This window comes from Vigna unguiculata, chromosome 1 (assembly GCF_037176805.1).
Source record: "Vigna unguiculata cultivar grain cowpea cultivar isolate G323 ecotype 2 chromosome 1, ASM3717680v1, whole genome shotgun sequence".
Classification (NCBI taxonomy): domain Eukaryota; kingdom Viridiplantae; phylum Streptophyta; class Magnoliopsida; order Fabales; family Fabaceae; genus Vigna; species Vigna unguiculata.
Window position 1 is genome coordinate 5,006,710 of NC_140792.1, and position 72,089 is coordinate 5,078,798.

Below are 72,089 nucleotides of genomic sequence, written 5' to 3' on the forward strand. Positions count from 1 at the left end.
TAAGTTTTTTTAATATAAACCACAACACAACTACATTCATACGAGTACTAATATTTATTTAATTTTGCAGATTAACAAAAGGAAATCTTTGAAAAAAGTATTACAAGTTGTAAACTACAACAAAGGAAGAATGTTCTTTTTATGTGGATATGGAGGCACAGGAAAAACATTCATGTGGAAAACACTCATCTGCCATACCATCCAAAAGAAAGATTGTCTTGAATGTTGCATAAAGTGAAATAGCTTCTTTGTTGCTACCTGGAGGAAGAACAACACATTCCAAATTCAAAATTTCAGTCCCTACTCTAGATAACTCAGTTTGTAACATTTTTCAAGGTTTTGAGTTATCACAATTATTAAAACAGGCTAATTTAATTATTTGGGACGAAGCACCTATGACACACAAATATTGCTTTGAAGCTCTTGATAGAACATTGAATGATATAATGAACACAGAAAATGAAAGTAGGACAATTTTTGTGGAAAAATTATTGTTTTTGGTGGGGATATCAAGCAAATACTACTAGTTATTCCAGAAGGAACAAGATCAGATATTGTTCAGTCCATTATCAACTCATCTTATCTTTGGGATCACTGTCATATCTTAATTTTGACAAAAAAAAATATGCATTTATAACAAGCTAGACTGGACCCGACAAGGTTTAATTGTGGAATAAGGGTGCAAAAACTAAACATAAGGGTGGAAAAAGGAATTGGGCTATCAACCCAGTAAAAAGACAAGAATAAAAAATAAACTACCCAAGCAAAAATTAATTATTATTTTTTAACTCTCACAAATTTTATATTTTTTACTTTTCCCCATTTTATTTTACTTATTTACCTATGGAATTTACCTTAAAAATGTTCTAAAACATTTTTACTTACCTAAATGAAACAATGTGTTTACATAAGGTAAAACAACTTTTTCTATGATGTTTGTTACTGCAGTGAATCTTGTACGTTTAAAGCAGCTTTACAAGCTAAGAAGAGGGGGTTGAATTGGCTAAGTATTAAAACATATTTCCAATTAAAACTTATGAAAACCCTTTAAAAATGAATTCAATTGACTAATAAATCATAGATGTATTGCTATAGAATTACACTTTTCAGTTGATTAAAAACAAAAACAACAAATTAATTTGTTCATGCAATATGATTCAACAAATTAAAAGATAAAATCAATCCGCTGGTATTTTGGGAAATTATGCAACAACATGTAATGCACGAAACTCACTTAAACAACATTTTTTATCAGCTAAGATTTTTTCCAATTGATATACGTAGCTTAGTTATATTTAGATAATATAAAAACACATGCACATCTTACAAAGATAGATTTAGTGAGTTTTCTTGAGATTTTAAATGAAGAACAAGATGAGGGAGAGAGGATCACATACTGATTTTTATACTAGTTCACTCAATAGCTGAGCTACATCTAGTTAATCAAAACAACCTAAGCTTGATCATGCACTATATCAAAAGTTTTACAAAATCCCTCAAAATTACACTTTTGAATAAAGCAAAACACCAAGATTCTTGAATCCCACAAGAATCTTATCCCTAACACTATAAGAATCTCACTTACAAACCTAGAATCACACCAGGAAACACACAAAAGCACAAGAACAACCAAACATGTGTTCTTCTAGCTTCAAATAAGCAAAACTTTGCTCCAATATCAAGCAAAATCTTCAAACACCAGCTGCAAACTGTATAATCCAAAGAGAAAGAGTTTTCCAAATTTGTATTACTATTTTTCGCACTTAGAAATCTCAAGTTGTATCTCATCTCTCTAAAAACCAACTTATATAGCTTGGTCATAAGTCAATTCAACAAGTTGATTTGTCCATACAATCTATTTATTTCACTTTACTTAAGTGAAATCAGTCGATTGAATAACAATTCAACTGATTGAATACATTCATACTAAAATAATATGCAGCAAGCCCTTTAACTTGTTAAAAACCTTTTTAACAAATTGAAAAGGGCACACACAAGACAAAATGACATCTAACCTATGTCATATAGTCTACAAATATAATAAAAAATACAAGCTCTATGACCTTCAAGAGAATTCCAGATTTAGCAGATCCCTAGCTTGATTATCAATGCATCTTCATTAATTCCTCATCAACCATATATGATCTCATGCACTTGCTTCACCAAATCCATGCACCAAGGTCACTTATGCTAATAAAACTCACACCACACTTCCTTATTTGTACTTAATCATTAATCGATCCTCCCTGGATATGAGAAAATGTCGGTTGCTTGAACCTTCTACAAAAGCTGAGATTTGGAAATTTTGAGAGGTGTGATAAGTACATACTTTTGCCCTCAGTTAACGTTTAAGTTTCAGGGTTTAATTGATTTTTTTTGCTTAAAAGATTGATTTAATCAAGATTTGTGATAATTGGACTTAATGAGTTTTTTTAGATAAAAATGACTTAAAAAGTGATTTTAGTTGTATAAAATATTTTTAGATATTCTAACATATGTTAATGCAATTGAAGTTAAATTTGATCCATTAAAGATTTGAAAATTGAACTATTACAAGTTAAAGAATAAGGCCAAAGTTAGTAAATTCTAGAAAGAAGTATACAAGGAGCTGAATGCACCCCTGGTTTTTACTCATACACCACCATTTTTAAATGGGTCACTCAAAACCTACTTCTACACCCCCTGCCTTTGTCTATTTTTACCCTTACTGTCACTTAAAATCTACTCAACCAGATCATGCCATGTCGCAATCTCCACTCGTTAAACTGCCCAAACAAAATACGCAATGTCATCTATCAACCACTAAACATACGATCCAATCACAACCTACCACTTCATCACCTTCAAGCTCTCAAACCCTAGGCAAATTAGGTCATCATCCACCACGTCACTTCCGTCAATAGCCATTACAACGCTAGAAAACACGTTCAACGCTGACCACCATCGTCAACCATGTTGGAGCAAATCATGCCTGAAGCACCACCACTGTTGCCACCATAGCGTACAACCACAAACCACCGCACAACCTCCATTGCAGCAATGAACACAGAAAATCTGCACTGAAAATGTCGTCAACAATGCACCAGTAGTAGCACCTCACAAGCATACATAAACGAAGAAGCGTTAAACGTTACCATCTTTTCCATCAAGCAAAACGTGAGCAGATCGACAACCACCTGCATAAAATGCGCAACACCACCGCACATTTGAACTCGTGTCGCCAGAAAACACAATGCCAATGTAAGCTTTCGTCATAGCACCTATTAAGCCACTACAACAAGCTCCATCGCGACTAACCATAATGCAGGTCGCACCTAAACCGCAACAGCGCGACCACGAAGCCATTGCAGGACCTTCAAACCACCATTTTCTCCATGTCGTGAACAATCACAACCCTAAAAGGGAGAGAAAGAGAGAGAGAGAGAGAGAGAGAGAGAGAGAGAGAGAGTTGCCACATGTCAAACTCTAATTGCATAGTAAATAAGTCAAAATTAGTCAAACCTGGTGAACTAGTCAAAGAAGAGGAGCTATAGGGAAAATAATGATATATTTATATTTATCTACAAATTTGGACTACAACATTACAAAGGGATTGATTTGGAGAATTTATGAACATATTAGTTTGTGATAATTTATCAAATATCTTTAAGTAATTAAGTTATTTAATTATATCAAAGATTATCAACCAACTATATTTTTCAAGTAGTTTTAAAATAGGCTATATATCTCTAAATATTTTTAAATATTCATAATAGCTATAAAGATAAATAATATTTATCTTTATCTTTATTTTAAAAGATATTTGAGAGATCTTTTTAGCAACAGAAAAGTCAAGTCCAATAAAGGCCTGTATAAAAAGACCAAGGGGAAGCATAAAAGGAAGCTCAGAAATTTGGAGTTTAGGAATCCTTATAGAGGCCTAATTTTCTTCTCTCTCACCACATTCTCTTATTATATTTTTATTTTATTTTGCATTCCATAGAAGGCTAAGCTTTAAGGGTTAGTTCCACTATAATTTTTTAATTGGATTCTGAGGTTAGATGAATAAATTTGTTTGTTCTTTTGATTCATGTTGTGATTTATTTTCATCCATGTCTTTTGGTTCTTAATATAGTAAAAGTAATGATTTTTACATTGTAACAAGTTAGCACAATGGTAAATCTACATAACATAACAATACTGAAGTTGTTCTAGATGAGTGTTCTAGATGAGTAGTATTAATTTAATCGCGTCAATGATAATGTTATTAAGGTGTTTGATCAATGTTATGTTTATGCTTTAAATGAACATTATCCCTCGAATGGTACGATCATGGTCGGTCTCGATGACGTCAAAAATTGCAACCCTTATCCTGGTCTCATTATCTCTTTGCTACCTTAGGAACGATGGGGTTAATGATGTTAAATCGTTCTGCCTCACTCCATTTCTGAAGTGTGACATCCTTTGCTTCAATATGTGAAGCTGCTCTGAACCAAACTTCCCTCGTACTGCTTGAGGGACGTTGTATTAGGGACTTACACAAAGATCCTACCTTGAAACCCTTGATAAAGGCATATATGAACATGCCCTCATTAGGTTGCGGGACTGATGCAACAGTCACTGAGGACGAGAATGGGCCAATTGAAGCTGTCAGCACTAGGCCCAAAAGACGTATTATGAGGCCATCAAATTGGGAGGATTACGTGCATTGAGAGAGTTAAATTGTTATTTTGTCTTTTATGAAATAGGAATCTTTTCTGTTACATGGTTACCGTGATATGCGGAAACCATTATGCATGCAATAAAAGCAGTGTAATGAACCTTTGAATGGGAGGAATATTTTTACATTGGAATTCTCTTTTCTCTCTGGAGGCCTGGTACCTCGAATACCAGATTTCTTTCCCTTTTGCTATCATTTGGTGCTTTCAATGACGACACCTCAGCCTTCTGCCCTCGACCTATTGATTGAGCAAGTCTCACGTTTGACCACGCGCATTGACGGCCTTTCTTCGGAGGTTGCGTCTCTTCAAAACAAACCAACCCCCCACGCATCGTTTTCGAAGCAAACCCTTAAAGTTCGGTTGGACTGCCCTCGTTTTGATGGTTCCAATGCCTTCGATTGGATTTTTTCGGCCACTCGTTTTTTCGACTATCATCAAATTCCAGACCTCGAGCGTCTCCAGATCGTTTCCTTTTACATGGATGGTCCCGCCCTTAGTTGGTTTCAGTGGTTGGAGCGGAATCACCTCCTTCGTTCTTGGCCAGATTTCTTACAGTCTCTTGAAACGCGCTTTCACAATGTTAAGGGGCGTCTTTGTAAGCTTACTCAAACTGGGTCAGTTTTGCAGTATCTAAACGACTTTGAAGGACTGGCAAACAGGATCATGGATGTTCCCCCTTCGTTTCTTCTTGAGTGCTTCATTTCTGGACTTCGTCCGGACATTCAACGTGAGGTTCTTGCATTCCAACCGGTGTCTTTTTCGGAAGCGGCGGAGTTGGCCAAACTTCAGGAGGATAAATTCAATTCCATGGTACCTCCTCCTCGGAATCCCACTGTATCGGTGTCTCGTCCCCTGTCGACGTCTCGTCCCTTACCGCCGTCTCAACAACCACCTTTGCTTTCCCAATCGGTTACGCCAGCTATGCCATTTAAACGTTTGTCAGCTACGGAAATGCATAATCGACGTGATCGTGGTTTATGTTACAACTGTGATGAAAAATACAGTCCTGGTCACCGTTGCAAATCTCGTTTTTTCCTTCTAGTGCATGACGATGAAGAGACGATACCTCCTGATTCCCCTGTAACCGAAAATACTGTTTCACCTCTACCTGACTCCGTTCAGTTAAGTCTAAATGCATTGTCGGGTCATTTTAACTCGAAAATGTTTCGTGTTACTGGACAAATCTTAGAGCATTCTGTTCGTGTTTTGATTGACAGCGGAAGTTCTCATAATTTCCTTCAGTCTAAGCGCGCCCATGCATTGGGTCTTCCTTGCAGTACCACCACCCCACTGTCAGTAATGGTTGGTAATGGCCATGCTCTAACTTGCTCTCAGGTGTGCACCCAAGTTCCGCTCGTAATCCAGGATCATGCCTTTTTGGTTGATTTTCATTTAATTGATCTTTGTGGACCTGAAGCGTGCTTGGGGTACAATGGCTTCGCAGTTTGGGTCCTGTTTTAACGGACTATGAGAAGCTTACGATGCAGTTTATGTGGTCCGGCCAAATGGTCAAATTGATAGGTGATATTAATACAACATCTATACCCATTTCGGTTCATCATTTACGTCGATTGTCCCAATGGGGGCAGATTGCCGAATGTTTTCATCTCACTATGCTACCCATCGTGCCTTCCTCGGTTGAGCTGTTTTGTGTGATACCCACTGATAATATGGAATTATCTGATTTACTACAACGTTTCCAGTTCTTATTTGAGGAGCCTTCAACCTTACCTCCGGAGCGTCCTATTGATCATGCTATTACTTTGTTGCCTAATTCTGCTCCTGTTAAAGTTCGTCCATATAGTTACCCTTATTCGCAAAAACAAGAAATTGAAGCTCAAGTGGCTCGCATGCTTGCTTCAGGGGAGATTCAACCTAGTACTAGTGCTTTCTCATCTCCTGTCCTCTTGGTTAAAAAGAAAGATAACACTTGGCGGTTCTGTGTGGACTATCGTGCCTTGAACGCTATCACGGTTCCTGATAATTTTCCTATACCGACCATTGATGAATTATTGGATGAATTGGGTGCTGCCATTTGGTTTTCCAAACTGGATTTATTGCAAGGTTATCACCAGATTCGGATGAAGCCAGAGGACATTCATAAGACCGCTTTTCGCACTCATGATGGACATTTTGAGTTTCGAGTTTTACCTTTCGGTCTTTCGAATGCGCCTGCCACATTTCAGGCCACCATGAACGCCTTATTCAGACCTCATCTCCGCAAGTTCATCATCGTGTTTTTCGATGACATACTTATCTATAGCACGACGTGGAAGGATCACTTATTGCATTTGCAAATCACTTTTGAATTGTTGAGTGCTAACCAATTTTACTTGAAATTGTCCAAATGTTCATTTGCTTTACAACAGGTGGAATATCTTGGACATGTGGTAAGTGCTGGATCAGTGGGACCTGATACTGCCAAAATTAAGGTCATGTTGCAATGGCCACCCCCTACTTCTGTGCGGACATTAAAAGGCTTCTTGGGTCTAACGGGGTTTTATCGCAAATTCATTCGGGGCTATGCTTCCTTGGCTGGACCCCTCACAGATTTGCTTCGAAAGGATGCTTTTCATTGGTCTCCAGAGGCACAAACCGCTTTTGACAAACTCAAGCAGGTGATGTCCACAACCCCAGTCTTGGCATTACCGAATTTTTCAAAACCTTTTGTTATTCAATCAGATGCTTCAGGCATTGCCATGGGTGCGGTTCTCTCTCAAGATCAACGGCCAATTGCTTTCTTTAGTAAAAAGTTCTGTTCCAGGATGATGCAAGCATCCACCTACTTACGTGAATTGCACGCCATAGTTGCAGCCATTAAAAAGTGGCGTCAATATTTATTGGGGCACTTTTTCATCATTCAAACAGATCACAAACCTCTTAAAGAATTATTGACTCAGACCATCCAGACTCCGGAGCAGCAATTCTATATGAGTAAACTCCTTGGATATAATTACACGATTCAGTATCGTGCTGGCCATTCTAATGTGGTTGCTGATGCTCTTTCTCGCATCTCTAAGGAAGACAACTCTGGCCATTACTATGTGCTCACTATTCCTCACTTCCAATTTTTGGATGAATTGCGCACCACTTTACAACGTGATCACTCTTACACTCAGCTTTTGAATGGTATCAATCAAAATCCTATTGCGTTCTCTGATTATACATTGCAGGATGGATTAATTTTGTATAAAAATCGCATTTGGCTGCCTTCTACGTCTCCTTTTCGTGTGATTCTCATGCAAGAATTTTATGCAACCCCTTTGGGCGGACACTTGGGTATTGTTAAGACACTCCATCGGTTGCAAGAAAATTTTTTTTGGCCTTCTATGACTAAGGATGTGAAAACCTTCATTCGTCAAAGTGTGGTGTGTCAACAGATTAAATATGTGCCTCAGAAACCTGCTGGGTTACTTCAGCCTCTTCCGCTGCCGCATCGTGTTTGGGAAGATTTGGCCATGGACTTTATTACTGGTTTACCACCGTCACATGGGTACACTTCCATTTTTGTGGTTGTTGATCGTTTCTCCAAAGCCGCCCATTTTGCCATGCTTCCTACTCAGTTCTCAGCCTATCAAGTGGCTATGCTTTTCTTTGACGTAGTTGGCAAACTCCACGGCATGCCCAAAAGTATTGTTTCCGATCGTGACCCTTTATTTCTGAGCAAATTTTGGCAAGAGTTATTCAAAGCCAGTGGCACACAATTGCGAATGTCTTCTGCTTACCACCCACAGACCGACGGACAGACGGAGGTTCTTAATCGCACTCTTGAACAATATTTACGTGCTTTTTGTCATGCCCAGCCATCAAAATGGAGTCAATACATCCCTTGGGCTGAATGGTGTTACAACACTACTATTCATTCGGCTACGGGTTACACCCCATTTGAAGTTGTATACGGTCGTTCTCCCCCTTCCTTGCCAGGGTATATTTTGGGTCACTCTCAAGTTGAAGCTGTTGATCACTTGCTTAGCTCACGGGACCACATTTTGTCTCGCTTACGTCAAAATTTGCAGAAAGCTTAAGATCGAATGAAGGCAATGGCGGATGCTCACCGTCGTGATGTTCAGTATGAGGTAGGTACATGGGTTTACGTCAAACTCCGCCCATATCGCCAAACTTCGCTTAAGGATAAAACCCCACAAAAACTTGCCAAACGCTATTTTGGTCCATTTCAAATTCTCAGTCGGATTGGCCCAGTGGCCTATCGTTTAGATCTTCCGGACACTTCAAAAATTCACCCGGTATTTCACTGCTCTGTTTTGAAAGCTCACAGTGGTTCTCCTCCTCAGGAACCAGGAACACTACCATTGGGTACTTATAATAATGGACCCTTACTTAATCCATTAGTTATTTTAGACACCCGTGAAACCACTGCAAATGATTCACCTCAACTAGAAGTTCTGGTGCAATGGCAAGGACTCTCTCCCGAGGAAGCTACGTGGGAACCTTGGGGTGATATCAAACGTACTTTCAACCTTGAGGACAAGGTTCTTTTGCCTGACGTGACGAATGATGCAACAGTCACTGAGGACGAGAATGGGCCAATTGAAGCTGTCAGCACTAGGCCCAAAAGACGTATTATGAGGCCATCAAATTGGGAGGATTACGTGCATTGAGAGAGTTAAATTGTTATTTTGTCTTTTATGAAATAGGAATCTTTTCTGTTACATGGTTACCGTGATATGCGGAAACCATTATGCATGCAATAAAAGCAGTGTAATGAACCTTTGAATGGGAGGAATATTTTTACATTGGAATTCTCTTTTCTCTCTGGAGGCCTGGTACCTCGAATACCAGATTTCTTTCCCTTTTGCTATCAGGGACCATCACCGTAACCTTTGTGAACCTCTTCACATATGCCTTTAAGCTTTCCTATTGCTTTTGACGTACATCTAATATGTCGCTCAATTTCATTGTTTCAGTTTTGTTTGCCGAATACTAAGTTGTGAACAAGTTGAAAAAATCCTCAAAGTTGCTTATGGAATTCACCAGCAGGCGGCTAAACCAATCCAACATGATACCAGCTAACATTCCGGTGAATATCTTGCACCGCACTCCGTCAGTACCTCCGTTTATCAACATTTTGGCTTAAAATGTCTTAACAGGGGTCACTAGATCTTGTGTCTTTGAGAACATGTCTATTATAGGAATCATGTAATGCACCAAAATGGTGGCATCCATCACTTCATTAGAAATGGATGGAAATTTGGGCTATCTACGGCGGAAGGTTCCTCCTGGACGGACATCTTAGCATAGTTCTCATAACGGTCTTTGCCTTTTGCTCTATGGCTTTCGCTTGCCGTCGTAGCTCTTTCATCTCATGTATCATCTGTATCACCTGGATTAACTAACTATTATCTCCCATTGTACCTCAACATGCCCCACTTGGTTTAATTGCAAACTCTTCTTGACAACGTAGGGAACCGTTCTACAGGGCCCTATGGTGGGTGCCAAAATGTTCTGGCCTAAACCTTTGAGTAAATATAGGCCAAGAACATTTATAATTTCTCCAGCCTTGTTAATTTGTCCAATAAGCCTTTTTAGTGTTTGACGTCCTTAAATACTTGCTCCTTTTTCCCACGTTTTCCCACTCCATCATGTGGGTACGTCGTCCCTCTGAGTGGAAATCACTTCGCTTAATGCGACGTATCCCTAGGAGGCACGAGCATCGTGGAAGTTATTTCATGGACACAATGTATGGCATGGAATTCTACCCTTACATTGTCCATTATTCGATGTTAAGATAGATGGTCCTAGAAATTCTACCCTTACATCGTCCACTATCCGAAATTAAGCTAAATGGGCCCTTTCTGTGGTAAAGCTAGGGCTTGACATTTGCTCTGACTTTTGCTTCTACACTCTTGATGGGGCTATTTTTACTTTGCCCTACGGGAGATTTGGAGTTCCGCCTTTAGAAGACATATAGATCACAAGCCCCCAAGGCCTAAGCTTGTACTTGTGCCAAGCATAAGGTTTGTTGATAAGGCAAGGTCACCATATAGCCTAGGTCAAACACAAGCTTCTGATAGATGAACAAAATGATTTTCCGAAGACCTACAAATCACTAACCCATAAGCCTAAACTTGTATTTGTATCAAGCATACGATAAGGTTACCATACAATCTAGGTTAAACACAAGTCTCTGATATATTGATAGAACGATCTACAAATAGTACTCATACCTTTCCAAACACTTTGTCATGGAATAAGAGGAGTTTTAGGGTTAATACACTTACCTTTTCAAACAAGACCCTTGTTTTTTAAGGTTATCCTAATATCCAAGTATTTTTAGAAAACTAACAAGCGTCTGATAACTCTATTTGAGAAAAAAGGAAATATGTTACTACATTTTTCTCCATTAATATTTGAGAATATGTTAAGAGAGGTATTTTTAATATTCTCTTATAATAGTCTGACCATTTCTCTTGTCAATCTTCCTCTATAATCTTATTGGATCACTAATGCAATAACAATCAATCATATGAAGAGGAGAATTGTTAGTGTATTATTGTGTACGAGAAGAAAAAAATTATCGACATATTTAATCTTAAACTCAAACTTGGATATGGTAAAACATGTCAAACAATATAAATTTCAAACATAAAGATATTAACAACACGATACTTAATACTCCTAATTCACCTAATAATAGTATATTTTTGTTTATTACTTTGATGAAGTTAGAACATGAATACATTAATAAGAACCTTTCTTATATAATAATGAAGTTAGTAATTAAGTATATATTATTTTTTTAAAATTTCTATTACTTGTATTTTGTACATGAAATCACATAAAGTGCTATTAACAGGGAAATAAATAAATTTAACATATAAAAAGAAAAAAAAATGATTTCTAATACTAACCCAATGTAAAAATACAAAACATCAGAAAAAGGTAAATACATAACATAACAATATATAATAGAACTATTAAATTATCATTTAAGTAATATATCTAATATTATTTAGTTCTTGTTCTGGTGGTGCTGTTAAAGTTATTATATACGTTGTTCTGTATGTTAAATGTTATTGAGCCTGAATCTAAGAGGGTCCAACCTGTTCAAAGTTGTGGTCGCATTTGAAGATTTTGAGGTCTGTTTGCAAATTTTTGCCATGAGTCATGATTAAGATGAGAATGTTTGATGTTACGGTAACTTTCTTTTCCTAAGTGCGCAAGTGCATGCCAAACACGTGTTTATTCTACATAGATAAAAGTGACGAATGTCGCTTTTAATACTTCGTCCATTTGATCAGACTCTGCTCTTAAGGTGTTGGTTTAGAAATTAATTTTAAAAATAAAATAAATTAAATTAATTAAATTTTAAAATTCAAAATACAAATTTTAAATGGATACATATTTGGGTTGTCCATGAATTATGTATAATGTCATTAAATATAAAGCTGAATTGAATTGAGGGTTCTTCTTTAATTGTGGGTCTTTCAATCTTTTATACGTTAGTATCAAGATTTTGCAGTATTAAATATAAGAAAAGCAAAACTAAATCATATTTTTTTGTTAAAGAAGATATTCTAGGGACGAGTAAAGCTTTTATATCAACAAATATTAATAGATTCTAAATTGAAACATTTTTTTGAATTTATTTTTTTCATACCTGTTTAGATCCTACTGTGAAAGTGAATGTAAATGAATACTAAGAGAAAAAAAGGAAAGATGTGGTTAGAAGAAAGATAAGTAGAAAATTTGCTTTTAATTTAACTAACTAAATAAAATAAAACGAATTGGTTAAGTAATATACTAAATGAGAACAATAACCTTAATTAATATTTAAAATAAAAAAATTAAATTTGAAATATGATTTAATATGAAGTAATAATTTGATAGAATTGGAAATATTAATTAAAAATTAATTATTGCAAATATTATTAAGAAGTGAAAAAGGTTAAAAAAATAGATTTTAATGTGATATTTCAAAAAATTCAAAACATTATTATTGTTATTTTTTTTCTATTATATTAAACACATTTTTTTTTTATAAAAATATAGTAAACTATTAAACTTTTATGTATTTTTTATTTGTTGAAATTGGTAAATAAAACTTTCACTATTATTATTATTATTATTATTATTATTATTATTATATTGAATAAAACTAGTAAACAATTAAGTAAAGTGGGATAAATATTTTAAATAAATAATATAAAAATTCTCTTTCAACTTCTTATAAAGACATTTTTAGTAATATTTATTATTTTATTTCATTTTACTTTAGTAAGGCATACATAAACATTTAAATAAATTCAAATAATAATAATAATGTTATTTTTAGTCAGGGTTAAGTATGATTTTATTCTTTTGAACTTTGACACAAAATTATAATTTGTACTTCTGAGATTTTGATACATTTTGGTTCCTAAACTTTAAAATAAATTGATATAGTCTTTTTAACCTAATTATGTTAATTTTTTTGACGTGTTAAATGCATTTTTCAACAAACTTTGAAGCGATAACATTTCAAGCGATGTAAACAACTCAAATGCTAGCATGAAACATGTTTGACGAATAAAAAATATTAACATAATTGAGTTAAAATAACTATATTCATTCAATTTTAAAGTCTGAGGACCGAGATGTATCAAAGTTTCGGACATGGATAAATCTCAATTTCGCATCAAAGTTCAAAGTCTAAAAACATATTTAACCCTTTTAGTTACTATAAATAAATGTGTTTTGATTTTAATAAAGACATTCTTCTTAAACAAGTCATGGTGAACCACTTTGATGTTATTTTTTTTTTCCATTTCAGTGCTCTTTCCTTAAAACAAACTACTTATTAGTATATTCTTAAATATCTTCACCTATTTTAGCTTATAAATAAACTTAATATTTTCTTGACTTGAGTTGGACTTTCTTAACCTTTAACCCAGGTCGGATTGTTTCGACCTTCAATCCAAGTCGGACTGTCTCGACTTTCGATCCAGACTGACTCATCCTAATCTTTGGGACAGGACGACTCGTTTCGACCTTTGACCCTAGACAACTCCTCTCAATCTTCGGCTTGGGATGAGTCATCTCAACCTTTGTCCCGAAACGACCCGTCCATCTTGACCTTTGGTGGGTCAGTCTATTTCGACCTTCGACACGAGAAATCCCTTCTCAATCTTCATCTCGGGATGGTCTGTCTTAACTTTCGGTCTTTAACGGTCTGTCTCGACCTTCGAACAAAGTTGACCCTTTTCAACCTTTTGTCTGAGATGACCAGTTACAAATTTTGACCCGAAAAGGTTCGTCTCAACCTTTGGCTCAAGATGGCCTGTCGACATTACTTTTCGACTTTTGGCACGAGACGACCCGTCTTGACTTTTGGTCCAGAACGGCTTGTCTGTCTCGACCTTTAGCCTAGACCACCCCTTTTGACTTGTGACCTAAGATAGTTTGTCTCAAATTTTGCCCTAAAATGTCCATCTCGACCTCCGTGTGGATCGTCCTGCCTCGAATTTTGGTAAAAAACGACTCGACTTGACTTTTGACCTTGGTTGAAAATGTTACTTTTAAGAATTAATTAGTGTGGGACCAAATCCACGTTGATCTTGACCTTAACCCACTACTAATACGAACTTTAAGCCTTTTTATCTCTTTATAACCTATTAGAAGAAGCTTATTTAAAAATGAGTTGGAACTGACTATAAACCATAAGTCAAATTAACAACTATAATATTTAATCCAATGTAAAAATACACACGTCAATCACCAAAGGATAAATACATATAGAGCTGTAAAAATGGGTAATCCGGCCCGACTCGGCTCGACCCACTACGGATTGATCACTTAGCGAGCCAACCCGACCTGACTCACTTATTAGCGAGCCAACAAAATTCCAACCCGACTCGGCCCACCGCAAATTGGTAGGTTAAACGGGTTGGCTCACAAGCTCACTTAATTAAAAAAATATAATTTATTTATTTATTTTTTGAGTCAAAACTAGATTACAATTCTAATTAAAATCTAAATAAACTTTAATACAATCCAAATACAAACCAAAATCACAAAAATACAAATTATCTATGTGTTGGCTAAAAAAAAAATCTAACATGACCCAAATACAAAGCCCAACTTAGCAAAAAATAATTGTGTGACCCTTTATTTGCGGGTTGGTAAGTCAACCCGGTTCACTACAGGTTCAGTCCAGATGAACTAGGTTCTAGGTGAGTTGGGTCAAAAATCAATCCGTATTGAAATTTTTAATAAAATTTCAACCCAATCCGGCCCAACCCGTGATGAGCCGGGTTAGCTCGCGAATTCCAACTTTGACAGCTCTAAATACATAAAATAACAATAACATAACAATAATATAAATATCAAATTATCTTTTAAGTAATATATGTAATGAATAATGATATTTTAATTATCTATTTTCATATAACTCATAATTCTTATCATTTTTTAATTATCTATTTTTAATTTTTTTAATAATATAATATAATAATTTAAGAATAATTAAAATAGTAGGTTAAACGCGAGTAAATAAAATAGTCAAAATATGATTATATATAACTAATATTATTTAATCATTGTTGCTGTTAAAAATATAATGTAAACTGTTTTCTACATTAAATGTTCAAAGTTGTGGTCGTATTTGAAGATTTTGAGGTCAGTTTGCAAATTTTTACCATGACTCATGTTTATGATTAAGATGAGAATGTTTGATGTTACGGTAACTTTTCTCTTTATAAGTGCACAAGTGCATGCCGAACACGTGTTCGTTTACATAGATAAAAGTGATGAATGTCGCTTTTAATATTTCGCCCATTTGATCAGACTCTGCTCTTGACGTGTTCGGACAGAAATTAATTTTAAAAATAAAATACATTCAAAATATAAATTTTAAATCAATACATATTTGGATTATCCATAATGTCGTTATATATAAGGCTGTATTAAAGTTTGGGTTCTTCTTTAATCTTTTTATCACATCTTTTCTTTTCAAGTTTAGTAGCATTTCTCATGAAATCTTTAACTTCAATCCTATTTTTAACTTCATGCATAATAAGTTGAAACTGTGTAAAAAGTCATATTAAAAACAACAAGAAAAGAAAGTTGGTTAATTCAATTTTTCATAAATGATCAATAAAGTTCTGAGACAGGTAATCTATCTTTTTAGTAACAATTTATAATTAATAAGTATAAAATTTGTTCATGCATTTATGTTCATATTGTATTTTATACCATTAGTATCAAGATTTTGCAGTATTTAATATTTAAGAAAAGCAAAACTAACTAACATTTTCTTGAGTAAAGTTTCTATATCAACCAATATGATGAAAGTTAAAAAGTTTCTTGTTTAACTTTCAATCTAGATTAACAAAATTGGCTATCAAAGTTAGGAAATCCTCAATATTAATAGATTCTTAATTTTAGCATTGTTTCGAAAAGGAGAAAAAAAAAAGGGAAAAAAATGTGGTTAAAAAGAAGGATAGGTTAATTTTGAAGATTTGATATTGATTAACTAACTAAATAAAATAAAACAAAAGAATGAGGTGATATACTGAATGAGCAAATAACCTTAATTAATATTTAAAATAAATATATTAAATTTGAAATTTGATTTAATATGAAGTAAGTATTTGATAGAATTTGAAATAATAATTAAAAATTAGTTATTGTAAAAAAATTATTGCAAATGTTGTTAAGAAGAGAAAAAGGTTGGTAAAATAGTTTTTAATGTTGATATCTCAAAAAAAGTAAAATTACTATTATTGTTATTTTTTTCTATTATATTAAACACATTTTTTATTAAAATATAGTGAAACTATTAAAATTTTATGTAATTTTTATTTTTTGAAATTGGTAAGAAATAAAACTTTTACTGTTATTATTATTATATCACATTGAATAAAACTAGTAAACAATTAAGTAAAGTGAGATAAATATTTTAAAAAAATAATATAAGATTTACCTTCAATTTGATAAAAGAAGTCATTTTTAATAATAATAATAATAATTTTATTACATTCTATTTTTAATATTATCATGGTAACACATAGATAAACATTTAATTAAATTCAAATAATAATAATAATAAACTATTGTTGAGGAGAGCTCAACAATGTTATTTTCAGTTGCTATAACTAAATGTGTTTTGATTTAGTAAAGACATTCTTCTTAAACCTGTTACTGTGGACCACAACTTTACTGTTTTTTCAATTTCATTTCAGTGTACTTTCCTTAAAACAAACTACTTGTTAGTATATTCTTTTCCTAATTATATTTTTCATTAATTATTTTTTACTAAAATATCTTCAACTATTTTAGCTTATAAATGAACTTAAACATATTTTTACTCACTCCAAATTTAGTTCTTTGACAACCAAATTTAGTTGATTTTCATTCCTTAAATGGTTGAAAATTTGTCTTTGATGTCAATTATTATTGGTATTGGTTAACTAGTTATAAAGGTCTAGTGTTTAGTCATAAGGGTCTAGAGTTTATCCTAAATCACCCACTAGTATATATTTTTCCCATTTTTTTAACTCTTAAAATAAATTTTATTTATTTATAATTTTAGTTTCATATTGTGGAAAATTTAAATTAAAGAAAAATATTTTATGAAAAATAAAATTTTCTTCATTCTTTAAAAATTAAAATAACATTTTTAAAATTTTAGATAGCTAAAATATATAAAAAAGAATTGGTTTATATATCAGACAAGATTTTTTTTGTTAAAATAAATTAAACAAAAACTGTCTAGTTCAAAATAAGCAAATTATATAAGTAATAAAACCAACAAACAAAGTCATTAATTAATTATATTTAATGAGATGATTAATCAAGAGTAAGTGAAAAAAAAAAAAAAAATGGGACCCACAACAGGTGCAGAGGAAAATCCAAAACAGGGCAAAAAGGAAACAGAAACAGTCTCTAAATGCACAGAGAACAACACGGAGCCATGCAAAGTTGCCGTTTCCAGCGAGGCCAACCTCTCTGCTGAGTCGTTTGAGGTAAAACGCTTTTCAGTGTCTTCACGAAGCCACCTTTTCTTCTTCTCTTCTCCTCTCTTCGACCAACCCAACAGGGTCTTTCTTTTCGACCTCAAACTCCGTCTCTTATAATCTCTGCTCGAGAGTTCGAGTTGGGCATGTTCGATGGGTCGTGGGAAGATCGAGATCAAAAGAATCGACAATGCCAGCAGCAGGCAAGTCACCTTCTCCAAGCGCCGAACAGGCTTGTTCAAGAAGGCTCAAGAACTCTCCATTCTCTGTGACTCCGAGGTTGCCGTCATAGTGTTTTCGAACACTGGCAAGCTCTTCGAGTTTTCCAGTTCAGGGTGCGTCTTCTTCTCTTCAACACCCCCTTGCATGTCCTCTTACTTTTCACTATACCCTCTTACTTTTTCTCTTCTATCTCCTTGCATCTACTCTAAAGAATTAATCTTTTGTATCGAGGAACTACTCCTGGTCGTAAAAATCGTGGCTTTCAAAAATTGCTGCGGATGTGATCATGATGATGTTGTTGTTGCAGGGACAGTGACCTCTGTTAACACTAGTGGTGTTGTTCGTAAATCGATTTCAGTTTTTTCATTGAAAAGAAAATTAATCTGCTTTTTTTCCTTGATGGTGTGTAACGTATGAAGATTACTCTGATTCCATTGGTTTTAAAGTTGGTGTGTTTGCAGATGATTTTTATTTCAGTGGTTTTGAACTCGGTGTGATAAGTAAATTTTCAATATGGTGTATAATGTATGATTTTGATTCCATTGGTTTTAAGTTTAGTGTGTTTGCTAAATTTTAGCTGTGGTTGTGTGATGTACGAAGAGATTTTGATTCTGTTGGGTTTTAATTTGGTGTGATTGGTAAATTTTAAGTGTGGTTGTGTAATGTGTGAAAATGATTTTGATTCTGTTGGCTTTGAATTTGATGTGATTGCTAAATCTTACATAAATCTAGCAGTTTTGAGGACTAAAATTTAGAGCCTTTAGACTTCTGTGTTTGAACCATTTTTTGTGAGTGTATGATTTATTTGATATCTTGTGAAGGTAAACTATGATGGTTTTGAAGATGGTTTTGAAGTGAATTTTTCGTAGAATGTTGAAAATTTCTTGGTTTGTGTGATTCAATTGCTGCTAAAAATGTCTGTTGTTTGAACTTCATTGGTGTTTGAACTTCTATCCACTGCTCAGCACTGCTCTTGTGAAATAAAATAATTTAGGGTCAGGGAACAGTTCGGGGCAGCCCCATTATCTATCTGACTGTTCTTGCTTTCATTTTATGATTTTGTTTTATAAAAGTAACAAGCTAAAGTTTTCAAAATTGCTATCTGTGTGCTCAATTTTAGCATGTTTGTGGAAGCTAATTCAATAAAAAATGCTAAAATTTACTGTTTATACTAGCTTCCAAAATTCAATTCTAGAATTACTTTTCTGTCATGCTAGACATCTTTCTATGAAAGGATTGATTCCTTATTGAAAAATATTATGAAATAGAGATAGAAGGAATAATTTTATTTTGAATATTTATGTTGTTGAGAAGTTGATACGAAAGACAGAGCATAAAAGATTTATAAAGTAAAGTAAATGATTTGTTTCGGTGTATCAGTTATCTGTCTTATATTATTGTCTGTATAATACAACTGTCATTAATGTTTTCCCATGGTGAAATTGCACTGTTAAAACTGTCATGTTTGTGAGATGTTGGAGCTGAAGCTGAATGAATCAAATCATAAGTGAGAATTTTAAATATATAGGAAGTAAGAATTAAACATGGCATGCCATAAAAGGTACATTGACCTAAGATCCTATTTAGAAAAGAGAAGAGGCAGTTATGTCCTGTTTTAAATTATGTTGTCTTTTTGTTTTGGTTGTGCCTTAAATATTTTTCTTTGCAAAAGTTTTGAAGTATGAGACATAAACTTTTGATGGAAGGTGTCTGTGAGAGCTTTTCACTGGATTCATAGACCCTTAATAAAGGGGTAAGGATACAGAAATAGCAAATCACTACTTGTAACTTTTGCTGCTCCCATACATTTATCTCTGGTGTTCTTATTGGATTTTAGTCTGATTTTGGTGGATTTTGGCATCTTCGTCATCACTCTAAGCAACTTACAAACCTTGCTCAATCTGCATTCACTATTACGATGAGTTTGTGTAGCTATATTATTGTTTTGTTTCATCAATAAATTTCTTTATCTTCTTCTCAGCTGGATGTTTGAAGAACATTTTTTTTTTCCCTCACATTCTATTAAACTAAACAGTAAGCTCATTGAAAGCTCTCACAGACTCCTTACATATTATGTTTTATACTTCAACTTCTCAGCTGGATATTTGAATCAAATTCTATTAAACTCAATAGTAAGCTTTAAACACTTGTTTATTAGTGTTATTGGTTGAAATTAGTTGAAATGATCACATATATTTTGATGTCAAAGTTACTGCACATATTTGAACGAACTACATAGTCAGGAAGAAGAAAAAATTGAAATAAATCAATAGAAATTCTTTCATGTAATTTCTATAAATTTTTTTATGTAACTTTTCTTTATGTAAAAGTCTATGAAAAAGTTAAGTTTGGAAAACCAAAAAGTGATAGATTTCATAAGGATCCCTTCCATAATCCAAAAACACAGTACAAGAATTATAGTAAACTAAATAGACTACATAGACCTAGCAGAATATCTGTCATACAAATGCTTAGCTGCAGAGGGAAAATACACATAACTACTCTAAGAAATTATCACATGGGAGGGAATATTTATTTTGATACTTACAAATCCTAAATCTTTCTTGCAGAATGATGCGAACAATTTCAAGATACAACAAATGTCTTGGTTCTACGGATGCTGCTGCTGTAGCAGAAATTAAAGCACAGGTACTCTCTTGTACTTCTGTATCCTACTGACCTTATGAACGTTTCACCATCTTACAGACTATTCTTGTTGTCCAAACAAAACTCTTAATCTAAATCATTAAAAGGACTTGAACCTGAAATGACTTTAAAGAACAGGTTTTTGATGTAACACAATTAGGTTGTTTAATTAATGCTACAAAGTGGTAAACAAATTTCATTGCTGTTGTTGTTGAATAGTGCATTCTCTCTTCTTTCTTTTTCTTTTTTGGCTTTTTATTATCATAAATCAGCAATATATTGGTTATAGTACGCAAGAACATTCAATTGCAAACTGGAAAATAATAATTTATTTTGCATAAAATAAACTTCTCTACTCTTGTTTTCCTGCTGATAAATCCCAAGTAACTATATATAGGTCAACACTAAGAAAAGAAAGGAAGAAGTGGAGAATGGGTGAGAAGGAGAATGTGATTATGGAGTGTAGGGATAAATGTGAGGGCAGCAGGGAGTAAAGGCAGGCTTTTGCCAAAGGGAAAGAAAAGAAAAGTTTTTCGTATCTGATTTGTTTTCTTTCATTATCAGATTTTATCCCTTCTTCTAATTTACCCTTGTAATCAGAGCACTATTCTGAGTATTTCTACATATCTGCAGTAAATTTTATCACCTGCTAACTCATTTAGGGTTCCTGTTACAATTTTTTTGTTGATTTAAACAGCACATCATTTCCTTATTTAAGATTTAGACAGAATGTAAATCACTCTAGTTCTTAAGAAAGTCAGTTCTTATGTTTGTTTCTGCACTACTTAAATATTAAGGCATAGCTTTAAATGATTTTCTTTTTTTAGATTCAAATAATAGACCCCTTGTATTCAATTAGTATAATCTAAATTTAAATATAAAATATTAATATACAATCTTGATTTGGAGCTTTATTAGCATGCTTCAAACATGTGACCAGTCTCACAAAGATTTCATTTGATTTCTGTCTGGATAAACTTGAATCCAAGACCAAATTGTGGCATGGTTTGTACTTCGTCTTTTGACTAAAAGATTTGAGAGATGCAAAGTACTAAAAGGAATAGACAGTTCTAGTTCGAGAAATTGAATGACCTTATTCTTTGACATTTTTAGATAATCTATTGACATTCTTGTGTTGTTTTGTAATGTCAGTATTGATCAATGACAATTACTCTCCAGAAATAATCATTTATGCTGCATTATATTCCTCAGTAGACATTTCTGACAACTTTTTCGAAGATTTTCTGTATGCTGTAAACAAGCTAATGACAAAATGTAAATGTAAAGTACTGATCTGGCATGCAATTTCGTAGAAACTACCCCAAGTGGAACTCTACAATTAGTGATTAGATGTAATGTAAGAACCATGGAGTCGGGTACTGTATGATCAAACATTTTATCCACCCCATTTTCCCTTAAGCTTGAATGTTACCTTTCTATTAGCCCTCAATACACTCCTCCATTTTATCCATCAATGGCTTGAATCCTATCGCTTGGTCTTCTCATTCTTTTGCATGAGATGTACTTGATGTGGTGTTCTCTCCAATTTTCACTATAATTACATAAAACAAGTGCAACTCTTTTATGTCTAGACATTCGGTTGTGATTATAGATAATCTATCAGGTAGTTTGGTTGTCTTTGCTGCAATATTTATTTTGCTTGACTGCATTGTTTTTGAAATTTCTTTCATTTGGTGCTTCTTTATCATGATTTAATGATTACTATACTAATATTTTTTTTTTCTTTAGAAGGAAGATTCTAAGATGGTGGACATTCTAAGAGAAGAAATTTCAAAGTTAGAAATAAAACAATTGTATGTATTCTATCAATCTCTTAGAAAATTTCCTTTATATTATTGTTATTTTGCATTCTCCTCTCTTTTTTTGTTGATAGCAGTACAACTTATGAGTACTTACTTACCTGTGACTATAGACAGTTATTGGGTAAGGATCTGACAGGATTGGGAATAAAAGAATTGCAAAATATAGAGCAGCAACTCAGTGAAGGGTTATTGTCTGTAAAGGCAAGAAAGGTCACATTTTTTTATCCCTTTTCCATTTCTCTATCTTGTTTTGTTTTTTCCTTTCATTGAATGTCATCAGTAAATTATAATTAATGTTTTCAACTCAGAATAATGTTTAACCCTTAACATTTGATCTTTCAGGAGGAATTACTTATGGAGCAGCTGGAGCAATCTAGAGTTCAGGTATCAAAATCAGATGTTAGGCTTATAAAGTTATAATAAACCTCACTGACCTAGGTGATTTGACAAGGGAGTTTAAAATAATATATGTGCAAATGGTTTATTAATAGGTCTGATGTAGTGATATGCACCCTTAAAGCATTTAAATCAAATCATGCACTCTATCAATCTACATGGTAGTGAAAATCTAATAATTTTTAAACAAGAAAACAATCCTTTTGGCTGGATAGTTGTTAACTTCAAACGAAACCTGGTAGTAATGTACTTTTTTTTGGTATTTCTGTAAGATAACATGTAGTTTCTCTCAATATGGAAGATATGTTTTCTGAAATAGAAAGATCAATAATTGATTGGAAACCCCTACTTGGAACACAAATTCAGCATCTCAAAATTTAAGGAAAAATTAGAAACAAAAAAAAAAGCAGATAGGGAATAAGGAATGGAAAGAACAATGTCATAATCCCTAAGGACTGATAAGCTAAAGAGGATTTGTTACAAAGAAAAGTTTCTTTTGTAAGAATCTTAAAGGTTCAAAACAAGAACCAAGAAAGACCCCTCTCCCCTAGCACAGAGCTAATTTTGATAATCTGATTGCAAAAGTTCCCTTGCCCGAACACCAATAAACAAAAGGCTAAAGCTTACTGCACTACATCAAATTTCTCATCAAAAGCTTCTCTAAAATGTTTTCTGTAAAAGGAAGGGGTGATTGATTTCCAGAAAAAAAATTCCGAAATTGTTTATTGTGTTCCATTAAAGAAATTCCGGAAGTGATAGGGTATAGGAAGAAAATGATAGGATGAAGTAATTGCCTAAACAAAATTAACAAGCTGAACTACAAACAAGGCCTAATTGCAATAATGTAAGAAAGATACAAAAATCCTATTCTGAGCCTCCTTCCATATTGTTGATCTTCATGGATAGACCTCCATCAATAACACAAAGTAACAGAATTTCATATTTGATATTTATGAACTGCACCAGATCAGCCTGTTAGACATTTCACATTGGTGTGCACGTACAGTTGACAAGCATGGTCTTCATATTAAAAGGCTGAAGAATTTGATTTCAGTGCTTAGAAATTTGTGGATAAAATTGAAATGTGTATCAATTTGAGGATATAGTGAACTTGGGAACATACTATTTACTTAGTCATAGTGAGGGTAAGAGAAAAACGTTCCTTTTTTTTGTAATAGTAATTTGTTTGGTCAATTCTTTCCAGGAACAGCGGGTTATGTTGGAGAATGAAACATTGCGCAGACAGGCAAATATTATTCACTTTCTCTATGTTCTGTACAATGTTGTTCTTCCAGCATCTTATGTCACTAATAGCTTTATCTTTCTTCCTATATCATGATATAGGTTGAGGAGCTTCGTTGTCTGTTTCCACAATCAGAAGCAATGGTCCCATTTCAATATCAACGTCCTGAAAGAAAGAACACTTTTGTAAATACCGGTGCCAGATGTCTCAGCTTGGCCAATAACTGTGGCAATGAGAAAGGAAGTTCAGACACATTATTTCATCTGGGGTACTATGTTTTTTCAATTAGCACACCTTTAAGATAAATTGAGTAGATCTTCACAGCCCATGTTTTCTGTGTGAAAACAATACTTTTCTTGATTTGCATGCATAAAATACTTTTACCATGATTTGGGTTACAGAGAGTCTTAGTGGTGGATCTAAGACCCTAAGTAAGTTGAACAAGTCAAGTGGTGTATTTGTACACTTCCAATTACATACAAGTCTATCATAGAACAACGGTTAGTGGGTTCAAATATATAAGATTAGGGAGAACAAAATAATATTTTTCATATGCTTAGTAATAATTTTATCAAAATCAGGAGTGCACCTGTACTTTAGGGTGTACATGTAGCTCCACCGGTCTCAAGCAGCTGAAACCACACATGTTGTTCAGTACTGTCGTACTGGTTTTCACTATCAGATATATTTACAAAACAAGTGTCTTGCATTAATACCGCATAGGATGATATTGTGGGACATATTTGAATTTAACAAGTTTTCTTGTATTAATTTTTTGCATCCTTTTCTTAACCTCTTTCTCTCAGGTTTTTACCTATAGACCTAGCCAATGAGTTAGCTATACACACTTTTAAGAGATTTGAATGCATTAAAACACTAGTAAAGTTTTGAGGGATTTTCCTCCTATTTTATGTTCATTTTCTGACTTTACTGGTCTCATTCTGTAGGTTGCCTGCCGGTGTTCAAGAGGAAGGGCCCCAAGAAAGAAACCTTTTCAAATGACTTTGCAGATTTCTGATTTTCTTATTTCAACAGGGAAAATAGAATTTCAGACTAATTTATTGCAGTTGTAGTTATGTACAATATAGATTAGGGAGAAAGGTTATGACTAAAAGTGACCCTCAAGTTATAAATTGGAATTTGGCTCTTTTAGAATATGCAGATCGACCATTCTTACCAAATTGTGGCCTAATTAACTGTGACTGTGAAAGGTCAAATGAAAACACTGTTTTGTTTTACTGTTTCACATTAATCCTTCTTTATGTTTTCTTTCTATCTTAATCAAGTTACCTATTTCATCATTCACCAAGCTCCATTACTTGTTTTAACTGTCTTCACTGTTAAGTTTATATTACTCTTCCACACTTGTTTCATTTCATTGCTTATTTTAAGAAGGCAATCGTTTTTACAGCAGAGATTTGTTGAGAATAAAAGTCATTACTTTGTGGGAGATAAGTTTTCACATTAACTCCTTTCATTTTCTTAATTTCCTAGACATTTTTTGCTCTCTTTATGGTGAACGCAAAGGTGTAAGAAGTTACATAATTCTTAATCATCTGAGAACAAGAAATTCATAGTATTATAAATTGTATCTTTAGAACCACGTCTTTCATCATTCTTATTTCAAATGTATTACAAATTGTGCTTCAGTGTGCAAATAACCACCGTATACAATTACAGAAGTAATCAAGAACTACTGCTAATATACATAATACATGATAATTACTGCTATATACATAACATATGCTACATGATCAGAAACTTGATTTCTGTGGCTGTTGCTGTAGTCGAAAGCCGTCAATTAATTTAGATCTCTGAGTCATTACATTGGAAAACAAATTATCCACCTCCTTGCTTATACTATCAGATAACTTCTCCAACACTTGAAGCTTCGTCTGCAATTCCTTGGCTGCGTAGTGTCTTCTTACTTCATCAGCAGCAACAAGGTCAGCAACAGCATCATTGACCTCTTTAATCTCACTGAAGATGGGAACTTTCTCCACGAACTGTTCACCAATTTGGAAATCAAGTGTTGCAACCAGAGAACTATCAAACCCACCAGCAACTTTTCTCAGCTCCATGTATGACTTACCATCACCGTATAAACAAGTCAACAAAACCCCACATACCCAGAATCCAACACTCTTCATCTCCTTCACAGCCTCATGAACACTCCTCTCTTTCTCAGAGAAAACCCTTGTTTCATCAAGATCTTTACCAAAGTTGGTGTTGAAACCCCCCTGTTGAAATTGAATTCCTTTCAGATGCTTTCTGGCCAAAGAAGGTGAGTTTTCCACCAGGGTCAAACCATGAGCCAGAGAAATCCTAGCTTGGCCAAGATGAGAAAGACAAGAAGAAATAGAATTGAAAAGCTCTAGCAAACTCAAGGTGTAGCTGAGATACCCTTCAGTGGAACCAACCTCCCATTCACTCATTGGGTAGTTCATATCTGCAACAAGCGTTGCGAAAGCCTTGTTGATCAAAGGCAAGAGGCTTAAACACCTTTCAAACCATGTCAAGGACAAGGTTTCTGATCTGGCTTTCAAATCCAATGCTAATTGGTCGATTGATTTAGACACATGAGATTTGAAAGCCAGAAGTGACGAAGATGATGAAAACTCCTCTGGCTGAGGGTGTGTGATGGGGTGGTGGTGATTCTCCAGCTTGAAGAAGCAATGTTTTGCTAGTTTCTCTATCAAAAGTACCATTGGTTTTTGGTTTTTGGAAGTTAGAACAGAGAAATGGTTCAAAAAGCCTTTAAAAAGGGTTTTTGTTTTGACAACTAAAATTCAAAGAAGTGTTTGAAAATTTGGTTGCGTGAGTAAGCTTAAATAGTAATTTACATGATGGGGGCACGGTCGCTCACTCACACACGCATTCGGTATTCTTAGTATAAAAACACGCTTTCATCTATTACTATAAAAATAGAAAAATATAGTTTCAAAATTAATTAGTTTAACAAAATCAATTAAAAAATATGATTGAAACAATTAAAAATTATATACATAAAAATAATCATAGGAATATAATCTTTTATTAATTTTTTAATTTTTTAATAAAAGCACATCAGTAAAACAAAAAGAAAAATTATAATGGAATACTTATAAAAGAATAGTTATAAGAAATTTCAGTTTTTGAAAAAGATTATAATTTTTGTTCGGTAAGATTTTTAGATAATGAAAACTAAAAAACTGGCTAATCAATATACACATGTAAATGTTAAGAATATTTTGTCAACAAAAAACAGTTATAATATTTCATCTTATAGATTATAAAAGTAGATTATGAAAGAAAAAAAATATAAAGTATTTCAGAAATTAAAATTAAAGTAAGTATATAATTAGGACACTTAAATAAAGAACATTATCATACTGAATATTTAATTTAAAATATTACTTAATACTTAAAACAAAAGTTGAATAAACATATAAATTTGTTAACATGGAATAGGTTTGACTAATTTTATTCAAAGTAACTTATTTTAAAATTTCTGCTAAACTAAAACTTATTTTAATTTATTTATAATTTATTTAATTTTCTTATGTTTTTATTATTCAAGTTTATTTAATTTATATTTATTAGATCAACTTATTTAAATAATTGATAAAATAAATAGAAGCATTAAAAATATAATAAAAGTTTAATATTTAAAAAAGTTATGTTATCTCAACAAATTTAAAGATAAAATACAAAATAATATATTTTTATTTAGAATAACAAATTTCATTTATACAATAAAATTAAAATACTCATTTCATCTTATATTATTTTACATTTTTTAATTAATTTATTAGTTAGCTTATTAAGTACTACTGACTTAAGCTTTGTGTAATAGAAGTTTCTACAAGAAAAAATAACAATGATTTAAAACACAATATAGAAACATGGGGTACATGAATTTGGCGGCGGTCAAATGGTTTTATCGTGCATGTTTGCGTTGAAGTCTAAACCTTAAAAGCTTTAAACACGGTGTTGCACTTCAACTTGCACACACAATTGGGTTGGCTTCTACAAATTGTGTTTTTTCAAAGTGTTCTTCACATTCATTGACCTTTCACTACAATTTTTCATTCTATAAGTTTATTCCCAAACAGAATATTCTTTCGGCTAAAATATTCTGAAAAAGATACGTATGAATAGAACATTCCGTAATTACCGAATTAATTTTCTGAAATAATTTAAAGTTTATTTGGGAAGTGTTTACCTTTGTTTTAGTACCTTATCCTAATGTTAAATGTTCTAAAATAATCTATTGGAAAGTTTAAAAGGTGATTAAGGATAATTCTGTCTTTTCAGATATTTGATTAGGGTTAAGTGTAGGAAGAAGAAGGTTCCAAGTGGCTAACAAGAAACAACAATGGAGTAGTTTCTTTTTGAGCAAGGATGGATTTTGACTTTCTACCAAACTTCACACACTATTTTGAGTTACAACAGAATTTCTTTTTTCCAAATAATAGACCTTTTTCTAAAGAAATTTATTGGGACTAAATCATACCTAGAATATTTTACAAGTAAGATAATTTCAAAATTCAGTCACAAAGATATACTTTTAATGTGTTAAGAGATAGATTTTAAACATAATTTAATTTTACAAAAGTTAATGTTGTAAAAATAAATTAAATTTAAAGTTTAATTATTAACATCGAATCATGAATTATAATCTATCACAGTAAAATTTATGATTCATTGAATCTTTATTTCATCTAAAATCAAATTATTATTATAAAACCATATTTTAATATTTAGTTTTACGTCCGATATTATATTTTTTGACATAAAGTAAGTGTGTTAAAAATTTTATATCAATATAAATAAAATTAATTTAAATCATAAAAATTACAAAACTTGGTTCACCTAACGAAATAAGAAGTTAAAAGAGTGGTTGAAATGTAAGTTTTGAAGTGTTGTTGATATTTTACTTGATTTATTCTAAACTAGAAAAAAAAAATCAAATTGTCAATTAAAAATATTGAAATTAATTTTAGTTTGATTTAGAAGAAGTAAAATAATTTATTTATATTTAAATAAATTTTAGAAAAAACGAGTGTAATTTTGATCCTAATTTTTTGTAATTTTGAGAATGAAATTTGTTATTTATTATTATAACGGTTTGTGTAAATTTAAAATTCTAAGAATACTTTTTATTAATTTTTTTAAAAGAATTTATTTATTTATTTTTTAAAAATTTGGCTGAAATTTGTTTTTTATTTGAACCTATTTTTTAACCTCAATAACTACTACTTTGTAAAGTTGAAAGTTCAAACAATATTGTATCCACCGTCAACTTCTTCTACACAACCAAATAACAACTAATCTTTAATAATAAAATATTAAAGTGAGATACTCAATTTAAACGTAAATTAAATTATTCAATAAAAAGTAATAAACATTTAAATAGCCTAGGCATCTGGGCCAGGTGAGGTTTTGCGGACGACTCTTCTTTCTGCACCCCCAAAATTTGTTGCTGCACTTTTATTTTTTAAAATCTTAGAAATACCCCTGGTCAAAAGTAATATAAAATGATTGTGTGAGGAATGATTAGTGTTTTGGTTTTGCTGTGGACTGATTTTTCTCAGATGACGGTGGTGCTTCTTTGTGGTGAGTGGTACACGATTGTGGTGTGTGGTGTGTGGTGGTGGGTGGTGTTGATATATGGGAGGTGACTTGTAAGATTTTTTATTTTTTTTTCTTTTGTATTATAGTTTTGAATTGTTCAATCCTTAAATCTTATTAATTGCATGTCGTACCATATAAAATGTATGCTTATATTACGGAGTGTACAAGAGAAATTTATTGTATTATTTTGAAATAACTTTACATAAATAAATATTAGAATAATATATCGGATCATATAGATCAGTTGTCGAAAATGGAAGAGTCCAATTTAAATTAAACATAATATAATTTATTATTATTTTATAATAATCAAGATTTTATTTTAATTTACATATAATAGTAATGATTAGTGAAATTCAATTTAATGAAAATTAATAGAATTTCAAAAATTGAAACGTACCCTTCTAATTTAAATTCAAATTTGAATAAAACTCATACTCAAAACATATACCAATGACTTACATTAAAATATATAAATATTAAATAAAATCAATATCATTTTGTGTCAAGTTCACTACGTAACTAGATGACAAAAAATAAAAAAAGAATTGAAAAACAAAAAATGAGAATCAGGAAGGCTAAAATTTATAGAATATAAAAAATAGATACAAACCTAATTTAGAGATTAAAATTATAAAAAAAACAACTACATATGTAATTTCATAATCCATAAAAATAAATAATAGACATTTTGGATTTACCATTTAATACATACTTTCTCATATTCCAATTTCACCTTTACCTTTCGCATTCATATCTTACGTTTTAACTATTCCACAGTATACTCATACTCATTTTTTCTGTTTCACATAAATTTATATTTTATATCACGCATTCAAATTATAAATTACATACATTAAATATTAAAAATAACAATACAAACATTATATTTAAATAAATTTTATATCCAAATTATGAATTTCATATGAAATATTAAAAATAATCATACAAATAATATACTAAATAAATTTATCAAAAGTTTGAATTCATATAAATATCAAAGAATTGTGGATTCGGCTGGTTCATATATAATAATAATTGATACCGTACATTTATTAATAAAAGTGTATAAACACATAATTTAGTGTAAATTAAATTTAAAATTCAAAATCACTTAATATAACTCTCAAGACTTTTGTGAGAACATAGAAAATGATACTTTAAAATTGATAGAGTGTTTAAATTATTGAATATTCGATTATTTTAATATTAAGAAGTTAAAGTATAAATAGAAATATTATAAATGAGTTTCATTATTTTATAAATATATCATCTCTCTACAAAACCTTTTCTTTGAGTCCTCTTCCTTCTCTCTAGATTTCTTATTATTGAGTTCATCTTTTTGAAGATAAGAAATCGCTAGAGTGATCCCTATGGCGATCCACTCCTCTCCGATCAATCTCTCAAATTGAGTAAGTTAATTTTTTGTCTTTTTCTTTGATCTGATGTTAATTTTTGTACATGTGAGTAATCTTGACTTGCATGTGATTTCTATGTTTTTCTCGTAAGTTTCTATTGATCAGTGGTTCTAATGATGTTTCATGATCATGTTTGTAATGTTGTTAAGTTGAGTAGTGTGTCCTAATCGCTGGAAGGGAGATTTTATACTCCTTGAGTGTTTCTAGTCATCTTACAGGTAAGAGAAGCTAATTTAAGTGTTTTTAAGTTATAGAAATATGATATTATGAATGGTAGGTGTGTTTGATCTGAGGAATGATACATGATTATGTGAAATTAGTGTGTTAAACCTGAGATTGTTGGATGTGAATAACATTTGGATTGGTCTTGTATTTGATAGTTCTTGACACTATTGTTTATAGTTGATTCAAGTTTGATATGTGTTTGACATTTGTAAAGGTTCTTGAGTTGTTTAGAATGGACTAAGAATTATGCAGACTCGCAGGTCGAGGGATAACTCGCTTAACGAATCCAAAGTCAAAGGCTCAATGACTTGGAAGTCGGTGAGCGAGAATTCACTCACTAAGCGAACCTAAAGTTAGGGGCTAATTGACTTAGGAGTTGTTGGTCGAGTACCTACTCACTTAACGAATCCAAAGCCAGAGAGTTTACTGACTTTGTAGTCGCTGGTCGAGAACACTCTTGTTGAGCAAATTATTGAAAGGATTTTCCTCCTAGAGTCCTAGTGATACACTCGTTGGGCTAACCATTTGGTCACTAGATGAGTGGACATTTGTGTACTTTTCACCTAGAGAGGAGATGGTTTCGCTGAGTGAGTGGATCAAAACCTAAATAGTTGTTAGATGATCAATTGTATAGGCTTTGTGATTTCTATGAATGATTTCCTAAGAAATGATTGGTATGTGAGATGAAATTGAGATTTGTTGATGCTAATTCAAGGTATATTAGTTGTAATTGTTGTAGTGTATGCATTGATATAGGGATTCAATTGGAAGTTATGCTAACACTCTAATTACGGACTAACTACAAGTAGGGAAGGATAGGACATGTGATGAGAGAAACAAGAGGTCATAATCTAGGGACTTTACCTTGGCTAAAGACGTTAACGAACTAACCTTATGTGTGGTCATGTTTACCATTCTATAGAGCACCAAATGCCACCATAAGTGCACAACTTACAAGGGTTCAGCATCAATGCATGTATCCGGATAATTGAGTTATAACTTTAGGTCCTTGTATGAAATAGGATGGTTGAATTATGCATGACTTAAGTGATTGAATTCTTGAATGATTAACTCTTTTTGTAACATTAACTTACTCTTTATTTTTGTGTCTTATGTGTCTTGTTTTTCTTTTGTAATGATTACCTGAGTGGTGTAAACATATAAAAATCATGTAACTAGATAAATGCAAGAAGCTGATGGTGCAATTGCTTAGTTAACTAACAAAGTTATTGTGTTTATATAAATCTTTTTCAAAACTCTAAGATTTTAGATACTCGTGTATAATTTGTATTTCAAATTATGTGAAAGATCAAGGTAATATAATTGGTACATTTTAGTATTCTATATTTTGTGATTATGAGATATTGTTTGATGATTTTAAGATTATTAAATGATATATATATATATATATATATATATATATATATATATATATATATATATATATATATATATATATATATATATATACCAGTATACATAAAAATTAATCACAATACATTATTATATAAAAAAGAATACAAGTCTACATAAAAGGATAAAATCCTTCTTATTCCCCTAGTTTCTAAAGACAAAATAATAATGATAGTAATAATAATATTATTAAACACAGTATGATCTATATCCCTGTAGATCAAACTCTATAATCACCACGCCCTAAATTTTCTATACAAACCAACGAATTCCAGAATTTCAATGCTTCAAAATAATCATGAATGAAAGCACAACCAAAGCTCCGACAACCGCGACGGAGCTCGGAACAGATGCCGCCGCTCCAGCGCTGGGACTTGGCGCCGGCGACAGGCCAAAGTCTTGAGCATTGACGGCGGCGAAGAAGAGAGTGACGAAGAGGAGAAAAGCTGAGAAGGTTGCCATGGTGAAGAAATTGAAAAGGCTTTGGTGATTTGAAAAAATTGGAAAGTGAAGTGTAGAATGGTGTGTGATGTGTTTGGGGAAGATATTTATAAGGAGCAGGGAGTGTGGAGACCAGTGAAACGTGGACACGTGGCAAGCGAAGAAGGTGAGAAATTTTGTGAGCTTACACGTTTGTTTGGCGTTGTGGAAGGAGTTTCTTCGCTTATTGGTGAGACTCTTAGCTTCCAAGTAAAACCTGGGCACCTGTTAAAATTGGGCTTTGTTTTTTCGTCATAGTGTTTTTCTCTGTGCCATTTAATCATGTTAATGTGTATTAATTAAACTTAAATATTTGACTAACTGTTAATCGTGTTTGTGTTTATGATGAGTTGCTTCTTAAAGTCAAAGGTAATATCAACCCTCACAAAAAGTGTTATTTTAGTAGGAGAAAACTTACGTAGCTTCTTATAAGGTAAAGAATGTTGTTTAATTAAATAAACTTAGAGTTTTATTTTAAAAATATGCAATACACTTAATAATAATAATTACTATTTTTTTTTTCGTTTCTAAAATTTAGACTAAATTCATTTACGGTCTCCTAAATTAAAAACAACATCCTTTTAGTTCTTTGAAATTAAAAAAAAAAAATAGAAAAGACTACCTGAAATACTAACGTATCATTAAGGTTGGCATACGTATTAAATGTTGAAATCATTCCATGATGACTTTTGTTAACGTCATTTGATTCCAGAAAATAAAAGGGTAAATTTTGAAATTTTGTAAGATTAAAATTACAACTGTTTTCAATTTAAAGAAAAAATATTTTTTTTTATTCCATTCAAAGTAAATCAGTTTTTGGATGAATTTTGTTTTTCATATATAAACGGGTCTATAAAAAAATTGATTTAAATGAAAATCCTTTTTATTAGTGAGGCATTTAACGAAAATCCACATATCAATTTAATGGCATAACCATATATAATTAGACTGTCATAATACAGTACAATCAGACTTAAATTAATTTAAATGGATCATTAAATAGTATATCACATTTTTATTGTGTAACTAATTTCTTCATGTGTAAACTTAAAGTTTTGATTATATTGTGTTATTTTTCTTTATGTGCTCAACAATAACATATATTTGTCGCATTTTATTTTGAGATTTTATATTTATTAGAAATACACTAATTTAGAATATATAATCGAAAATAATTCTAAAATTTAATTTTATAAAAATAATTTATAGTATATTAGTGGAGTTAACTGTCACTTTACAAATCAATTTTATAAAAATAAATTAAATTTAAATTCTGGTCCTAAACCTAATGCTTCTTGGAATGAAGAAATAAAATTGATCCTATATTACTTAAACGGGAGATCCACTTAAATTAATTTCAAAGTAAATAAAAAAAATTAAGATAGTTGCATGTTACCCAAAACTCAATTAGAAACCAATGAGAAAAAAAAAACGTGATTGCGCATTTCAATTAACATGAACAAGCTTTTCATAAATCATTAAGAATTCTTAAGACCTTACGTCCGCTTAAAAAATGGTACATGCAAATGTCAATCACACCGAGAGACCGTTAAGTTAGACTTCAATTAAGAATCTCCAAAAAAAAATATCAAATGATTTTTATTTAATTTTTTTTTTGAAAGACTCATTTATAAAAAACAAATTATTCAGAAATTGAAATAGCCTCCTTCTTTAACAGACTAATTTAATATTTTTTTTAAAATTTTAACGTTGGAATTACAAACTTATTTTCAATTTTTAAATGTTATATTTTATTTTTATTTAATTATCACTGAAGACATCATTACTTTATCGTAATTTATGTCCTTATTATTAATTTAATCTTTAATTAGTTTATGGAAAAGTTCCGAGTGTATTAAATTGTAAAATTTAAGGCGCCAGCTTTTTGCGGTATTACCAAAGTCTTTGCCTTTATTATTGCAATTAATAATGGACAGAGACTATTAAGTGTACCTTCACCATACAAATACCCACATATATGTCACCAATAAGATTAATTCAAAATAATTATTCTTAAGTATTTAGAAGAGAGATTTACCGAGGAATATAACACCAATAATACTTAAGTTTCAAGTATTATTTATTTTAATTATTATTAAATAGTATAGTTTTAATATTATATTTGAATATTTGAATATTATGTTTGAACAATTTAATAATAAAACTTAAAAATTTCTACTATGTGGTTTCTAGATTAAAAAATTACGATTATAGACTATACCAACATGTATCTAATATCTTAAAATATTATTCAATTATCATATGAATAGGGTCTTAATAAGATCACTTGTTAATAGTGTAAATTAACTAATTAACATAGTAGTAAGAACTTAATTAAATAGAGCAGATGTTTATTTTATGTTGGAAATGCTATTAACTTGAAAGAAAATGGATTCCGTATATATCGGAGGTATGAAGAACCAATAAAAGAAGGAAGAGAAAAAGGATCAACGATGACAATAAACATAGTAGTAAGGACAAGTGTTAGGGATTTGAATTTTGGATTAAGAGTACGAGAATGAATGGTTGAAGGGTAACTTCATAAGATACAATATATAATACTCAATTGCATCGGCTATTCTTCGATAATATCTTGGAGGAGTCAAAATTTTATCTATAAGTGATCAAAATTTGAAAGAACCAAATATATTATAATTAAAAATTTACTTTTATTTATATACAAATATTTATATATATGTAAAAAGAAAAAAATTTGAAAAAAGATTGGGTCAAAGCCTTTCTCAACCACGGTAAAGCTTCATCCTTACTCAATTGGAAACACTTCATTGTTTTTAGGTTTAATCATGTCTTTGGTCTCCATTTTCGTAGCAAAATCTTAATTTGGTCCTTCTATTTTTTTTTTCTCAATTTGGTCCCTTCCGTTAAGTAACACCGTTAGAGGGAGTGTCACATGTCAGTTCCTGGATTTTTTGACTTATTTTTTTTTTTGACTTATTTTTTTTTTTTTTAATTTAAAAAAAATTGTCACGTGTCAAGCTATCATCGTGTCATGTAGCAGTGATAAAGTAATGTGACAGTGACAATGGCACGTGTCACTTATGTCATTTCCAATTTCTCAATTTGGTTTCTTTATTTTAATTTTTGTCTCTCTCCAAATTGAAATCAAATTAATTTTTATATAAATGTACACAAATCTTTCTATTAAAATTGATATTTCAAGTAAATATTTTTAACAAAATTAAGTTCATATAATTATTATTTTACATTGAACTTTATTTAAAATTGTTTTAAAGTTGTTAATAGAAAATAATGTTAATAGAAAAAAAATTCATAAATTAACTAGTTCATGTAACAATAAAAAACATATAAATTTAAAATTTGAAAACAATTTTAAATAAAGTTGAATGTGAAACACAAATTTAAATAAACTTAGCTATGTTAAAAATATATAATAAAAATATCAATTTGAATAAAAATATCAAATTTAACAAAAATATTTGTATAACATTTATATAAAAATTAATTTTTGTTTTAATTTGGAGAGGGACGAAATTGTATTATTTTTACAAAAATAGAGACTAAATTGAGACAAAAATTAGAATACAATGACCAAATTGAGACTGAGGAAATGACACTTGGCATAATACTGATACCTGGCATTATCACTGTCACATCACTCCGTCACTACCACGTGACACGACGACAGCTTGACACGTGACAATTTTCTTCTTAAAAAAAAAATTCAGAAAAAAAAAATTCAAAAAATTCAAAAAAAATTCAAAAAATAAAATAAAATAAAAAAATCGAGAAACTGACATGTGGCACCCCATTTAACGCGATTACTGTACCACTAACGAAAATGACTAAATTGAGATCAAATTTCCCAAAACAAAGACCAAATTGAGATGAAAAAAAAATAGAGGGACTATATTGAGATTTCGCTACGAAAATAGGGACCAAAGACATGATTAAACTTTGTTTTTATGAGTATAATTGAACTAGTATATAAATGATGAAAATAAGTACAAAAAGGGTAAAAAGAGATCATTTAAATCAAGGAAAATAGAGAGAAAAATGAATTAAAAGTTAGTAAAATTTTATGAATAATTTGATAGGTGTGTGATAGCTAAAAGAATGTTATAGTTCATGAAATTGTAATATTATAATTTTACATTTGTGGTTAAAATTAATTCAAAATAAAATATGAGTGACATGGATGCCTAAACTATTGCTATTATCAAATTCACTTGACACATTTCAGCTATAGAGCAGGCCAAGAAGCACACAAGTATGAATATGAGATGTTGTTTAGAGACTTATATGAAAACGTTATATTTTAACTGTTGTATTATATTGTAAGAAGCCATAGTTTTAAATAACTGTCATGTTAAAATTGTCATTATATACATGTTTTTTATAATGATTTTATGATAGGAGCTGTAAAAACAAACTTAAACACATAATAATTGACATTTTTTTTATCGAAGTGAGGACGAGGTTAACATGAAAAACTCATGATAACTACTCCAATTGAAGTACAAGAAGTGACAACAATCTTTTTCATTATGTTGTTACTATCAACATAGAATGATTTACTCTCATTTAAAGATTCTTTTTCTGATGTTAATTACTTCCTTTATAATCAAGCAATACTTATTGTGAATTGAGTAACTTAAACACCAAAATGGATGAAATAGATATCATTAAGAATATGCAAAGACAAATAATATATCCAGAATTTAATCGATAACCCTACATAAAGGAAACGTCACACAGGATAACATAACAACGCAGTCTTGGAACATAAGTATAACTCCTTACAATACTCAAGGCACACCACGATGGCAAAAGCCAAATAAGATACAAAGTTCAACAATACTCCAATTTAAAATTAAAGGCCAAGCAAATACATGGGCCATAGCCCTATAACGAAGCCCAAAGCAGTAGAATCCAGTCCAGGCGGACTATGCAGCGGAATCATCCCTTTCCTGTTGACCTCGAGTGCCTCTTGCATCTGCTCACATCAATAAATTGATGATCATCACAAAAGGAGAAGAACCACATACAAGACAACCAAACAAGCAACAGGGTAAGCTAGAGTAGAAACAGTTTATCATGCAGTCACATGTTATCACACAATCCAAACAATATTTATCAACCAATCATGTTATGACTTCTCAAACAATACACTAGACTCAGACTTGACTCATCCGGATTACATATAATCTAGTCGGATTCAGCGAATGCTTGCACTTGTGGTGGATATCTCTGCTCACTCCCGAGCTGCTCACCCCCGAGCTAAGTGTTACAAGTGGTACAATGTCTTAATCCCCCACACACAAGGTTAGTCCTTAATGAGTTTCAGGCCTCCTGCTACTCTCACAACAAGAGTCAGTCCGCTCTAAGTGAGACTAACTGACTCCTTAGAGTGTCAGAATGCAACCTTAGCTTGAATCCTTACCAAATTATATCGATGGGGCACCACCATGAACTCCCACTAACAAGGGTCATGGAATTACGTCCCGACCACTGAAGCACCACCATGAGGTCTCACCTAGAGGCTCATGGAATTACGCACTGACACAAACCAATCATACTCAATCAATCAAGTATTATTTATCATGCACATAACTCTCATGCCAACCTTTATAACCAAATCCACATTCATATTCCATGTTGAATTCATTCCAACTCATCATTCCCAATCCATGAATATAGAATTTACTTCATACCGATTCCATGCCATTTTGATACTAACCTATCGCAACCGAGATCGCGACGGGACGACAAAAATAATTTAAAAAAGTACAAAGGAGTCGCCACCATAGTTTATTATGGAAAACTATAGAAAAAACCTTAAAAGAATGGTCTTCGAAACAAACACTACAAGAAATCAGCTTATTATCTACACCAAATTTTCGTAGGTAATGTGCTTTAAAAGAATGGTCTTCGAAACAAAATTTGGGTTCAGGATTTGGTTACGTGTGGGGAAGGTATTAGCACCCCACAACGTCCATCTTAAGACGGTTCCCTCTTTAATTAAGTGTGAAAAGTAGAATTTTAATGTTTAGAATATTTGTTATTCCCCAAAACAATTAAACAAAATAAAAAAACACATACAAAAATATTAAAGATTAAAACAAAATTATTTTTTTTATTTTTTTGGCCCGACGAGGATTGTACCTCGCTCCTATGTATTTCCATTTGGAAAATCAGGGATAACGTAGTTCTTTGTACAAATATTTGTTGTTTGATATTATTATTTTGTTTTTTTAATTTTCTAGATTTTTATGTGTATGTATATTTTATTAATATCAAGAGAACCCGAGATTCTACATGATAAAAGATTTAGTTATCAAGCAAATCCGAGATTTGACATGATATTAGAAATAAAATAGGGAACCTAGGCTCGACCATTGCCTCGCAGAGGGCCGAGATACCAAAATAGTTTGTAACCATTTGATAAAGAAGGTCCTAATATGAAATTTACATATATAGAAATAAGGTTTTGAAACCTTGGCAAGGTGTGGAAACCTTGACTTATACCGAAACAAAGTGTGGAAACCTTGACTTACATAGAAACAAGGTGTGGGAACCTTGGCAAGGTGTGGAAACCTTGACTCACATAGAAACAAGGTGTGGGAACCTTGGCAATGTGTGGGAACCTTGACTCACATAGAAACAAGGTGTGGTAACCTTGGCAAGGTGTGGAAACCTTGACTCATAAGAAACAAGGTGTAGAAACCTTGGCAAAGTGTGGAAACCTTGACTCATAAGAAACAAGGTGTGGGAACCTTGGCAAGGTGTGGAAACCTTGACTGACACAAAAGAACCATGATGATTAAAATTATGTATATTACTATTTTTTCATTTTTTTTAGAAAGAAAGATTTGACAACCACTCATATGAATGAAGATGGTTTCGATTCGCAAGAGTGACAAGAATTTTTTTCATTTCATGAAAAAGAACTATGATACATGTACGTGATGCATGATGATTAAGACATGTTATGAGTTTTTCTTTTTGAGCATTTAGATGATTTATGTATGCATGAATATGCTAATATGATATATGCATGAATATGTGGGCATGTATGTGACCTTTTTCTTTTTGAACCAAATACTATAAAGAACCTAATTTTTCTAACACATGTTTGGATATTTTTTGTTTGACAATTGATGTCATGTGTATGAATGCATGCATATGCTAACACCTTGTATGAATTTTCTTTTTATGAATGCATGAGTATGTTGATGCTTATTATGACTTTTTTTAAACATTTACAATATATATGCATAAAAATGCTGACACGTGTTATGTATTATTTTTTTTAACATTGATTATGATGTGTGATAATGCTATTATGTTTATTTCGAGCATATATGGTGAATGATAATGTTGGCATCACTTATGGATTTTCTTTTTGAACACTGACAATATTAGTGTATGATGCACATGTTATGATTTTTTTTTTGCGTGAATAAAGTTGAAACTTTGATGTATGAATTAATGTATGAATGAATGCATGATGAAAGTTCCTTTGTTTGTTAACTTTTTTGTTTTCCCAAAAATGAATGATGTATGTATGATTAAATATGAATCTATGCATAAAGCATGCCCTCATGCATTTTTTCACCTTTTACATTGTATAAAACTTTTTTCAATTGATCCCCAATTTGTTGTTATTTTTAGATTTATGGGATCCTTCTGTTTTGATTTTTTTTCTTTGAAAAATATTCCTTGGTCTGATCAGTTTATTGAAAAACTCTTTTCTGTATCATTGCTTTTTGAGCACTATTTAAGTGACATACATGAAATTGCCAAAGGTCTTAGAAGGGATTAGATGAGGTAATTGACTAAGGAGTTGCCCCAATTTTATAGTTAAGAGTTAACTTCAGGACATGAGGTGTGTTTGGGCTTGTCCCAGTTATTGATAAAAAAGATGGAGACTTAAAAATTTGCCCCAATTTGAGGATAGAGATTGGTCTTAGGGTGCAAAATGTGTTTGAGTTTGCCCTAGTATTTGATAACATGAGAATGTTGAAAATAATGGGAGACTTCATACTAGTTGCCCTAATGTAAGCTTGATAATCAAAGTCAATAATTGTCTAAATTCAAGATATCCGACTATAATGTAGGAACAACAAGTGAAATGTCTCCCTAATTTATTTCAAGGTGAGAATAATGAGTAATGGTAGGAGAAAGATAGATCAAAGTTTAAGCTCAAAGCAGAAAATATGATAGGAAACGCATGAAGAATGAAAGAATGAGAGGGCATGGCCTTGATTTAACTTGACTACTCGTGCTAATTTTGATCTCTATGGAAACATGTCAACCAAAAATAAACTACCCCAGTGTTTGAAAGCAAATCTTTGAACACTTTTTCAATCTTTTTTTTTTGACAAACCTCTTAATATGACAAAATATTTTCCTCTAAATTAAAGTTTTGGAAAAACAACAACAATCATTGATTTGTGTGGACTTTATTAGGCTTGTATTGTGGCCAAGGCTAAGGGATATAATAAAATGGATAGTGAAGACTCAAAATAAATGGTATAAAGGTTATTTAAAATAAGGGTCCTTATCTAAAGTTGCACCTAAAATTCATTTGACTACCTTTGTTCACCACTTTTTTTTTTCACTTTTCAACTCTTGTTTCTCTTTTTCTTTTTTTCTTTTTTTCATAACCAATTTTTTGTTGTCTTTCCTAACTTTTTTATTTTTTTATTGGTGAATTACAAGTCAGATGAAATAGATGCAAATATTATGTTAACTTCAGTGGGAAGGTGACCCTTGTTCATGGTAATTAGAAAGAAATTTTGATTTTTTATAGGCTCAACATGGGTAACAAAGGAAGATAATTTTTTTCTTGATAAAGAAACATGGCCACACATTATTTCAACTGATGATTGTTTTAATTTCAAAAGCTTTAATCCGAAGGGAAAAAAAATCAATCACATTAGAGGTTGCCCCTTGTTTGCCCTTACTTTTTTTTGTATTATTTTCTTTTTTTTGTCATAATTTTTGCCTAGACCGCTCTCTTGGGTTTTCAGTTTTTCTTCATTTTTTTTTCTGTGTTCAAAGACTCACTTCAATCTAACTTCATTCTAGGACACATGCCCCCTTTATGATGATCTTCGTGGAATACAAAAGAAAAGGTTTATGAGGGCAAGGTGATGGGAGATGGGATGAGAAAGGAAATGAATTTGAGCAATTTCATGTACACACATTAGAGCAATGTTTCAAAAGCATGCCACTTTTCATAAAAAACTATTTATTCAACTAACTGATTTGATCAAAGAATAATTTATTTTCTCCTCTTATTTTTCTTCACCTTTCGCAAGATTCCATGAAATTAGAATAAATTAGATTCTTCTGTCTCTTGGGTTTTTTTTTTCTTTCTCCCCACGGTAAAATTAAAGTTTAAAAACCTACCATCAATCAAAACATATTTATTTTATTTTATTATTATTTATTATTATTATTATTATATTATATTATATTATTATTATTATTATTATTATTATTATTATTTTTAACCAAACAAGCACATTTACCCGGACGAAATTGGGTGTTGACACAACCATTTCATTAAAATCGCATGCCAAGATTTATTCAAGTTCATCATTCACATTCCATGAATCACATCACTCACGCAAATTCATTCATCTCATACTTTATAAATGCATACCAAAACATACATATATCACAAAATAGTATTCATCCCAAATAAATGAGTGCCAACATTTAAGTACCTACAATTTCATACAATCAAGCACAACCCACAACCATAATTCTTACACCAAAATTCCTAAAAAAAAATATTATCACAAAACCAAAAATCATTGCAGTAATGCGTGACACATTTCTCAAGCTACAGACATCTAATCGATGATCCAACCGGTCAAATCATAAAATAGCATGTTATGAACCAAATGTCAAAATTTGAGCTCAATCCAACGGTTAATGATTCAGGAAAGTCTATTTTACTAAAACTGTGCATATCAGAAAAATACACAATCGCCCAACGACTGCGCGACGCATCCAGAATACGAGAAATAACGTCAAAATCACCGTTTCATGAATATTTGAACCCCTAACTCAGAAATATACAAAAAAATAACGTTTTCCCCAAACTTTTCTCATATTTCACAAAACATTAATCGCATAAAATAGAAATAATGTGAAACCCTAGCTTCCTTTACTTGGAAAGAGCTACTAAGGGAGATTTTGGACACGAACAGAGGTGCACCACAGTTCCTAAGGCAGTTTAGTGAGTTGAAGATGAAAACAGTGGAGCAAGGACAGATTACCACGGTTATCCCTAGTGGAAAAACACAAGTTCAACTGGCAAACGAAGTGTATGGATAGGAACAACTTACGTGGAGTGAAACGTGCTTGAGCTTGCTTGACCAAGAGTTGGAACTAAACCCTAGCAGAGCTTCCCGTTGCGAAAAGGGGAGAGTTTGACGGCTGTGTTTTCTGTAAAGTGAGAGGAATGGAAGGATTATGGCAGACTTAGGGTCTGTTTTCCCTTTGAGCCAGCCCTTAGGCCCAATAGTTTGGGGCAACCTTTAAAATAAAAGGCAGAAAATAAAGTGGGCCTTACATTCTCTCCAACAAGAAAATTTTCGACCTTGAAAATTCACCGATGGGATAGAAAGAAAACCACGTTTTCCTCACGCCTCCAACAACCACCACCTATACATGACATATTTGATGACTCCTACACCTATAGTCACCAGAAACTTTACCTTTGTGCTATGCGATATGTGTCCAACAATGTAAATTGGGTTAGTCACTACACTCGAACTAACTTCCAACTTGCAACCTTAACACTGGAATTGCCTCCTCATACTTGCCCAACTAACTTGTATCTGATATACTTACTCACCCACCATATGCTCTCTCATACCTCTTGTAGGTTTTTATCAAAATCTCATATCACTTTAAGTCTCAAACTAAAACATGTTTGTTATCACTTCCTGTGACCTTGTTCGCTCCTTTATGCATCACTCAACTGACTTGATCACTATTGAGTTCTGGCCTACTACCCCACCATCAACACTCTTGACCATTTTTACGCATAACAACACTCATAACATCTTGCCTCCTGTACTACTTCAACCAATGGTAACAAAATCCACAACCAAGTCATTCCATTTCCAAATTACACTTCCCTCTTTTACAACTACCAAATTCATTTCGGCATCTCACCTTCATTTTTGATCTACTAGCTTGTAACCCTCCTTCGACAAAAGCCTTAGAACCATGTCTTTCCTTGACTTGAATCTTTTTTACTCTAGCTTACCCTTGCTTGTTTGATTGCTTTGTATGTTGTTCTTCTACTTTTGTGATGATCATCAATTTATTGATGGGAGCAGATGTGAGAGGTATTTGAGGTCAACAGGGAATGGATGATTCCGCTGCATAGTCTACCTGGGCTGGACTTCATGTTTTATTTGGACTTTTCTTTAGGGTTATGGCCCATGCACGCTTTGCTCTTTAGTATTCTATTAACTTTCGTTAAGTCCTTGGATTCTTGGTTGTATTTGGCATCATGGTATGTCTTAGTTTCTCCTAACATTTTTGGATATTGTAAGGAATAATGTTTATATTCCAGGACTTGTCTCTAAATTTCTATCTGTGTGGCATTTCATTTAAATTAAAGTTATTATTTAAATATGGTATTACACTTTTTGTTACATTCAACATAGAACGATTCACTCTCCTTTACAATTACTTCCTTTATAATCAATGACAATTACTTCCTTTATAATCAAGTAGTACTTATTGTGAATTGAGTAACTTAAACAATCAAATGGATGAAATAGATATCATTCAGAATATGCAAAGACAAATAATATATCTAGAATTTTGTTAAACACACACACAAAATTAATATATTTATTTTTCTTAATTCCAATTATTTTATCATGGATTTAACTCAAATAAACTTGGTTTAAATCAAAACATATAAATAATATATTTATGAACTATATGCATCATGGTAACCTTAGCGAGTGGTTCGGTTTGTGGCCTTGTTCGTAAATTAAACGGGAACTTCTTCTTGCACCTCCAAACTTTTCCCTCCTGCCAACTATATCCTTCACAAAAATAAATAAAAAAATTTAAATAAATTAGGTAAGAAGTAGTTACTACTTACCAAACGTTTTACTGTGTCTGTTGTATATTTATTGAAAGTCTCACACTCCAAAAGAGTCGTAGCTCCGAATTTAGATATCCGAACAAGAAACTTACCCATTCAAGAACTCACGGAATTCCAAAATCTAATTTAGGAACTTACCAAATTTCAAAATTTGGTTTTGAAATTTACCAGATTTCAAAATATGGTTTTGAAATTTACTAGATTTCGAAATCCGATTTTAGAATTTACCAAATTTCAAAATCTAATTTTAGAATTCACCAAATTTCAAAATTCGATTTTGGAAACTGGATTTCGAAATCTAACTTTGAAATTCATCGAATCTCAAAAATCCGAACTCACTAGATTTCGATATCCGGTTAACTCTTCTCCTGAATTTCGAAATCCAATTCAATTTTTTTTATATTGTTTTTTGGTTTGTTTTAATTTTCTTATAAGCTTATGATTTTTGTTATTTTTTATTTATTTTGTGTGATGTTTTTAGTTTTTAATTTTGTTTTAATTTATGGTTTTGTTAATTTATAGTCAATTTTATTTATTTCGTATGATATTTTTAGTTTCTAATTTATTTATTTTAATTATTTTATTAGTTTTTAAAATTTTCTTTAATTTGTTATCTTTAATTTTTATTAACATTCTTAGTTCTTTTATTATTAATTCTTTAGTTATTATATTTTGTTTATTAAATCTTTTAGTTAATTTTTTTTTCAATTAAAATTTAATAAATATCTTAATTAGTATATATTTTTCTTAAACATTCATTTAAAATAACATAAAAATAAAATTTAATTAATTTTCGTTCAATTTTAATTTAATAAAAAATTAAATAAAATTTGTTTAATATTTTGTTTAATTTATTTTTATATTTAAATATAATTTAATATATGTTAACATGATTACAATATCCGGTTAATAATTTTTGTTAAAGTTTTGGAAACAAAATCCTGATTTCAAAATTTTAATGTAAAATCAATTAAAAATAATATATGAATTAAAATATCTATTAAATTTTAATTTTAAAAAATCAATCAAAAATACTAATATAATTTTGAAATCCAATTAAAATATACTAAATTATATTCAAATCATAAATTAAACTAAATAAAATATTTGACAAATTTTATTTAATTCAAATTAATGTTTAAAAATAATATATTAAATAAGAAATTTAAAAAATTTTAATTTAAAACTTAATTTTAATTTAAAACATAATTTTAATTAAAAAGTTAATCGAATTCTGAAATCCAGTTAACATACACTAAATTACATTAAAATAATAAATATAACTAAATAATATATTTAACAAATTTTAGTAAAGTTTTTATTAAATTAAAGTTAAACTAAGATTAATTAAATTTTATTTATATGTTAACTCAAATTAATATTTAAAATAATATATTAATTAAGTTATTTGTTATAGTTTAATTTAAAACATAACTTTAGTTAAAAAAGTCAATGAGATTTTGAAATCCGATTAAAATATACTAAATCACATTAAAATATTAAATAAAATTAAATAAAATATTTAACGAATTTTAGTAATTTTTTTTAAATTAAAGTTAAATTAAGATTAATTGAATTATATCTTAATTCAAATTAACATTTTAAAATAATATATTAATTAAATTATTTATTGAAATTTAATTTAAAAATGTTAACCGGGCCAGTTAACTTATACTAAATTATATTAAAATAATAAATATAAATAAATAAAATATATAAATTTTTTATTATATTTTATATTAAGAATTAAAATTAATTGAATTTTATTTTTATGTTAATTCAAATTCATATTTAAAAAAGATGTAAATTAAAATATTTATTAAAGTTTAATATAAAAAAATTCATTGAAAATGTTAACCGAATTTTAAAATCCGTTAACATATATTAAATTATATTAAAATATTAATTTAAACTAAATAAAACATTTAATATTTTTTTAATTTTGTTACTAAATTAAAATCGGACCAAAAATTAATTAAATTTTATTTTTATGCTAACTCAGATTAATATTTTAAAGAAATTATATACTAATTAAAATATTATTAAATTTTAATTCAAAACAAAATTTTAACTAAAATAATTTAATAAACAAATTTAAAAACTTAAAAGGTAAAAAAATTAATAGAAAAAAAAACTAAACAAATTGAACACTAATTGAAGACAATAAATTAAAGAACATTGAAAAAACTAAAAAAAAACTTAAAATATCATAAGAAATAAATAAAATTAACTTAAAATTAACAAAACCTTGAATTAAAATAAAATTAAAAGCTAAAAACATTACAAAAAAAAAAATAACAAAAGCATTAGTCTAAAAAAAAACTAAAATAAATAAATAAATAACATGAATTTGGAAATGCGGAAGAAGAATTAATCGGATTTGGAAATCCGATACATTTTAGAACCAGATTTTTGAAATTTGATGAATTTTAAAATCGAATTTCGAACTCCTAAGAATTTTGGAACTGGATTTTAAAATCCGGTAAATTTGAAAACCAGATTTTAAAATTCGATTTGTTCCTAAAGTGAATTTCAAGGTAAATTCTTAAATGGATAAATTTCTTAATCGAATTTCTAAATTCGGAACTTCTGCAGTGCTTGGTGAGTACAAGACTTTCAATAAATAAATATATTTGGATATTTGGTATGTAGTAACTACTGATTATCTAATTTACTTAACATTTTTTATTTATTTTTATGAAGGGTATAATCAACATGAGTGAAAAGTTTAGAGGTCCTGAAAAATATTTAGTGGTGCAGAAAGAAACCCCAATTAAACCTACAATAAATACGATGAATGTCTTTTGGCCCATGACCCAAGCTCAACTAAACAGATTTTGAAACCTCTGAGAAGCTTCTAATAATTATTAATCAATAATTACCATAAAAAGAGGCTTGGCTGTCACACTAGTACTCCCTCACATAGAAGCGCCACCAAAACTTTCTTTTTGGCTATCTATTCTCATAAAATAAAATATCTTTAGACAAAATAAATTTGATAAATTTTTGAAAAACTGACGTGATTTTAATTAATTAAATTTTTTAACTAAAAATTTAATATATTGTATGTGTGAGAGAAACGTGAAGGACAACATTTGAATTGGTTTGATTACATTACACGGTGATTCTTCTTCACGAATTGGTTTAGTTATACGATTTGATTTTGTGAAGGAGAACCAAACCAATTTAAATGTTATCTTTCACATTTCTCTCACACATACAATGCAATATTATTTTTATTAAAAAATTCAATTAATTAAAACCACGTCAGTTTGTCAAAAATTTATCAAATTTACTTTGTCAAACATTAATTTTTGTCTCATAAAATGACACAGTCAGGTATCTTAAACTTTTCTGTAATATTAATTTTAGTCAAGGAAAATATATTATGAGTTTTAACATTTTTTTACTCTTATTTTTACTTTTTATCCAATTTAATGTGAATTATTAATTAATTATTTTTTTTTTAAAGAATCAATAACTCTTCTACAAATACATTTTTTCTCAATAAAAAAATAGTGCGTTAGTGCGTAAATTGTGTTTTTTCTTTGGAATCAAGGCTGAGCATTTTCTCGTATTGTATTTTTTATTTCGAGTTCCTGTTGTTAAAGGATACATTTCATCTAACTTCTTTACAAATATTTTAAAGGAAAAAGTTACATCAAATATATATATTTTTTCAAATTAATTTAAATATATATTTAATTATAAAAATTCTCTCCCTTATACGGTATACACAAAAAAGAAAAAGTGAAAACAAAACACACCGAAACAAAATGAACAAACACATGATATATATTTATAATAATTATACAAGAAAGCCTCGAAAAAGAATAAACATGACAAAGAAAAAGATCCTTTGTGAATTATTTCTCCCTATCACCTACAATTAAATAACAGAAGTAAATATAAGTGAATATTCTCTCATTTTGTCACAGTATACACTATATACAAACGCCAAACTCACCATAATCATCACTGAATCAAATCAAACTGTATAATAGAAACGAAACCACACAACATGAATGGACTCATTGCTTGAAGATGGCAAGCATGGACAAGACAACCGCAGCTCCTACCGTCACGGCGGAGCCGGAAACTGATCCGGCTGCGCCGGCGTCAGGAGCGGGAGTTGGGGAGCTCTGGGCGGACACAGTGGCGGAGAACACCGTGAGGAGGAGGAGGATGGTGGTGAGAGACATGAACATGAGTTTTGGTGATGCCATGGGAAAGTGAAGAGAGAGAAAAATGAGAGATTAGGTTGAAGATGTTAAGATGGAGAGTAGAACAGTGGAAGGTGGAGATGTTGGTGAATGATGATGGTGGGAGAGGGTATTTATAGGAGGAAAATGTGATAGCTGAAATTAAGAGTAGTGTAAGTAGAGAATTATGGAATTACCAAACAAAATAAATAATTAATCAATTTTTTATTCTTACACATGTACATGTTGGTAATTTTTTATTTGGAATTATTAGCTGTTTTATATATCACAAAATAAAATTTATGTGTTTTCAACTCGATCTCTTTCGTTGTGTACTTTCATCCAAGAATAGAATAATGTGACAGTAATGACAAACTTAAAATATTCAGATATCATGGTTATAAAATGTACGAATTAATTGACAAATTATAGAAAAAAAAATTACAAATAACAATTACGTTATTTCATTTACAACAAAATCAAATATTAGATAAATATAAAAAAAGTACTTTAAATATTTCATTACACAAACTTTTAATAAACATTTGATATATTTATTTTGTTGTTGTAAACTTTGTAGATTATATTTAAAAAAAAAGCTAAATCCGTTTTGACCCCTTAATTTTTAAGAAAAATTAAAATAAGTTTGTTTTTAAAATTTTGATTTAATTTAATTTTTTAATTTTAGAAATATCTGAATTTAGTTTTTTAATTAAATTTTATTAAATTAATTTAATATTTTAAATATTTGAGTTGTTTATACCGTTTTAACTTTTATTTTAATATTAATTATAAAACACATTTAAAACATAAACAAATTTATAAAAAAGAAAATAATTTTAATTTTCATCCGTATTTAGAGATGAAATGAAAAATTGATTATAATTAAATGAGATTTTTTTATTGATAAAAATGGAAAAAAGGGAGGGCGTTGGGAGCAAGAGAAACGTGGACAGGTGGAGCATGTGGAATAAGCAACGGTTGGTGATGATTTGTCCCTACCTTTGTGTGCTGTATTTCTAATTATTGGTGTTTTATTAAACAACCTTGTTTGTTGGAGTACTTGTCGTCCAAGTAACACCACCGCAGATGTTCATTCATCCACCTTCGAACATTCTAGGTCATTTACTGCTCCTTGTTTCTACACAGGACACAACTCAAATAATGCTTCATAACAATCATTTTTCGACACTTCAAATGTTTTTTCCAATGGTTTTTTCTTTCTTAAGACAAGGGAAAACATAATTAAAATAAAAATAATATTAAAAATTTTATCAAAGTTACAAAAATATATATATATATATATTTACAAAACGTCATAAAAGTAAACTTTTTATTAATTGTAATGTTATAGTTATAAAGTAGAAATATTTATAATTTTTTTAATATAATTGCCGTTCATCGTAGTTAGTTTCTTGCATGCTACACAATCATAACTTAATTAGCCATTATATTGATTAATAAATTATTGGTATTTAAATAATCTATATTATAAATAAAAAAATTATAATTAATTTATGAATTAAAATCTAAATTTGTCTCTAATATTAACATTAATGTTTTAGTTATTTATTATTATTGTTTCTAAATTGGTTTATAGATTTAAATTATATAAATTGAAATTAAAGACTACTTTAGAAGTAATTATGTGATAGTTAAAACATTTTAGAAGATTGAGTTGGAGAAATAGTAAATCCACTTGTTAGGGTTTGTGTATGCATTATTAAAATTGTTTGGCAATCTTTATCAATGGTTCCAGGTGGGGAATGCTATTTGTATTTGTTGGTTGTACCAAACTAGAAGAAAGTGACACAAAAAACAAAGGGACGGCTAAAAATTGTGTGTTAATCAATGCAAAGTACAAATAAGCTATTAGTTAATTGATGATTGGTTTGAAAACAAACACCATGGTTAGTTTTTTCATGTGTTTGACCAAGACAATTGCCGTAATTGAAGATGTTCAAGAAACCTTTTTTGATTGCTTCATATTGTGATATTGGAATGATATGTTGTGTTAGGATTTAGTATATGTGTCTAAGAAAAGTATGTCTTTTTGGAGAGATTGTTTTAAGAATGTGTTGTCAATTTAGGAAAATACCTAGTCACTTTTATAAGTTATATTTGATGAAAAACCGATTAAGTAAGATCAAGCAGATAGAAGTGTATGACTTTATATGTCAAGATTACTATGTTTCTTAAATAATTTTTATATTGTAAAATTGTACTTTAGCTAATTTATAAAGTTATATATTATAAGTAAACAATATTACATAAAATTGTTATATTAATAATTGTAATTTGTTCATTATAAATAGCAAGTAAAAAAATTTAAAAGAAATTGATAATCATATTAAAAAGAAATACATATTTTCCGGTAATCTTGTTTTTGAAATTTTTTTCTTAGAAAATATTATAAATTTTGTTATAAAAAATAATTTGTAAGAAATTACTATCAATTTTTTTAAATATTTTATAAAAAATTTCTTTTATAATAAATTTTATAAAAAATATTTGTGAATTTTATAATTTAGTAAAAAATAATTATAAACAAAAAATTTACCTTCTAATTAAAACTCTTAAAAAAATAAAAAACAAAATCTTTTCTTACAAAATTTTATAATAAATTTACAAAAAAAAAAATCTCATTATAAAATACGAACATTTCTAATACTAATAATTGGCTTTTTGTTAAAAAAATATTGACCGCATTAAAAGGTGTTTAGTATTTAAATTTGAATATTTGTATGTATAATAATATGTTTTTTTTAGTATCTTCACCATTTGTCATAATTTGATTTTGTTCATTATAAGTATCTTTACCATCTGGAATTGAATGTAATTATCGTATGAGTTAGTATAAAATTTAGTATATTTCGTCTTCTTTAATTTCCCAAATATTACGTTTAAACTAAACATTTGATTATAAGTTCGTGGACCCAATAATATTTACATCTTTAGTTGATAATTTTCTTTTCTTTAAAAGACCATCTTGTTAATTCAATTTTGCATTTCTTAACTAATTTTCTCATATATTTTTAATGTAAATTGGAATTTTGTTTAGCTTTGATATGGCATTATAGTTTTAGGAATTTTGTAATTAAAATAATGGGAAGTAATACTTGTTAAAGCTTTAGTAGAAAGATTTTCATGTACACAAACATAACCAAGTCAAAACTAAAAATTAAATTTTTTTCGTTAACAAAATATACACCAATTTTTTCACTTCTTATATAATTTTAAAAATAAATTGTTAAAATATGATCCAATACATTTTGGAATTTTGATTAAGTGATTTTAAAGAATAAATTGTGAAAATATTTCATTTCTAAGACAAGTGTTATAAAAGATATATCATGTGAGATGCAATGTGTTTCATTGACAAACGATACAAAACATGTGTTCTCTTTGCTTTGTTTGATGAGTTTTTTTTTCTCAATAATAACAAATATGAATTGAAAATGGGGCAATTAGGATGTCCCAACCTTTATACAAAAATATATAAAAAAAAGAACGAAACAAAGAAAAAGAAGATAGAGAATGATACCTACATTTACAAAGCACAAACTCAAACAACTACTCATAAAATCAAAAACAGGAGAAATGATAAAGACCTACACCTTTTACAAACCCAACTAAATAACAAGGACATTTCACATTGAAACTTTCGTTGTATCGACCTTCAAGTCTAAAACATTGAGAGCATTACTTTTGACATTTATGTCAAACCTTGGTAATACATTCTAGCCCTTGGCATGTTTGAGAAGTGTCATTAGATGATATGCTTGCACATAATACTTTAAACTAACATTGTGCCTAATGAAAATATTTATAAGTTAATTTTGTGTTTTCATATTTACGCTTGTTAAAAGATCTAACAGAGCACACATCAATATCAAAGATCTCTTGAAGAACATGATAAAGCTTCTTCTCACCAATGACTATTCTAATGCACCTCATGTAAACTTTAGAAAGGCTATTTGCCTCGTATAATCATATACTTTACTCTAGTTTGGTTGAAAACTCTTGGATTGAGACTTAATAAACAACAGTGAATCTTAGAAGACATCTAGGGGGCTATGCACCCCCCCCCCCTCCCCAATTTTAAAAGTTTTTTAGATTGATTTTTATTTTTTTACAAAATATAATATTTAATGTTAAGAAATAATAAAATATAAAATTAAATATAATAAAGAATAATAAAATTTATTAAGATATTTTTTTTGTTCTCTCTTATTTTAAGTTTCTCACATATTGTATTCATTTACTACTCTTGCGTATTTTCTTTTATTTTTTCTTTAAAAAAATAGAAAGTTATACACAAATTTATTCTCTTTGCTCTCATTTATCATCAGTTCTTCTTCATTTTTTAAGATAAAAAAATGTAACTCTCTTTTGTCTCTTTTGTTTTTTGTATATTTTTTTTATGAAGGAACAGAAGTTGTATATTATATGTTTTTTCATAACTATTTTTTAAATGTGAATTGATTAACATAGATTTCTTTGAGTAATTTTCATAATAGAGATTTTTATTAGATATTGATAAGTTTTTTTTAGTCTTAATTTTTTTAAATAGGTATATTGATAAAGAATAAAATAATAGATTCATTTTTTTAAGCGATAAAAAGAAATATACCTGTGAAGATGAAAACAATATAAATTTATTTCATTACCTATTTCCATGGATGATACTAAGGATTTAATTGTTGAATTGAGGAACCTTTTTTAAGATTCAAGGAATTATAGGTGGGAAGTTTCATATTAATTATTTGGAACTTATTTTCAAATATGACAATATCTCGTGAAAAAGGATGAAATTAGAAAAACTTATTTAAAAAGAGTTTTATATCAAATACAACTTCAAAAATATCATTTTTCTATGAAAAAACATACAAGGAATTTCAATACTAAATTATATATACTTTTGTTATATTAGTGACAATAATTAAATATATAAAATTTACGTACATTATTTTGGATCCTTCAACACTTTTTATCGAGATCCGCCACTGCTAATAAGTCAAGTAAGTTATCAAGATGTTGTTTAAAGAAGAGATGGAGTGTTTGATGTTGTGTGGAACACATTTAATGGATCTTTACATTTATGTGTGAACAGACAAAGTCTTGAAGATGAAAATTTGAAGTGAAGTCTCTTATAAAAAAAAAAAAAAAGTTGATGAAAATTTGAAGTGAAGTCTCTTAAAGGAAAGAAAAGAATTTGCGGTTACTCTTTTATCAACTTGTTACTTAAAGAAACCTTTCAAGATGAATGCAAGAAGATCAAGAGTTGTCAAAACATAACCAAAGTTGTTGCTAAAAAATTTTGGTGCTTCGAATAGACAAATATTAAAATATTTTAACCTTGTATTCTCAGAAGTCATATTTTCTCAACTTAGTGAATAAAACTGTGATGTTTTATATCACTCAATTTGTTCACCAAATTCTTAGTCAATAATGTTTATTTCTCAAACAATACTCAATTTTTAGCAACGACTAAATAACATGAATAAATATACATTAGTAAACCTTAAAAAATAACATAAATTGTTATTTTTTATACTTTGTGTAAATATTTTTTAACATCAAAACAAAGACGATAAAAGGTAGTTTTCTTCAATATTTAATATAAAAAAATCAAATGTGGGTGAAAATTATATGTAAGAAAATGTAAGTAAATATATATATATATATATATATATATATATATATATATATATATTGAAAAAATTAATTAAAAAATTAACTCAAGGTTATAAAACAATTTGGTAGATGAAAGTTGATACATGATAAGTTAAAAAAAAAGACTATTCCAAAAATATATAACTCTATTTGAAATTGGAATTTGTTCAAATGAATCATGAGTCATGTTTGACTAATGTGATAGTTTAGGTCTTTGTACCATATCGGCTAAAATGACTGCTATCCCAAAAGGTCATTACCCTAAAGACGTTAACTTGAAACCATAACCGGGTACATAGCAACATACTGAGTAACAACGTCTCACCACTAATCACACCCTATATAGATCAACTTGCTTACGTGGTGGCAATATTAGTCAACTATTCGACTTCTGTAATTAATAGAGACGATATCTACACTAACCGGCCACAATCGTGGAAAAGAGATATGGTAATGTTCAGAATGTCGCCTACTCTAACTTAGGGAAAAGTCAGTTGAATCACTATAAAAGAATATTGGGCCTACAACATGGGCCCAACTAAGTCCACACAAGCCCAATGAAGTTAGGCCACAATAAACATAATCAAAGTCCAACCCATGGTTGGAACTAGGGTAAAACGAGATTAATCTCCTATAAATAAGGGTGGACCTTGATAATTAAAGGTAGGCATTTTCATTAGTGCATAATCTGAGATTTGATATTGAGAACTTTTGCTAACTTGATCGTTGGAGCTTTTTCTGCAGGTAAACCCCCATATTCCATCAATTATCCAATAACAAAGACATAGCAAACAAGACCGTGGAGTATCCATCCAAGGAACTCAAAGATTATGGTAAGATGAAGTTCAAGTTTCATAATTATCTAATATTATCCATGGAGGAACAGTCTTAAACTTTGACAACTTTTGGTTTTCATACTTTAAAAATGAATGGATATAATCATTTTAATCCAACATGTTAATTTCTTTTTTACATATTAAACGACGTTTCATGTTGACATTTGAGCTGAAACGTGATAAATTATGTAAATTAAAATATCATCCTAAAACATATTTAACACATAAAAATAAGTTAAGGTATTTGGATTAAAATGATTAAATTCATTTATTTTTAAAGTTTGAGAGTTATATATTAAAAATTTTAAACGAATTTCAATTATATATATAAATTTAGAAACTAAAAACATATTTTACTCTTTAAAAAAATTACATATATTTTTTTTTTCTGATTTCTTTGACATTAAATGTTTAACTTTAAAAGTTGTTATAAGGTGTTCTAAACTAAAATATTTTAGCCAAACTAAAAATCAAACCTCATATTCCTTTTCATACATGATTTCTTCATATACGAAGATTTATGAGGGCCGAGAAAAAGTTCAAATTATTCATTTAATATATTTTTGAATTTTGCAATCTCTAATATATTTTTAGGTTGTATAATATTAAATACCTTTTTAGATTATATTATTTTGATATTCGAAAAGCCTTTTATATTTCAAAATCTGGAAATACATTATAAATTAAATGTTTTGAAGCAATTTTCAAATTTCATAGAATAAAAATAAAAATTATAATTAGAGATTATATAATTCGGATTTTTCGAAATGACAGATTCTTTTGGACTGTACATTTTTAACTACTACAATTGACTTCCAAACAATATGATCTATAATTTTTCAAAAATATGAAGTTATTATTTTAGATTGCTTAATATAAAGATAACTCAAAAATCAATGTCCCCTTCACAGTTACTCAAATATTTTTAGAAAAGAAAAAACGAAAAACTTATATCAATAAGAGCTAACTAACTTCTTACACGTACAGAAAATTTCACCTTTAACAATACTTTTTGTCAATTCAATGTACAAAATAAGAGCTGAGAAGTAAGAACAGAAATGAAGACAACAATGGAGGTTGAATAAATAATAAAACAGGAAAGACAAAATAAACATTTTTAAATAAGTGGGGGTGTAGGAAAAAATATATAAAGGTGCATAAGCAGATTACCTTTTAATAGAAGGAAATGGCTAGAGTTAAAACAATATCTTAGCAACACGCACACCGGAGATGGGCCAAAACCCAAAGATACATATCCCTAAGGGCTTTGTATAACTGACGGACAATTGAAGGCCACTGTTCCTGCACCTCTACAATTACTAATTGCACTTCCATAATATAAGAAAAAACCTTAAATATTTTTCACCATTACACCACACAACCATTGCAATTGTTCTAGAATCGGCATAAATACATTATGCAGAATAGAGAGCTTTTCAAAAGAGGCTTCGCCGCACCACTACTTAAATGCCTTAACCACGAGTAGACCTAATATGTGCTTGTCGAGATGCATAACGACATATATGGTATGGACACGGGTGCCCGATGCATGGCCTCACGACTACTAAGGTTGGATATTACTGGCCTATACTAAGAATGGATGCTCATGAGTATACAACAAAGTGCTAGGAGTGTCAACAATTTGGACCACAACACCGAAAACCTCAAAGAGGAGCTTGATCTCATACACAAAGTCTGGGAAGAAGCCCGCATAGAGACAACAACGAAATAAGGAGTAGCCTAGTGCTACTACAACACTCGTGTCCACGAAATATCCTTCTAGAAAGGAGACATGGTTTGGAGAATGTTTAGTAGTACCCACAAAGACAAAACTGAAGGTAAGCTCGCTCCCGATTGGGAGGGGCCTTTTCGTGTAGTTGACTCCCTCCATAACAGAGTCTACAAGCTAGAGGAGCTTGGAGGGAAGCTCATCCCCAAAATGTGGAATGCCATGCATTTGAAGATGTATTATAGTTAAGACATTTGAGGATGTGTATACTCCTTTTCCTTAACTCGGATTTTGTACCTGAGTTGGGTTTTGCCGAGCAAAGTTTTACCGATGCACACTTTAAAGTCTAAATAAAAATCCACTTCCTTTTAATTTGCATTTGTGTTCTCTTTTTTGTTCAATATTAAATCCCTCCTAACGAGGCAATGAGTTACTGAAAGCAGTAACAATAAATCCCTCATAACGAGACAACATGTTTATTAATAAAAGTAGTAACAATAGAGTCCTCTTAGCGAGACACCAAGTTACTTAGAGTAGCAATGTTAAAGTACTCCTAACGAGACTAAGTCAGTGATGTGACGCTGACAATGACACGTGGCACTGCCACTATCATGTCGTCACTGTCACGTCACATGATGTTGTTTTGACACATGACAATTTGTTTTTAAAAATTAAAAAAGAATTAAAAAAATTAGAAAAAACCACGAATTGACACATGATACATATTTAACGTTGTTAACATAGTACTAATGGAAAGAACTTAACTAGTACACATCTTGAGAAATAGAAATCCAGTTAAGATAGTCAAAATCTAAGGACCTAATTAAAATTTTCGAATAAAGAAAAAAGCATCTTAAATTTTTTTTTTCTTAACAAAAAATTGCATCTTTTTTCCAATTCAAAATGATAACCAACCACACAACTCCAACTACCTCGAAAGGTAATAATCATCACCACACCAAAAAAAAAAAAGAAACAAATTTAAATGTGGCAACAAAGTGGTCCTCACTCCCCTCCATAAAACACTCTTTAAGTCCAAACCTATTGTATGTTCATTTCACAAATTTTTTTTTCTTCACAAGTCAAATTCAGTGATATAAGATGAAGTTGAAGAAGGCTACTTGTGTTGTCCTCTTCGCCGTGGCTTGCATTAGCACCGCCATGGCACACGGCGGCCACCACAAGGCAGAAGCCCCCATCACGGCAGAAGCCCCCTCCAGCCTCTCCACTCCGGGGGTACCCCAAGGCGGCGCCGGTGCTCTTGATCCATTTCTTGCCGTCTCACTCCTCTCCTTTCTTGCTTATTATTTGCAATTCTGAGTCATGATATACCTACCTACCTATACGTGCATGCTATTTTGCAATAAAAGGGAAACCAAACATGAAACCCTAGATCCACCTACAATAAAAGATGTGAAATTGATATTCAAGCCATTATTTTTATTTTAGTTTTTTTTTTTCATAGAAAATATATCCTACGATTTTCGGTCCGATTAAGGTTATTGTATTAATATTAGTGTGTGGGTGTGTACTATTACATGTTTTTTGGTTGATTTTTAATTCCACTCTTGGGATATGTTTCTTTGGATTATGATTCCATCCCTTGCAGATAGGAGCATATTCATTTTAAAATCAACCATTTTAATAACATAGTCTTTCTAGATGTCTATAACTCTGAATTATTGAGCTATATATTTCTCTCAAATCTTGTGTTTTCAAAGTTTATAGAGTAAATGGTTAATTCAGTTAGAAAATAGTATTTTATTTTTATTTTTTAATCCCGTAAATTTATAAGAGAAAACTCTAGTAGACCCTTGGACCTCATTTTTGTTTCACTTAAATCTTTTTTTTTTCAATTTATAAAAAAAGATTATATTTTTTTCTTTTCTCTTATATAAATTTTAATAATAAAATTTGGCCAAATAAATCATAAATAACTGTTGACATTTGATTTGAGTAAAAAAATAACGGTTTAAACATAAAAGATAGCTTAACAACATATTTTTGTTCATAAAACAAATATAGTACAAGAAGATAAATAAATTTGTTTTTTTACCATTACATTAACTCTCTTACCGGAACTCACTAGGCGATATAAGTATAATGTTTTTAAAATTTACATATATGTATGTATAATGTAATATGAAACGAAGTAATAAAATAACGTTAAAAAAAAGGTTTATGGTAGAATTTGAAAAAAAAAGCAAAATCCTAATATAGTTTGAAAAATCTTTGAGAATGTTGATATAATTTATTCTTTATTTATATTAATATTTCCGTTTAATAAAATAAAATAAAGAAAAATAAAAATTGATTGGTGTTAAATGTGGTTGGCGAACACATGGGTGCAGCATTCCAAATTAATTGGTGTTAAATGAAGTGGGCCGTTGACCGTGTAAGTCATCGGAGTGGGACCAAATAAAGAAGGATAAAAGTGGCACAAGGTGAAGTTCTAAGTTATGGTATTTTTGGGTAGGTCAAAAAAAGAAATCGGGACGAAAAAAAGTTTGAACTTTTCTTAAAAGAATGTCATTAAATACTGGAGGAGTAAACGTTTTTTAAGAACTTTTAGAACATAAAAATAAAATAAATATTAAAATTAATTTATATAATTTTTTTTTATTTTATTTAAATTAATTATAGTTAATGAAAAAGTTTATTTTATTTCCAATTTTTTTTTTTTTTTTGTAAATAACAATTCGCCTAGTGAATTATATATAATTTTTCTTAATTAATCCTCCGAGAATTCTAATGTTTACGAATTATAATTGTTTAACGTATTACGATTTGTTCAATAAAATTATGCTAATAAAAGAAAGAGGTATGTCAGAGAGGATGTCCAAAGTGTTATCCCTTATTTCCTTTAAAATCCTACATATGAAATTTTAGTTATACAATTCATTGAATAATCATTATTAGAGTTCTTACTTTTATAAGGAAGGATGCGGAGATATTTACAAGTAATAATTAGATTGTTACATGGGGGCTCAAGACTTTGAAAGATTTAAAGCAGATTTAAAAAATAGGTTTATTATTTAAATATTTTTTTATATAAAATTATTTATTAAATTGTCATAATTAATTTTATTTAATATTTATTTTCTAATAAATAATTGGACCAATTCGTCTTATCTTTCTTAAGTCATTATTGATCTTAAATAAGTTTTTATTATCTTTAGTTTGAGACTTCTTATCCTAATCACTAACTATTTCTCTTACTTTATTGTTGCTTTCACACACACACACACACACACACATATATATATATATATATATATATATATATATATATATATATATATATATATATATATATATATATATATATATATATATATTGTTATTATCTTGTTCATTCAAAGAATAGTCACATATATTTTCTAGTTCATTTTTCTTATATATTTTTATAAATTTATTCAAAGCTTTTTTTTGTGATACAATTAATGTCTCAATTCTTCTATCTTTTCTTTTTCTGATTAGCTAGATTCAAATCTTCTAGTTGACATATCTATATATTTTTATATGACATAAAAAATTATAATATATAAAATACTACTAAAGATAAGCATATAAAATGAATGTATTAAAACAATAAAGCATGGTTTTGGTGGTCAAATAAGTAAACTTGATAGTAGACTTGTAGTATCTTGAAATTTCAAACCCCTTTCTCATTCTTAAGTCTCAACTCTTTCACAAACCTGCAAAGTTTATTTTAAGATTAATCATTAATAAAAATAATTCAAAAAAATTATTGTTCTTCGACAGTAAGTGGGCAAGATATGTGAAAAAAAAATCTTGAAACCCGTAAATCAAAAAGTACCAAAAAGCAAAATTGGGCAGAAGAAATGCATCTCTAATTTTAATACAAATCCAAAACAAAATAAAAATAACAGTAACACAAATAGAAAGAAAAAACATACTAACTAGAATTGAGGATGAAAATATTGGTACACATGGACAATACGAATTTCAACATGAGGAAATTCAAGGAATGTAATATGCTAAAACCCTAAAACAATGACTCTGAAGAAAAGAAAGTAAGGAGAGGGAAGAGAAGTCACTGAGAGATAAAAGAAAAAAATGGAAAAAGCATATTGATTATTTGATTATAAGAGAATAAAGATATAGCTAATCATTCTTCTTTTCGTAAACAAAATTATAATTTATTAAAAAAAGTTTTAACTCATTAATTATCATTTTTAATACCAATAAAAATTATCAGACAATAATAATTTAATTAAATTTTATTTTTAAACATAAACTTATAATTAATTTAATACAGTTATATTAGTAATAAAATATTTGTTTGCACCTTTTTTTTCTTAAACATAATTTTCTAATTAATTTAATAGAGGTACATTAATACTAAAAAAAAATTGAAGCATTTTTCCTTAAACATAATTTTATAATTAATTTAATACAAAAGTATTAGTAGTAAAAAAAATATTAAGGCCTTATTTTGCTAGAGGCCTAAAGTGAGTGCTTTACTCGCTTTACCCTTGAGCCATCTCTGGATTGTTACTATGATAAATATGTGTTATGTAGGTAATACAAATATGTATTACTTAGTTGTTGATATTTAGTGTATGTAAAGGAACTAATAACATATGTAAGTAAAAAAAGAAAAAAAAAGCTTATTATTGATCAAAAGTGTTTATTACATAAAGACTACAAAACCCTTTATATAAGTTTTATATATATATATATATATATATATATATATAAATACCCCTCGTAAACTCATGAAAGATGTAATGATATTGAGTTTATTTATGCAAAGAAGAAAAGGGAAACTAGTGATAGCCTCCTTCTAAGTTAGGTTGGACCAAAGCTTGAAATGGTGGATATGAAGGTGATATGATGAGCAAAAGTTAGTTGAATGAGACGTAGAGCTATTTTGCGTTGTTTAATGGTTGGATGAAGGTGGTTTATGGTACTCTAAGAGAGATTAGACCAACACTAGAGAAATGGGTGCTAGAAGGACCTCATGGGATGCTCTAGCAAGTGCCTAAGAGACAAGATATGTCTCAAAAATGATTTTGTCCACATAACTTTATCAATCTCAAAGTGAAGAATAATGGGGAGATAACTCTATTGATAAAGTAAGGTGTCTCCAAAATGGTTCAAAACCCTAGAATGCTATCTTTGTGAAAGAGAGTTTGACATGTGGCACTCTCACCCTAATGAAAATTGAACCACTCATGTGTTAGAATGTGGAAAATCACTTTATGAAAAGCCTTTCCAATAGGACAATAACACATGACTGTAAGATCCGAGAAAATTAAATAGTTAATTAAATAATTATTTAATAAATGCGGGTAATGGATGCCTTTAAGGCATTTAATGCGGAATTCTTTGGTGTGGAAAAGTATTAGCTTAAATGGTTGAGAGTACTTAGTTATGTTGAAAGGACTTGGGTTCGAGTCCTATGTATGCTAATTATGTGATGTTTGTTTTATTACTATTTTTTTTATATAACATGTGAGAGCAAGGTAGGTGATAATGTAATACTATATCTGTACTTATTATCACAAAGTGTTAATTGGTTTGATGATTGTGGTTTGACCTTGTATTGTGAGGGTATGGGTTCGAATCTCGGTAACCCAACTTTAACTCTCTTTTTGCTAAATAGTGGATTATGGTATGAATGTGGAAGGGTGGAGGACACCTAGTAGAAGAGGCAGCCAGGGCTAAAAAATCATTAAATCATGGGTCTTGAATAACAAATAAATCACCATTAAGTTAAGTTTTTCGTTTTGTCACTTAAACCTACTAGTAGGATGCCTATATAAGGTGAAATTGAGGTGAGAGGAAGGGTTTTGGCAGTTGTATTTTGGTATAAGCAGAGGGGTGATTGAGAGCTGAATTGGGAAAAGCCACGGAGGGAGCATTGGTACTCTAGGGGAAGACGCACAATTCCAATTAAAAGCCACGAAAATTCCAGGTTAGGGGAGCTCCTTTGTGTGAGAAATTACTGTGATTGTATTGATTCTGTTACTGAAGTGTTACGCATGATTATATGTCTCCTTGCCATGAAATTTTCATGCTTTCTGTGATTGGATTGAACCTTGGTTGATGTACGCGCATATTATTCTTGTATGCGCATATTGGAAATAATGGAGTTTTTGGGTATTGTATGTGACTATGATTCAATTGCATTGGTTTGGGATCAAATTTTGGGGTCTAAAACAGGTTCATACTTCTAGAACGATGAAGGGGATTGAATATCAATTTTGGAAAGGGGTGTTGGCATAGTTTGGGTGTTTGTGTGCGCGTAACAGCGAACCAGACTGATAATCTCGCTCAAGTGAGCCAGGCTCGCCTAAGCGAGAATTGCAGAGTCGAAAGTTGTGTTTTCTACACGAGCTACTCGCTCAGGCGGAGTATCAGGGTTTTGGGCGACCTGTTAACTCACTCAGGCGAATACCTCTTGCCTAAGCGAGAAATCGAGGGTGTGAGATTTTGTTTTGGGGCCCTCGCGCAGGCCAGGGGGTGATGTTTGGGTGACACGGTTTCGCCCAGGCGAGAGGCTCCCGCTTAAGCGAAACCTCGCGTTTTAACTTGGCGTTGTGTTAACTTGTCGCCTAGGCGAGAGTTTGGGTTTTAGGCGAAGGGCGATCTCGCCCAGGCGAGGAGAGACTCGCTTAAGTGAGACCTCGCAGGTAAACCAGTTTAGCACGCTCGCTTAGGCGAGGAAGATTAGCCTAAGCGAGACAGGCCTGGTCGCTTAAGCTAAGGCTTCTAGCCCAAGCGTGTTTAGTGCAGTTTGTGTGTGTTGTTTGTATGCACTAATGAAAATGTGGATCAGGAGATGTTGTGTCATGAGCGGGTAGGTTCATGGATGGTGGTTAACATGTGATGCTATGAACGGGGAGGTTCATACCCAATTACTCTCCTATGGGGATACGAGTGAGGTAGGTTCGTATGTTCCGTGCTCACAGTTGAGAGATGCTGCGTGCGGGGAGGTACGTAGCTGGTGGATCACATGAGTTGGACTACGGGCAGGCAGGTCCGTAGAGTAGAACTACGAGCGGGGAAGTTCGTAGAGGCAGGACCACGAGCGAGTAGGTTCGTGTGAGCATCATGAATCCTGAGTCCATGGCTAACTTGGCTGAGTAAATTGGAGGTTTTAAGAGTCGTAAGGGTACCAAGGATGTGAATAGGGTCAAATTCTGAGAATGTAATTGGGTGTTTTTGTTTTATATTATGTATTTGATATATGTTTTATATTCTTTTGAGCTCACCCTTTTTGTTTGTGTTTGGCAATGATCGTGTAATTCGTTACACGGGAGCAAATTGTGACACCCTGACTATTATACTAAATAATTATTATTTGATAAAAAGATATGGAATCAATTGTTTTTTTTAGAGATTATCCTTGAGAGAACATTAATAATAACATAACTTCATATTCATATATGTAGTTTGCATCTATGTAATTGTTCATAAAATATTACAAAAATATATATTTGTTAAATATTAAGAGTCCTACATCAGAATAGAAGATTTTCTATATTTTTAACATCTCCTAAAGATATTAATAGAAATTATCCATGAGTCAATCTTCAGAAGATCCACCAATAATATCCCGAACAACTCTCACTGAGCAGGTTTCTCTTCTGCTCATGCAACAGGTACATATGAAAGAAAAATATGAAAGGAGTGAGGTCTTTATAAGCCTTAAATATCAATCTTAATAAACTCAACAAACAATGCAGACACCGGGAGCCTAGATTTGGACCTACAACCACAAAACTTGATCTTGTTTTACCAGACATATGGATCCATATTTCACTTTTGATGATCCAATCTGAACATCAAAAGTTACTTTGGGAAGTGATTAGGTAGTTGAGTATTTCTCAAAAAATATTGGTACAATCATAATTATTTCTTTCTCGAGAATATTAGCCATTCATCGGCTCACAAAAGAGATATATACTCACTATCTAACCTTGGCGATGCCGAGCAGGTATCGGATAGTCCCAAGTTTGGCCTATGAATATCCTAGTGCAGGGCGCTATTCTGAACTATCCAGATATTCACCTACTTGGTAAAACTTCCTTAGACCCCACCATGGTCCCTGCCTTTCATCCCGCAGTGTACCAAACTCTGACTTCCCAAATACAAACACTTTGACACTGGTTTAATCTCAACTTATTGAAACCAGACTTAACTCTTACTTAACCGACATACTCTTGGATATTTTCAAAGGTCATTAAATGTGATGACTATCAATTCATGTCATTGTATAAACTATACACAAAGAACATAAAATAAAATAAAATGTACATGTAATTTTCTTATATTCAAGCTCACTGAATAAAATAATATTTACTTTCACTTTACATTTATTTTTATTTTTTAATTATAAAATAATGATAAAATAAGAATCAAAGCAAGAACTTTAAATAAATAATTAGATAAGGATTAGAACGTTATAAATAAATATAATAAAAATATAAATTAAACAGGACTAGTACGTAACTGAAAATATATTAATTGCAATAAATAAACAGAATCAGTGCATAACTGGATATAAATAAAATAAAATAAATAAATAGGACCAGTGCGTAACTGGATGTAAATAAAATAAATAAAGAAATAGGATCAGTGCGAAACTGAAGATAAATAAAATAAAATAAATAAATAGGACCAGTGCGTAACTGGAGATGAATAAAAAAATAAAATAAATAAATAGGACCAGTGCATAACTGGAGATAAATAAAAAATAAAATAAATAAATAGGACCAGTGCGTAACTGGAGATAAATAAAAAATAAAATAAATAAATAGGACCAGTGCGTAACTAGAGATAAAAATAAAATAAAATAAATAAATAGGATCAGTGCGTAACTGGATATAAATAAAATAAAATAAATAAATAGAACCAGTGCGTAACTGGAGATAAATAGAATAAAATAAAATAAATAAATAGGATCAGTGCGTAACTAAAGATTAAATAAAATAAATAATCAGGATCAATACATATTTGGAGATTAAATAAAATAAATAAATAAACATGATCAATGTATAATTGGAGATGAAATAAAATAAATATAAGAGGATAATAAATGAAAATAAATTAAATGAAAGTAAATAGAATAATATATGAGTCAAAATAAATAAAAGATTAATATAAAACCCATGAGCTTATCAAGATTAATATATAAAAGCTTAACCTCACTCCCCCTTACCTTATTGATTGAAGAGCACACTAATTTACCTTACCTTATTGATTGAAGAGCACACTAATAATAGTCCTAGAAGACTAGGATCTCTTTGAATCTTTGCTCTAAACTTTCTTTTCCTATTTTTCTCTTTCCCTCTCTACTTTTTCTTTCTCTTTCTCTTTCTTCTTTCTCTTTCTCTCTCTTCTTTCTCTCTCTCCTTCCTTTCTCTTTCTCTTTTTCTTTCTCCTTCTTTCTCCTTTCTCTTTCACTTTCACGTAACCTCACTCCATACATATATATATATATATATATATATATATATATATATATATATATATATATATATATATATATATATATATATATATATATATATAAAAGCCAAATCATGTGCATGTGGTTGTTTTTATCCAAATCATCATGACTTTCATTAATTAAGAGATAATGTTTATCTCTTTTTTTTTCTTTCCTTCTTATCTTTTCTCATAATCTTCTTATCTTCTTCTTATCTCATTCATTTTTTTTTACACACACCTATTAATAATATTTTAATTTTTTATATATATATTTTGTTTTTTACCTATTTTTTTTTAATATATATATATACATATTTTATTAGTTTTGTTTTCTTCTTATAATTATTTTTAATAAGTAAAAAGTATATCATGATAAAATATATTTTTAATGTTTAAACTACATCATAATAAAATATGAAACATTAGTAAAAATAGAAGATTTTCTAATTGTTTTATTTAAAATAAATAATACAGTTTATTAAAAAAAAAGGATGTTACACAAATGGTGTTATAGGTGATGCCGAGGGTGCTCAGGCAACGGAGTGAGGGCTAGCTGGGATAGAGCTAGGACTTTATTAGTGTTTCTATAGTGTTATTGGAACTTGTAAAGATTTTGGATTTAATTACTTTTAAAATTTTGTCGCATTTAATCTTAAACTTATGTAGTTTCCGAGTATGAGACTTAATAAGATTGTGACGCTTGTTTTCTTTATATATTTATTTAATATAAATCAAGTAATATTCACTAGGGATGTTACAATGACCACTTCCCTTGTAAGAAAACTCTCCATTAAGGACTTGTCATGTAGCATGTGTGCGACGTCCTCCACCAAGCATAATTAACATAATTAATCACCAAGAGTTGCTTAAGTTAGGCACATATGATGCTCCACACTTAAGCAAGATTGTTTTAAAAACCCTACACTTTTTGGACTTTAATTAAAGGTCCAAAAAGGAAATCCTACACTACATGACTCTTAATACAAGGTCTAGAAATTATTCATAATGGCTCAAGTGAAAATGATTTTTGCTTCACCTTGCATAGATATTGCTAAATTTTATTGAATTTGTTTGGCCATGCTCCTTGTTGTTGAAAGGGGGAGCTTGTTCAACTCAAGTGAAGATGATTTTGATGATGTCCAAGGCTATGCATCATGTGCATCATTGATTTAGGATTAGTTCTGATTTTCTAGCTTGTGCATTAGATGTTGTAGATCAAGAATTACATGTAAAAAAAGCTTGCATTGAATTGTATCAGCCATCAAACTCTTGAATGTGACCAAAAGCATAACTCGTGAATAGATTAACTACTTAACTAATAGATTAGTTGAGAGCACTATACTGATGCAGTGAAAATAGACGCACGATAATCTATTAGGTAAATACCTAATCCATTAATTACTGAGAACTTTGGTATAAAAACAGTTTTGAAATCAGTTTTAAAACAGAGAGAAAAATAACTGAATTACAAAGAAACGAACTAAGAAACTTCTTTTTCTGAGATCAAGATACACAGAGTTCTTGTGCTTTTTTGGGAGATCATTCAATTGTACATTCAAGGAGATTAATGGTGGATTCAACCTTGATGGGTCAAGCTTGGATCTAGGAATCAAGTGACAAATCTACACAACTACTAGGTGTATTCGTTCCTTGTTTCTTTTCTATTGTATTTCTGTTTACAATTGATTCATTGTGTGAAGTGAAGGTCTAGGTGCAATTGTGTGGATGCATTGCTCCTAGGGGGAGTTCTTGATTTGTAGATCAAACTCCTTAGTCTTTAGGGTCTTGAATTATATAGATGCTCTTGTAATTCTTGTATCTCTATTGTTTTAGTGGAATCCTCCTAAGTGGATTGCTTAGGAGAAGACTGGACGTAGATTCATCTTGACTCGAACCAGTATAAATCGTTGTGTTCTTTGTTTCTCTCTTCTTTTATGCCTTTCTCAATTGCTTTACACAGTCCATTAGCACAAAACTGTAAAACTGGTTAATTGGGTTATAAAGATTAAAGAAACCTTCAAGATTCATTTAAAATCAGTTAAAGATTAAATACCCACTTCACCCCCTCTCTTGGTTGGGTTATATTAGACAAATTTTTTTAACACTTGTCATTGGACCCTTGGTTAGGGGTGTGCCATCATCAAGGTTTGGTTAAGGTGTCAACTATTTGAAACTGAGCAGGAATTGTATGAGCTGATCATGACGTTTGTGAAGATGATCACATACAAAGTATACATCTAACTCAAAGTGTTTTGTTTTGGAATGAATAATGGAATTAGAGGCGAGCATAACGATGTTGAGATTGTTAGAGTAATCTTTGTTATACTAGACTTGAGGTCAAGGTCAGTTAGAAGAGTGTGGATCCATGGTATTTCAGATAATATAGAACCTAAGTTGCAGTACTTAACTTCTCTTGAGTGTCATGATATGAATTTTTGCTTTCGTGAGGACCAAAAAACAATGTTTACTCCAAAGTAAACACAGTATCCAAATATAGATTTTTGTCATCCAGATTGACACTCCAATCTATATCATAAAAGGCATAGAGAGTGATGAGCAGATAATATATAGGTATATTCATGCATTAGTTAAGGCCATTTTTATTCATTTGTGCATTATTGGACTAATTTCATCATGCATTATCTGGTTTTAGATCATACATTTGGATTGGTGCATTGTTTGTGTAAAATGGTATGGAGGGAGTAAGTTAGACACAAAACAACATGTTTTACAAGTTCTTGGTGGAGTCTTCCACGACTTGTGGATTTGACTTAAAAAAATGCGAGTTTCAAAACAACGTGTTCCACAGGTGCTTGGTGGGTCTTTCCACGACCTGTGGAGTTTGCTTCAGAAGATCAAGTGCAAAACAACATGGTCCATAGGTGGCTTATAGATTTTTCCACAACCTGTGGATTTTTCAGCGAGAAATCTAAAGATTACGTGGACTAACAAAGTTTTAAAGGAAAAAGAAAATAAAAGAAAGAGAAAGAGGGGAGAACGATTAGCGGAGAGAGAAAATCACCTCATCGAAGGGAGAGAACGTGAAAAATATAAAGGAGGAGGAGCGTTCACGGAAAAACTTCTTCTTTTCTCCTCTATTTCGTCATTATCGCTTTGTCTACCTTGTTTAGTTTTTCTTTACATTATGTAGAACTAATTTCCCTTTTTGTTGGAGGATTAATGTAAGACTTTGGATTATAGATTCTACTATTTACATTTGATGTTTTGTTAATGTTCTCCATCTTAGTGCTCTGTTTATGGTTTTATCATTTATTCTATGACCAATTTCATAATTGGGAAATTGGGGATTGTTTGTGATTACAAACAAGACATGTTAGATTATGTCACAATTGGAAAATTGGGCATATCTAATCTATATCTATATACAAATGAAAACTAACAAATAGAAAGTTTTCCAATAAAATAATATATCTAACATAATTCAATTCAAAAAAATTTATCTACAAAAAGTAAGAAAGCTAACGTGTCAAACTCTCCTAATTTTGAAATTTGAAAAAAAAATCAAAAAGAAAAACATTTCTCTCTCTTTTACTCTAACCTTCTGTATTCCACCACCAACTTTCTTCTCTTTCATCCCAACCTCTTCAACTTCCTTCTCTCACACATTCAAACTCTCCAGTTTTTCTCTGTCTTTTGATTTTTCTCTCTCTTTCTCAGTTGCAGGAAACACCATGGTTCTTCAACTTCTTCTCTCTCTTTCTCACTCTCACACATTCAAACTCTTCAGCTTCTTCTCTGTTTTTCGTTTTTTCTCTCTCTCTTTCTCAGGTGTAAAAAACACCATGGCTTCCACATATTCTTCATCTTCAGATCTCTTAATATTTTTGTTTTTTTTTATTCTTCATCTCAATGTTTTTCAGATCTCTGTTTTTTTTTGTTTTATGTCTGTTTTTTAATTTTGTTCAAATGAATCAACTGAGTAGAATATTTGTCACGACCAAATTTCCTTTTTTTAACCAGATTTTTTTTTTCAAGTTTCTCAAGCAAATAGTTGATCTTTTTCTTATATTTTTTCCCAGATTTCGTTTATTTTTTCAGCTTTCTCAATCAAACATTTCATCTTATTCTTATATTTTCTTTGATGTAAGTGATTTCTACGTTGATGCTATCGTTTTTTTTACAGACTTCAAATGAAGATGAACAAAACATGCAAGAGTCTTAAAGACCAAAAATCTTTCAGTGTTCTTCTCTGTCTACTGATTTTTCTCTCTCTTTCTCTGTTTTGAAATTTTTTTCAGATGAATGAACTGAGTAGAACATTGATCGCGGCCAAATTTCGTGTTTTTACCTAGATATCGTTTTTTTTTTCAGCTTTCTCAAGCAAACAGTTCATATTCTTCTTATATTTCAATGGATGTAAGTGATTTATGCGCTGATGCTATCTTTTTTTTATAGGCTTCAAATGAAGATGAACAAAATATGCTAGAGTCTTGAACAAAACATGCAAGAGTCTTAAAGACCAAAAATCTTTTAGTATTTTTCGCTGCTGATCTATTAGTTTGTTCTTGATGATTTTCAAGTGCTATTTTTCTGTGAGTTCTTCTTAGTGGTTGGGTGAATGTTTTCATATCTACTTTTCTTTGTTGACCAAATCTGTTGGATTGAGGTTTTTCTCTCAGATTGACCGTTGGATGAATTTGTTCTTCTCAGATCTACTGTTGGATGGATTTGTTCTTCTCAGATCTACTTTTCTTTTGGTTCATTTTTTCCTCTTATATTCTTGAGCACCTTCACGAGACTTAAAAAAAGGTAATCACTTCTCATTTTTGTTGTTCTTCTACCTTCTTGTGTTTTTTTCTATTATTTTTTTGTTTAATGCATATTTTTCTCTGATATCTACTTTTTTTTTTGTTGGATCAATGTTTTCCTTTCAGATCTACTTTTCTTTTGGTACG

General features: G+C 30.5%; 2 protein-coding genes across 3 annotated transcripts; one reads left to right on the top strand and one right to left on the bottom strand.

Moving 5' to 3' along the window:
* The first annotated feature begins 17,595 nt into the window (after window positions 1-17,595).
* AGL15 (AGAMOUS-like 15) lies at window positions 17,596-25,256 on the top strand. 2 transcript variants are annotated; one of them, XM_028046615.2, is made up of 8 exons: window positions 17,596-17,988; window positions 20,446-20,524; window positions 22,271-22,335; window positions 22,455-22,554; window positions 22,687-22,728; window positions 23,945-23,986; window positions 24,085-24,251; window positions 24,931-25,256. In XM_028046615.2, the coding sequence occupies exons 1-8, from the start codon at window positions 17,807-17,809 to the stop codon at window positions 24,983-24,985; spliced, it is 732 nt and encodes a 243-aa protein (XP_027902416.1). In that variant the 5' UTR covers window positions 17,596-17,806; the 3' UTR covers window positions 24,986-25,256. The 2 variants fall into 2 exon arrangements, with proteins under 2 accessions (XP_027902416.1, XP_085528413.1); XM_085672287.1 differs by having other exon boundaries at window positions 23,951-23,986.
* Window positions 25,257-25,557: 301 nt separating this feature from the next.
* LOC114164766 (protein BPS1, chloroplastic-like) lies at window positions 25,558-26,793 on the bottom strand. The gene has a single exon (XM_028049530.2). The coding sequence runs from the start codon at window positions 26,689-26,691 to the stop codon at window positions 25,738-25,740; it is 954 nt and encodes a 317-aa protein (XP_027905331.1). The 5' UTR covers window positions 26,692-26,793; the 3' UTR covers window positions 25,558-25,737.
* Window positions 26,794-72,089: the final 45,296 nt, after the last annotated feature.

Bases quoted from the DNA above. Each gene is read 5' to 3' on its own strand.
- AGL15 (XM_028046615.2), top strand. From the start codon at position 17,807: ATGGGTCGTGGGAAGATCGAGATCAAAAGAATCGACAATGCCAGCAGC. The intron at 20,525-22,270 runs GTACTCTCTTGT...TTTTTTCTTTAG, and splicing joins TAGCAGAAATTAAAGCACAG to AAGGAAGATTCTAAGATGGT. The intron at 23,987-24,084 runs GCAAATATTATT...ATCATGATATAG, and splicing joins ATGAAACATTGCGCAGACAG to GTTGAGGAGCTTCGTTGTCT.
- LOC114164766 (XM_028049530.2), bottom strand. From the start codon at position 26,691: ATGGTACTTTTGATAGAGAAACTAGCAAAACATTGCTTCTTCAAGCTG.